General features: G+C 45.7%; 2 protein-coding genes across 2 annotated transcripts; one reads left to right on the top strand and one right to left on the bottom strand.

The window, feature by feature from the left end:
- The first annotated feature begins 7,070 nt into the window (after positions 1 to 7,070).
- On the top strand, positions 7,071 to 31,579 carry slc24a4b (solute carrier family 24 member 4b). Its single transcript, XM_037449100.2, has 17 exons — positions 7,071 to 7,878; positions 12,778 to 12,885; positions 18,813 to 18,889; positions 20,824 to 20,898; positions 20,997 to 21,081; positions 21,189 to 21,292; positions 21,552 to 21,626; positions 21,714 to 21,739; positions 22,190 to 22,243; positions 23,412 to 23,506; positions 25,918 to 26,087; positions 26,203 to 26,344; positions 26,666 to 26,832; positions 27,030 to 27,144; positions 27,683 to 27,795; positions 27,873 to 27,938; positions 28,468 to 31,579. Exons 1-17 carry the CDS (start codon positions 7,704 to 7,706, stop codon positions 28,615 to 28,617), a joined length of 1,797 nt encoding a protein of 598 aa, XP_037304997.2. The 5' UTR covers positions 7,071 to 7,703; the 3' UTR covers positions 28,618 to 31,579.
- A 5,044-nt stretch (positions 31,580 to 36,623) lies between these two features.
- On the bottom strand, positions 36,624 to 39,224 carry tmem121ab (transmembrane protein 121Ab). The gene has a single exon (XM_037449149.2). The coding sequence runs from the start codon at positions 38,913 to 38,915 to the stop codon at positions 37,974 to 37,976; it is 942 nt and encodes a 313-aa protein (XP_037305046.1). The 5' UTR covers positions 38,916 to 39,224; the 3' UTR covers positions 36,624 to 37,973.
- Positions 39,225 to 58,143: the final 18,919 nt, after the last annotated feature.

Here is a 58,143-nt window from a genome sequence, read left to right as displayed (position 1 = left end):
CTTAATTCCCCTCTAGGCTGTCGCATGCGTTTTTCATCCATCTCTCCCATAATTCCTGCCTCAGTGGCTAATCCTTACGTGCCAGCATCTTCACCGTGGTAATTGTCCTTCAGTGAAAAGGAAGCACTTCAGCCCACCCTCCCTCTCACGTAAGCAAGGCAGGAATCCTGAATTACACCATTACGGAGGTGATCCTCTTACGCAACCTGCTCTTCACACCCGTCCACAAAAGCGAGGATGCTCACGAGCCCAAAATCCACAAAGGCACTCGCTGCCAGATTATCCACAGGCCACAATACTGCAGCTGCCATGTTTCCTTTTTTCATGTGACAATGCGGGGTTTTTTGGGCGCGTTCACGTCCGCGCCGGCTCTCCCCTGACGGTGGGGGGGGGGGGGGGGGGGCATTTGGGTGACCTTAGCGATCACGAGTGTGTGTGTGAGACCGGATATTTAGGACAGATCACATGAGATTGTTGTTTGGCGCGTGCACAAACAGCACATTCTTCTCCAACCCCCCCCGCTGGTCAACAACAAACCTGAGCAGTTGGTCGTCCGTAACCCGAGGCCCGAGCAGGGCCTCAGGATCAGGAAGCGCGTTCCTCGGGCAACGGAGGGGGGGGGGGGGGGGGGGGCAGCGCCCGAGCTCTCAGCAGACCTGACATTCGGGCTGACACGTGGCTGCAGCCAGCCAGCGGAACGCAACCTGGCCCGGGCCTGCTCTTTACCGCTCAGCACATCGGGGGGGGGGAGATGCCGGGCCTCATCCGATGTGACACCAGCTGACGCCACCTTGAGAGCGACGTGGGGACAGACCCCGCCGATGATTAATGCAAGCACGGAGGGGGAAAGGGAAAAAAAGGGATAAAACCACACAAGGTGGAATCCGCTCTCCCCGTGTTTACCCCTGCAGACGTTCTCCCGCCGTGAACTCAGCGTGACTCGTCCGGGTCCGGTCTGCGGTGGATAGTGTCGACTTGAAAATGAGACGAGGCCCGACTCCAGCCGGGTGTCTGGGTGCCGTTCAGTTTAGGAGTTTATTTCACTCGTGGCGCAAAATAAGTGAGCTGCAGCAGACGAATAGCTTCGTTGTAAGTGCTTTCTGTCCCTCAGATTGTCTTTTCAGGGCAATTCTACGCGTTGGCGTCTAGAAGACTTGAGACACGACATGAGATCGCAGAGCAACAACTTCTATTCAATGAAAGATTAAATAATATCAACCTAAAGATCTTCCCATTAGCGTTCCTTGAATCCACCTTTTACAGGGAAATCGAGAACCCAAGGCAGCTGCTATGATTGACTCATGGCCGTATCAAACCTATATAAGACCCCAAGCAAAAAATGGCCCGAGGGCCACTACTGACCCCTCATATGTGTGTTCAGTTTGTGATTATTTGATGAAGGAAATAAGATAAGCTGATTAGTAAAGGCTTTGAAACTAGATTTCAAATTAGTATCCTCTGCAAGACAGTCCTCTAGATTACGTAACAATGCAGATGTCACCGCAACCCATAACCACCCCCCCCCCCTTCTCTCCCCCTGCCCCTGGATTTGCGTCAGGCTTTTTTTGTGCTGCCTACTGTATCATCGAAACAATTTTTATTCCAACTACCGCAAATGATGTGACCCTGGAGCCTCCCCTCCCCTCCTGCGATTCCCGTTTTCAAAGGAAATGGGGGAGAAAAGCGAAGAAAAAAAACTGGGTTTGGGATCGAGGGACGAGAGTCAAAGAGGAGGTGACTGGATCAGGCAAACTTACATTGGGGAGGAGTTTAAGGCCTTTGAAACTGATGTGACGTCTCGAGGTTATTTTACTTTAAAAACCTCCCTTCAGAGCCACAGCAGGAAAGGATCCAGCTGTTTACTCACAGCCTGAACTCGTCTTCATGCCTAAAAATCACAGGGTTCCACATTTTTTTTAAAAATTAAAAATGATTCTGGAGACTTCTCCCTCATTCTGCTCATGAATACTGCGACGATGGCGTTAAAAAAAACTCTGGCTCATCACCCTGCTATGCAGCGCCTATAACTTCTGAGTTCCGGTACGGAGGTGTGTGAGGGAATCACACAGCAGGGAAATCTACCGGCTCGCTGGCTTTATTGCGCACCCTTCCACCCCCGGCTTCCAGTGAATGAGGGAACTCACCCTCTCTCGCCCTCTGCATTCAGAGCACCGCTTGCCGCACTAATATAGACCTTTTTTTTTATTGTGCCCGCGTCCCACTCTGGACGCTATCTCTCCAGAACGAATGGGCATGCATGCTTCTGCTGGCATAACCTCTGTGGTCAGTCTGGATGGGCCTCTCCAATGCTTCTTGCAAGTGTGTGGGGGGGGGGGGGGGGGGTCTGTTTGCTTGCCTGGCCTTTCTTTTCTGCAGATCAAAGAACAGCAGAGTTATTCATGTGCAGCTCAATTACAGACGGCTCTGTCTCTGAGATGCAGCCAATCCCACGGTCAAATAGACGTCTCGGGTCCAGTGGATAAGGGGACGTTTGTAGGAGGGAAGTGGGAAAAAAAGGATCAGGTTTTGGACAAACTGTGCACAGAGTTTGTGACCAGATCAAAAAGAAAGAAAGAACGAGCTGAACGTAAAAGTAAGATAACAAGTGACATGTCGAGATATGTTGTGAGGAGCAGATATCCATTCTAGCATCTGTCATTAAAAGACAAAATTACACAAACACCCTGCAGTAAAAACACAAACCGAACCGCCTCAAATTGAGCGTGAAAGGGCGTTCTTGCCTTTGAATCAGTAGTTTGACGACAAGATGTCAAATCAAGGTCCACTCACTTATTTTTTCTTAAAGCTTTTGACAACATCCCTCACCCGCCCTTATTAGATAGCAGCCACGGAGGTGAACGACCAATAGCTGTCCTCATCTTATAAAAAAAAAAAGAAACTAAACAGGATAAGCTTAACAAAAGGGAGCATATCGCAGGGCTTCTGTACCAGATTGCATAACATACAACAAGTGTCACATTTCGTCTGCCTCGTGTAGCCACTGAAGCACCTCTCGGGCACTTATCATGCCCATCCTGATTTTTCCTTTTTTTTTTGAGAGATAAAGGAAATACAAAGGAATGAAACACCGAAATGACAATTTCTGCTGCCGCGCCGTCTGAATCCCACCCATCGGTACAGATGATGCCGATCTCGGGTCGGATGGGCTGCCTCCTGTTGGGGTGGGTTTTCATGTCCTGGAAAGATGAAGGGAGCAGTGCAGGAGATGGCTGCTGCCTGTAGAATACACAGATCCCACTCTCTGTTGCTCCTTTCTGCCCTGTTTGCTCTGCACACCTGAGCAGGCAGACAAATACACCTGCAGTGCTGCCACAGAACTCTCTCCATTAATATTTCATTTTTCCTGCTGCTGACTGAGGAGCTTATGCAAGGAGTGGAAAAAAAAAAAAAACATCAGCAGGTCTCCCGAGAGAGAGTGTGCACGTGTGCATGTACGCCAAGCTGGTACGGTACTAGAAGTACCAGCCTTTGGCTAAAGTGGGCTCGGCTAGCAGGTTGAGAAGAAAAACAAAAACGGAGGTTCACAGGGGTCTTTGATTCTCCATCTGTTAACTTGCTCCAGATAAAGGATGGCATATTAGTCGCAGTGCCAGCCGAGCAATAATTGGAGGTGTCGCACTTTTCTTTTTTGGCTCAGTGTCACCTCTATCCACCACAAACATTACTCAGCACAATAAGTCCCACTTATGCACGGGATATCCCAGGATTGTGTCACCACCAAAGGACGTGCTGTATTCCAATTGCCCTTTGTAGCATATAAATAGAAAGTGAAGCTACATTCTGGTATATAAAATATATAGTGAATATGTGAACATATACAGCAACACAAACAGGACTTCAGAAAACAACCTCAATACACAGCCCAATTAGTCCATCAAAAAATAAATAAACACGGCTAAAGACAAAGTCATAAAGACAGCAAATCTAAAATTTCAGTTAAACACTGTGCACTTTGCTATTGCTGACATTAGCAACTGAAGCAAAAGCATGCAGTGCACCGATATGAATAGTAGATCTTATTGCATGAAATATTTAATTCTCATTTGTACTCCGAAGGCTGTTAAACAACTAACAAATGTTACATAGTGTTTCACTGATGTGCTCAGACAAAATGGAAATCGGAATATCTACAATTTCATGACAAATGCGAGAAACTCTATCCACAGAAGGAAAATGAGATGAAATGATCAAAATATCTAGAACCACTAGCACCACGTGGTGCAATTGTTTCCAAATTTACAGAATTGAACTAATTCTGGCATCAGTTTGCAGATACAACCAAATGGGACATCAGATTATTTTTTGCCAGCCTTTTCAAATTGTGTACCTCACCATGCTTTAGTTGTGTTAAGCATAAATGCGTTATTATTGCAAAAAAACACAGACAATTATTCACTATTTGGTGACATGGACTCATTCTGTGCAGAACTACAGTGCCTTGCCACAGTGAGACGTGATGTCAGAACTTGAATAAAAAAGACCTTGCCATGAATTTTGCTTCAAGAAAGAAACCCCAATAACTAGGTTACATAATGTAAACTGCGCCATGGTCCTGCTGCAGCTAACAAATAAACCACATGAATCATCGCAGCAGAAATGGAGTTGGAAGCCGACGTGAGCGGCGCTGAGTCAATCGATGTGCAATACTCACACGGTTCAATGTTGACACCCTTGACACAACGTCATTGGTGATCTACAGTGCGAGGACATGACACACGCTTGACATTTATATCAAACAACACGTCGCGTCACACCGACTGCTCCTTTTTTTTTTTCCCCGCCACCTGCGCCACATTAAAGCACCCCTTGCACACCCCGCCCAGCTCTCACCCTCTCCAGCAGCTGAAAAAACGTTCAGTTCGCACACACACGTCGCCGTCTCCGCCTGCTGCAGATCAGCCGCCGTTGGTCGGGTCCCGCAGGAGGCGAAGGAGGCCATGTATGTATGTTTGACCAGTCCGGGGAGTGTAAAGCAGTTGCTAAATCTCTGTAAGCAGGCCCTGGCACTGCTTCCCAATTGCCTGCCTGCTGCGAGGGGCATGGGCCTGGAGGGGACTAATCCCTTGGCAAGGCCCTCGGTCACACATGTTGATGTGTATGTCTGTGTGTGTGTGTGTGTGTGTGTGTGTGTGTGTGCGTGTATCCATGCATGCAGAAGGCCCAAGCTGCAGGATGAAGATGAGCCCTGGGGCCGGACTCAGAAAGCCCTGTCTGATAACCTGCAACCCCTTCCATGCTTAGCTAGCAGCCTTCACACAGAGTCTTGGATGCTCCTCAGAGATGAGGGGTAATGTTTTTTTTTTTTTTTTTTTTTGGAGCGCTGCCTCGTACTGTACCGTCAGGGACAGCCCCGATCTTACGTAACCTCGGTCTGCGAGAGATTGCGTCGGAGTGTGAGCCCTTTGACCTTAACATTTTGCTCGTGTTTTTTTTTTTTTCTTCTCCATTTTTTTCCCGCCTAAGTGGGCGTGCAAGAGCTGACGCGCTGTTTCAGCCTCGTCAACCTGTTGTGTGTAGATGGACAGTTAAGGTGACCCACAGCAGGCTTGGAGCCAGCTTCTGCACTGCGTCTTCACGAGTATCCCTACACATGCCGGTGGTGTGTAGACATCACTGCGCTAAAGTATTAAAGGCGTAGTTAGACATTTTGGTATTGCGTATTTTGTTTTCTCTCTTCCTGAGAATTAGAACGAAAATGATTGATACTGCGCTCGATGTCTGTCAAAAGCACCACGAGCAAACACATTATAAACACCCAGATATAGTCCAGCACACGTCACGTATACGTTTTTATATTATTTGAGGATTATGTAAATATGATTTAGAGGTGTTGGTACGCAAATTTTGTTAGCTTCAAAACAGAGCTGAGCTAGCAGTTTCCCCCTATTCACAGTCTTTATGCTAAGCTAAACTTACTCCCGAACGTAGTTTATTATTTAAAGCTACAGACATGAGATTGGTATAAACCCTCTCATGCAAAGCAAATAAGTGTGTTTCCCAACATGTGGAACAATTCAGTAGGCTTTTCTTACCAACACTTCTGAAAAACGTTCTTTTCAAACAAATGAGAATCTTTGTTTGATGGGTTGCTCAGGAAGACAGGAAACAAGAACAAGAGATGAAACGGATAATATCTGGGGAAAAGCCAGTTTGTTTCTGGTACATTTTCCGTACGGTAGCATCAAATTGCGTACCTGCGGCTACTAATATCAAAGCATAGCGTTCTTTCACTTATACTGCTCTCTCCAGAGAACATGCACTTTGGAGTCCAGGGAACATAACTGTCCAATTATTTCCTGTAACACAAAGTCACAGCTCCGGGGCGATAGCTAACACCAGATAATAGGTGAGCAGAGACACCTGAGCTTCGCCAAAGTCCTGACTGGGCCTGCTGGGGGACACATTCGCAGGGCTGCCGACTATCAAACTCTAATTATGGGAGGAGTGAAGGCTAAATCTAGTCCTGCTGCAGCTGACCTGTGCACAAACCGCAACTGCAATTCACAGTATATCACTGATATAAACTGAGACTTTTCTCTTGTATTAATGCTCATTGCACACCTCCCTCCTCCCCCCACACACACACCTATTCATGTTTGCCATATGATCACTGATTGCAGGCCCTTTAGTACTAACTAAGTTACATTAATTCCCCATTACATTATTCATTTCTAGTAGACGCTCTGTTTTTGTGAAGCAATTTTCCAAAGGACAAAACTTGTCATACACACACATTTTTTCATTTGAAGGGGGGGGGGGGGGGGGGGGCTGGAGGAACAGACGCTGAGCATGATGATCTAGAACCTTAATGTCTCAGCATGATACCAACATGAGGATATCAGGCGGATATCAGGGGCCATTTGTTGAATGGCACACCTCACTGTCCGGGGGGGGGGGGGGGGGGGGGGGGGGGGGGGGGCACTGGTAGTTTTCACACGCAGTCCCCACCAAAGTTAAAGGGAACCCCGGTGAAGGGAGCAGCAGCAGCTGTGGGCAGACGGAGCTGATTGTCCTCTCTAATCAGCACTGAGGAGGAAATCGCGTGAGGGGGGGCGGAGGAGGAGGAGGAGGAGGGGGGGGAGGCGCCCCGAGCGAGGCGAGCTGCGCGGCTGCCGGCCGAATTCAACAATTAACCTTGATGAAGGCAGATTGCTTTCACTTAAGAGGCGCAGGTGCGCGAGGTTCGCGACACGGCGCATCTGAGCGAGTCCACGTTGACGCGCCGCACGCTGACGCATTTCATGCCCGACACGCAAACTACACGCAGAAAGGATATTGTTGCATCTGAAGGGCTATTTTTTTCCCCTTCTTGTTTTTTCCTTCTTCCTCGTCACGGGACAGGATCCACGTTTGGTAAAGGGAGCCCCGTCCTACGTTCATCCTCGCACAGTAGCAATCGCTGAACTGAATTTTTTTTTGTGAGGAATTTGACCGCCGTGTCATTGGACATCAGTCTCGGTCCCGGCAGCTTAGAGGCATCTTCTGAACGGAGGAGACTAGGATAAAAAAAGAGCAGGATAAAAACCTGTCTCCCCCTTTTTATTACTACTCTCCAGTAGGACAGCGTGGCATGAGGACCGCGACCCGGTTGGGTTTCGCGTGACGAGGTAAGCGGGGTACGGGCAGCTTTTCTTCGGCTTTCAAGGACGCAAAGAAGTGGCCGCCGGCAGGGCTCCGGAAGCATGGAGCGGGACGACACCGACACCGACACCGGGACCGGGAGCGCGTCCAGAAAGACCATCGTATCGAAGATCTTTAAAGTTCGCAAGAGGAGGGAGATGCTTTTCGTCCAGGTGTGCTTCGTCTGCAGTGTCCTCTTCGTGGCGTGGAGCATGTCGGCGCTGTTGACCAAAACAGGTGAGTGGGAAGGGAGCGCGTGTGTGTGTGTGTGTGGGTGTGTGTGTGTGTGTGTGTGGGAGGGCGATTACACCGCTGAGATGCACCGGGGCCACGGGGAGCTCTGGCCGGCGCGGATCTGCAGTGGAAACCATGCACCCACACACACACGCACGGACACTTCGGGTTAGTTGTCACTATTCCAGAACATCGAGCACGAGCATATTGGCCTTCGCGCTCATTTCAAGGGCAGGGAATCCAAGCATTGTGTTCGTCTGATGTGCACCCCCCCCCCTCCCCATCCCCTTCCCTCCTCCTTGCCCAAAAACATGCTTGTGCGGTAACCGATGAGTTTGTACCCAAGTGTGTGTGTGTGTGTCCTAATATGCAGTGAATAGCCCACGATGCGTTCGCGGTTTAATGGCCCAGTGCTCCGTAGAAACAAAGTCCGCTGCAGATGGTAGTCAGGTGTGCTTTTTTATTTATTTTGTCTGTTTTGGATCCGCGCGTCTCGTGGTCCGCGTATGCCGCAGTGTGCGCGCGGCGGTAGCGGCACGTTTTTAATTTTGAAAGGGAGGCTCATATTCGCGGCACACGATGCTCCACATGCACAGCGCGATCAGGGAAGCGATCTCAAAAATCGCACGTTTTTGTTTCGTCTGCGCCTTTTTTGGGGGGGGGGGGGGTTGGCGCGAGGACATTTCGTTCGTCGCACTCGGGATGGTGGTTAGTGCTGGCACCATTGCGTCTGGGCCGGGGCCTCGCTCACACTGGACCCCCCCCCCCCCTTCTCCCGCCTCAATCACGCTCGGGCATCATCACGCCGCACGGTTCCGCGTGGACATCGAGGGATCCAAATTTTACGCAGTGACACGCGGTTGCGTGCTCCCCAGCCCGATGCTCTGCGTGTGCGCCGCCGAACAGACTACCCGGATGGATGATCATGCGTGTGATTTATTTATTTATTTCATTTATATATAATTTTCCTCCATGCGGGAACTCTCGCGCACACATGCCACCGCGCTTACCTCTGGGCCCCTACAAAACCCACACACGGGGCGTCCCGCACAGCCTCCCCATGCCGTTATGTAATCAAACCGAGCAACCTTGACATGTTGCTGGTGAAGAGTGATGCCTGTCAGTTACAACCACTTTGCTCAGAGCTTAACTAGACATGCCCCCTCTCCCCCAGCACGATGCTGTGCAAATGATGGGAACGGTGAAGTCTGCTGCTTCTGTTTTTAAAATCGGCAGATATTGAGTGAGCATGGGAGTGAAAGGGGGGGAAGCTTAGGATTTAAAAAGAAAAAAGTGCTTCGGACCCTAAACCTCGACCCCCCCCCCCCCCCCCCCTGACCGTGTCATGGGATCAGTCCATCTGCAACCACTTAGGCCCCCGGAGCTGGAAGAAGCCGTAGATTCACCCAAACTAGTGCCCGACTGTAGATCTTACTGATGTAGCAGAGTTTTTATTAATTACATTAAAAACAACAAGAGGCTTAAAAGATTATTCTGAATGATATCATGCAGCCGAGTGCAAATCGCTCATCTCAAAGGAAGCCACTGGGAGCCAAAGTAAGCCCCCCTCTGTCACTAATGGCTTGCCTTTTTGATTTTATTTCATCTAATCACGTTCCCCTGACCCACACAACGATTGTCATGTGAGGGTATTTGACAGAAGGCTGCACTTTTCTGCTTTTCTTCTCCGTTTTGATAAGCAGCAGCAATGATGGTGGGATTTCGAGGTAACACGCTAACAAGTGTTCGACAAGAGATCCCTGCTACAAGACCCAAAGCTCGCCATAATGGGCTCTGTATGTGAAGGGCTGTGGCCTTCTCATCTTTCATCCAGCACAACATGTGCACGGTTTCATGTCGCAGTGAAACCTGTGCCATGTGTTTGATTGATGGTGCTGTATGGGTGGGTTCTTGATGTGCCGACTGGTCCGGATGGATAGATAGGATTTGATGCACTACCCCTGGTTTACATCTCCATGAAAGAGGGGTGTGGCGCTACATGATCCCGTGCATGCTGATGGGGCTGCGTGTTTATGAGGAGCGGGGCTCTGCTCTGTAACTTAGAATTTCACTCATGACTTATTCAGTTCAGTTTATGCTGTTGGAGGCTTTATTTTTTTTCCTACAAATCCTAAAGTTGCAGTAATGAAAAGTACTCCCATTTTAAGACAAGTTCTAAAGTTCATTCAGCCACTAAAGACTCACTAACTTCTTGATCCCAACAAATGAATTGATGCTGTTCACAATTCAATTCACGGACAGCCTGAAACTTGCCACTATTGAGACAATATTTTAAATTCTAACTGCAACGTTAATGCAGTTCATTGTCCGACATTTGGATTGAAATTTCACCAATGCTGCATACAGTAAACGTTCCAAATGAATAAAAAGTCCAGGTAAAACCGCCACAAGAAACTTGCATGTTTGGTTTCCATTTCATCTTGGTCCTTTCCATTTTGTATCAAAGTAGGGGGAACTTTTTTCTTTCGGTTTATTGTAAACCTGGTAGTAGCTGCTGTACAGTGTTCCACTTAAAGGACCACTCCATGTGTGTAGGACCTGCTTGAGATGCCCAGGTTACAAAGCATTGTCTGTACCTCCTGTAAACGTAGTGATGGCGAACTGGTGACCTCTAGTTTCATCAGTCAAGCAAAAGGTCGATTGTCGTCATTTTCTTTTAGTACTTTGCACACAGTCTGCATTTAAGATGGCCGCCTTGTGCAGAGTTTCCAGATATGTTTTTGTTCCGATTGTTCATCAACCGCTCCTGAACGTGAGCATTGTCGAGCAAACCGGACAACGCTATACTTGGTTCCCCCAATCTCCTCTTTTGCCCATCTGGCTGTACCAATACCAGACTATATTACCCCAGAGAGACTTGGGTCGGTTTTGCCAATTGTGGAATTCACATCTCGTGTCTCAGCCGACTGTCTGCAAACTTCTTTGCATCAAATTCCCCTGAAAATCCAACTATTTTGAGATTTCCTGCTGACAAACAAAGGTTCATCCGACGAGATCAAAACCTCCAAGCGCTTCATGATCATTGAACAAGAGTAAGACAATTAATTCCCGTGAGTCATGCCCACAAACAGCCACCCGGCCTGCCTAGAAGGGCTGACAGATTGTGTCTTATCATTTTCTTTTTTCGATTCCGATGCTAGACGGGAAGCACGCATTGCACTAACCCATCCATGTCATCGCAGAGACATCATGCGGTCGTCATCCACGAAAACGGCACCCAGTCGTGAACATAAGATTTTATAGTTGTGGTCAAGTGATTCCACATAACTGCTTGGATGAATTGCTTATAGATGGCCTGTCACGCCGACTTTCCCCCCAAAACATGTAAACCGACCACTATGTCCAAATGTGGGGGGGGGGGGGGGGGGAAAAGGCCCATGTGCCCGAGCCACATGACTCTTATTGTTGAGTATGACAAAGTGATCATCTCTTGGCACATGTTTGAGGCCCTTCCCCCCCCCCCCCTGGCCTCACATTGGACAATGTGATCTGGTTTGGGGGGGGTGGAGGACAGGTTGACTGCGTGGTTTGGTGTTTTTATTTTTATTTTTTTGGGATTGTGGGGCGGAGGGAAGCAGCTGCCGCTGCCTTGTGTGCCGTCTGTTTGTCCAGCGCCTGCCGATGGACAGGCTGTCCCGACTGTGCCAGATTAAAAGCCATTTTTCTGAAGCCCTTTGTGTCAGCGCGCTAAAAAGAAATGCCCCGCGGTACAAGTAGACTTCATGCAAACGTTAAGAGGATGGTTTGTTTTGTCTTATTTTTTTTTTTGTTCTGATGCACCAACAGCGGTGGTAATATTTGACAAAAGGTTAATTGATTTGCCTAAAATGACTGCGGTTGTATTAATAGTTTGCCTTTGTATGTATTAGACTGTGGTCAGGATAAGACTCACATTTTGATGTAGTTGTTTGGGGCACAATAACTAAAGCAATTTGATAGTATAACCATTTAATCTAAAAGCTAATTGGGTCAAACAATTTACAGTCTAAATGACCAAACATGAACTGATTTATTGAAGTTTTACTGTTTAACATTTTAGCGTTCTAATCAGTCAAAAGTCTTTTGCATTTTTAGTAACAACCATCGCTTTCACAACGTCTTTGCTGGAGGTTCTTGGCCTCTGAGGCGAGGCCTACTTGGAGAAACGTTCACATGGTCGGAGAGACCTTTACAAACTGATCATGAGAGTCCACTGCGTCAGTCTTTTTGCAACATTGCGTAACCCACAACAGCAAATCAGATGGAGGTAATCTGAACAACTTGAACATGAACACGCAGCACACCAACCACATCTGTCCTCGGGGTATTCCCCAGGGATCTGCTCATTATCCAGAATTTGGTAGTACAGTGAAATTGTACTTCAAGTCACCGTAAACATTGGGTTTGTGTGGCAACATTTCATAAAGACTTGGGTTTTAAACGCTGCTCGGGTCGTGGGGCGATTTATGCCATGATCTGGGCCCGCAGTTTTCATGTCGTCATTACGGGGGCTTAAGAGTATTTTAATGAGAAATGAACTATCCGCTCCTCCTCCCCACCCTTAAACATAATGGCACAGCAGCTGCATGTTATTAATGCCGCCGGATGAAAATGTCTATCTAAAATACAACTTAACGGATTAAAGAGAAGCCACCTTATTTGGATTAATGACAGTGGTTGGTCGATGTTTTGGATGATAAAACATACTTTTGTGTAAAAGCAGCCATGTTAGTTGTTGCCTTGTTTGCCTACAAAATGGAGCTTTTAAGGTTCTCCTTTTGTCAGGAAAAAGGCTGTTAAACCATCCCATGAGCTCTTCAGTGTTCATCTCAAATACCTGCAACCAATGTGCAAGCCACAATTTTAAACACGCACGAAATAAGTTCGTTTTGTCTTCTGTAGGCCACGGGATGATCGTGGAGGGCCATGCGGACGTGGAACACTGGGGAAGACGGCTGATGGCTTCGGTACCAGACAATGCTACGGAGGAGAAGAACTGCTCTGAGCCAGGTAGGCCATTAAAGCTTCACTAATCGGGTCCCTCCGCCCTGCAGCCTTCCTCGCACACCTCCTCCACGGAGCGCTTCAACGTCTCGCAGTGCATCCTCTTTGTGCCCCGTTACACGCTACCTGCTCAGCACTAAATGGCAGACAAAGGTGGTGACTGGTTGGTGAACCTACTGGCGCATTTATCGGGCCCCTCAGGATGTATTCTATACATTTTTTATAAGATTTGATCTTTTTGCATCGGCTCAGAATGCTGCAATGAGGGCGCACGGCATGACTAATGGTGTCCAGGTCAATGGGTGCGTTGTGCTTGACGAATATGGGTACGCATTGTTCCAGGACAATTAAATTGTAGGAGGAACTCTGTCGTAGCAGCAACCAGTAGTGTGGCATGTGTGAGTTGATGCACTGCTTTAATTGGGCCTCTATTTTTCTGACAGTTTAGAATACTTAATATGCACCAAAGGGTCATTTATTGATGATTTTACAGTTAAAGGAAGAGTTATGCTGACGGCTCTGCTGACATTTCCATCATGCAGCAAAGACCGTCGAGGCCGGGTCTTTCATCATATGAGACGTAGTCTGTCAATTAAATTGTGGTTTTACAACTGCTTCAATTGACCTTTCTGTGATTTAAGAGAACTCCTTGAAGGGGATTATTTTTTTTTTTTTCAAGGACTGACCATTATTTTGCAAAAAGTTCAACTCTGTTTGGGACTCTATGTTTGACTATTTGTGTTCTGCTAGCCTACAAAAGAGGACGCAAAGACGTGGTTCTTTTTTTTTTTTTTTTTGCTAGTGACTAAGGACTGATTGGGTCTGAACTTCATCCCTCACAGGCGAGTCAATGGTGAGCTGCTGTTTTTATGTAAGCAGACAAAACACATTTTTACACCTTCATTTCAGTTATCCTGTAACCTTATAGACTATTTAGATTTCCCAGTTTGGTCCTGTTAATGAACAGCAAATTACAATATTGCATGCTTAAATTCTTGTAATCCTTCAGGATTAGCTTTTTACTTTTATAAAGTCTTCTGCACAAGACTTAACTTCACATTCCACACATTTCCCACCGGCTCTAGTCGTCCTTCCTCTGATCCCACCCTCTGCGCCGTCACTGAGCCGATCATATGACTCGTTGTTCTCGGGTCATGGTTTTGTGAATAATCCTGTCATGGTATTCGGGCAACTCAGATGACCAATTTCAAATTTGGGGCAACAGTATCACGGATTGTAACTGAGCAAGGCCGGACGTTTATGCAGTTTTTTTTGTTTCAAAACAGCAGTTTTTCCCATCATTCATTTAGATATTAAAGACAAATTTGCCCAATTTTATTACAATTATTGGGACGATGCCAATTATACAAAGTATTTTTGTATTTACCAGAGTTTATTTTATTCCCAAACTTTCCATAGAGTTTCAGGGAACCCGATACAAACACTCCAAGTTTAAAGAAGAAATGATTGTTAATTGATAATTTAAGGAATCCCCAATGCGGTTGGATTGTTGCATTGGACAGGTTTATTAATTGCTAATGTGCCCCATCAGCTGGAGAAGATGGCATGAATATAAATAGATGGCCACGGTCTTTCTGGCATAACTAACGTGTTTACCGTCAACATGTATGAAACCATCTAAATTCTTAGTTTCCAAATCAAAAACAAATAGTGCGGTCTTCTGTCCAGAGTCGGACCTGATGATCCAGCAGTGGACGATGGCGCTTCTGTGCCAAGAATGAACCGTTCATGGACCTCGGCTCGATGAGTGTTATTGGAGGCTTTTCTATTTCATGCGGAGTGTTTAACATCTGAAACGGTTTAATTAAGCTCCCGTTTGTGGGCTTCATAGATCACACTCGGCCAGCTTTGGGCTCCTTGCCTTTTCCCCCAATCATTATTTCTGTGATCAGAGAGGGGGTCTCATGGTTCATTGGGTGCTAATGTTGTTTTGCTTGTGCTTCTGAGGCAGCTGTTCATCAGCTTTTAAAAAAGTCTACTGTTGGCTTTAGTTAACTTCTGGAAAACACAAGTTAATAGTTTTTTGTTGTGCTCTAGCTTGATGGCAGTACATACTTTCAACCTCAGGAGTCTTTTTAATACAACACGCAGATCTTGAGATGCATGTTTCCCCTGTAGGAGGCCTATGACGAATTGAAACGGTGCACTCACCTAAAACTCACCAGTCTCGAGTAACTCTTGTGATCAAAAGTAATGTTTTGAATCCAAGGCTGCACAGGTTTTGCGTTATGCTGTTTTTGACTTGAGGTTTACTCGGACACAGAATATTCGATTAGGGAGGGGGGGGGGAGCATTTTGCATTTTAGGTTGGAAAGTGGGGCGCGTGAGGAGGGACCGTGGCCCGAGACGCGGAGCTGAAAAAGCTTGCTGTGTTATGGTGTAAACTTCTGTTGCCTAGTAGGGCGACTTCTGCTGGCGGCCAAAAGAAAAGGTCTGTATACAACATTCCCCTTGTTTGCATAAAATCCAGAGTTTTTCATGGGGGGGGGGGGGGGGGGGGGTTAGGCAGGAACTAGTGTGGCGACACGAGGGGGTGACTCTGCCACCGGGAGGCAGCCAGCACACGTTGGAATGCGCCCTCCTCGACTCCAGGGAGACACCAGCAGGAGGCTTTTTAGAAGGGAATTACACAGGGGGGGGATTATGCTGCCGTGCATCATGGAAACTGACCTCGCTTCTCGCTCGCACGCCAACGTTGGAACAATGCAGGGAGGGGGCTCGTGGGCACCTGTGCACTTTCCACGCTGTCCATCTGACCAATCGGTTCTGCTTCAGACTTGCAGCCTCGCATGTCCATCCGGTTCTCATTCTGGCTGGTACTTAAAAACCGAGAAAAGGGACATTGGGTTCAAAGGCGCGTCGTTACTATTGTGACAGATCCGTAGCTCACGGAGCCCAGAGGGAGCCTTTTGTTTATTTACCGGAGGCCCATTAGCTGACGCCTTGGCGGCAGGTGATCTTCCTGGTGTCCACAGACCCATGTCCCCTGCACACAGCTGGATGCGTAGGCCGTCCCACGGTGGCGGCGGGCATTGAACCGGACGTCTTCTGGGCCGCCAGCTTTGGCCTCTCTGTGGAACACGGTCACACCGAGGAGTTCATGCTAAATGTGGAGGTGCCGTAGGCATGCGCGTGTGTTCATGCAGGGGGAGATGCACGTGAGAGCAGCCGTACATGTTCAAGTATTGACTTGACAAGAGGATAATTGTGCGTGTCGTAGGTTAACCCGAGCACCCTGTGCTCTTAAGAAGTTGTGACAGATTTTCCAGTTAAGCTACTCCTGACGCTGTCATGTTTACAAAGACGGGCCGAGGTCTGTTACGTTTGAGTCATGCTCTTCACTGATGTCATCTGGAGTAAGCCAATTATCTAATAACTAAGAATGAGCCCCGAGGATTCATTCTCCCGCTCTCTTGTCTACCGGGGTGTCAACTGTATTCCGTTAATGACTTGGCTGGTCTGCTGGTCGGCGACAGAAGTTGCCACGAGGCTTTCTGCCAAAACATCATGTTTGCATTATAATTTTATTTGGCTCTTAATTTTATTTTATTCTTGGTGCGTTTTGATCCAAGCTACAGCTGTGTTTGGTAGAGCTTCTGTTCCTTCTACCTCTGGGACAACAGACTATACCCGATACTGAGCTCTATTATGCAACTGCACCATAGTATCTGGAATATTACCAGATTATGGATTAATAATTGCGCAAATGTAAAGAATGGCTGTCACGCTCTGGCTTTAATACGCATGGTTGTCAGAGCAAAGATTTTTGAACGTGCAGAGGGTCTGACCTGTATCTTAGTTTTTCCGTTTCACATGACATTTTAAAATGTATTCAATTTTAAATAACAACCTTCTTCACAGTAAAGCAAAGAAACTACAAATCCAAAGATGTTTACTCTTGTCGGTCAAAAACGTCAGAACACACTTAAAGAAGTGGTTGCAGCACTGAGTGTCTTCAAACGCTGGTTGCCAGTAATTCCTTGCGTAAGCAGCCCAGTCAGTTGTCCAAACGGAGACTCCAGGGTTTATTTATAGATTTTGTAGCGCAGCCACCAAACCGGACCGTTTTTTTTTTTCACCCCCTACCTGCCGGTGCAGACGTCCCCTCGCTCTCGTTTCCTCAAACAGACGGCAGCACCGTGCAAATAAAGAGAACGGCAGCATAGATTACGGGTTTAGATCTACAGTGCCCTACCTTTTATTCAGAACACCTTCCCCTCCTCTGTGCCATCTTAAGCACATTTACCCCCCCCCCCCCCCCCCCCAAATTGTGAAGATTTACTCTTAATATAATTTTTCAGGGTTTTAAGAGTTTAATTGCAAATAACAAATATAAAAATGTTCAGTCCTTCAAAATTAGGAGGTCCTACTCCAAGAGGCATTAAGTCATAATTTGAAAATGTTTTCATTATATGATCAGATTTTTTCCAAGAGTGAAAATGAAGTCTAGTTTCACTGCGCTTACATTCATGGGCTTTATTTCCAATGCATGGCTTGAGTGATCTGTTGGTCTGCGAACGTCCTGTCCTTGTGTGGGGAGACTGCTGTGTCCGTGTGTCAGGACGGACCCCTACACCGACCAACCCTGTAGACGCTGTCTGCTTGAGTGTTTACAGGGACGGCACGGTGACCCCCGCCTGCCCCACCTCGGCTGTCCGGGCGCTGCACCTATTTTGTGATCACCTGTTTTGAACAGTCAGGTTTGTGCACAGAGGCCACGAGCTCAACTGTAACCAAAGAACCTGGATGGCAAGGCCATTGACTTGATTAATGGAAGACCTGCAGGTTTGGCATCTAAACATGGAGGCAGGTGGTGGAAGACTGCCGACAGCAGGAAAATCCAAACCTGACCCTTTTTTATTGCTTGAGGCCCGGCGACTTTCCGACACGTTTCATTCGACCACGTAGACCTGTCGGAAGTGAAATGAGCCGACGCCGCCGGCGGGTGTCACCGGTCGGATCCCGACGTCAGTCGGCTTTCCGGATTCTCGTTCTGTTAAAGGTCAAAGACATTACTTTGATCATCTTCTACGTCACGAGGGCAGTCTTGGTGCTGCAATGAGATACCGAAACCCCATCAAGGCTGCATCAGAAAAACTGCCATGACGCTAAATGTTCAGTCTGTCATGGAGATGGAAACGTGGGAAACCTCAGCGTGCTGCAAACAAGTGCAATGCATCAGCCGAGTGGCGCTTTGAGCAGTGTCTGATTTGCTTGTGCGGCGTTCCAAATGCTGCTCTGAATCAGTCGTGCGTGCGCACAACGTGTCGGGCAACGTTGAGGATGGGACAGATGCAGTGGGAAGTCTCAGGTGAGCACTGTTCCACTTCACGGATCCATATGTGACAGGGGCCAACGCTTGTCTTGTATTGCAACCAAGCATTAGGGCCACAACAAAGTATCTACTTTGATCCAATGTTGGGATGGAAAGGTCCACCATTATTGATCCAGACCAAAATATCTCAACAAGATGATAAACCCCAAATGTACGAGGGCACAACAAAATGATCAGCGTTAAAATATCATACAAACTAATTTTAATCGCTATATACAGTCTCACCTGCTTGCTTTATATCGATAGGACTTCTGGCTCTTAGTCAGGCACATCAGATTTTGAGAAAATGTGGCATTAGTTTTCTTTATGACTAGGTAGGTGGTTGCTGAGCTCTCAGGCTGTGTTTAAGTGTGAATGAATGGAGTCAGGATGCAACTGATTGGAAACATGACCAAACTAATTCAGCACAAGCAAGCTGAGCCACCCGGGGGCGAGCGGAGGCCCACTCCTCTGGGGGGGGGGGGGAAGACCCCCATGGTGAAGTCATGTGGTCCCCTCCGAGTGGGCCGGGGACGTGTACCTCGCTCTACTGTCATCGCTGTGGTGACGGTGTCTTTCTTTCTCTCTCCCTCCTCAGCAATACACGAGTTCCCAAATGACTTTTTCACCAACGACGAGCGTAAGAGCGGGGCCGTTCTGCTCCACATCGCGGCGGTAAGAGGACTTTTACATTTTCTTAACCCCCCCCAAAGCTCCTGCACCTGCATGTCCCCTTCCATCCTTCCCCAGGCAACACTTTCAGTAGAGCTCGGCTGGAGGTGGATTTGGAAGCTTTTTACTAACTCATTTCTTGTCGGCCTCTTAATGCTGGGAAGGTGAGGTTGTAGGCGCCGCATGTTAGCAGCTTTTGCTAAGCCGCCTTGTAAAGCTGCCACGTGAGCGCTTTTTAGTGCTTGGATGATTTCACAAATCGGCATTCACCTGTTTTGTGAAGGGAAAAAAAAACACTCTTGATGTCAAGTTGCACACATATTTGAGGGAAACACAAAGGAGAGAAGTGGATGGAACACATCAGAAGTGTAATAGCAAAGTATGATTTCTCATGAATAAAGCCAAAGCTCAACCACGTTGCACATGGTGTGTAATGCAGTATGTAAATAAGGCCAAGCACCACAACGTGAACCCGATTTAAATGAAACACTACAATAACCAAGTAGTGTTTTGAATTCTCATCGAAACTACACGACTGACTTAACAATTCTGTGTCATAAAGCCATGAGTTTAATCTCAAGAGTGCGTAGATGGATTCGTAAATACGCAGTTGCTCTGAGGTAGGAGGTAATTTTAGGAATGATTACATTCCTTAGACCAATGCCAGGGCCTTGATAAACGACAGACTAGTATTTACCATGCTGCTTCTCCTTTAGTTCATATAGTCATGCTGCTTCTGTATTGTGAAGAAATGCTCTTCATGCCGGATTTACTTGGCGCCAAAGTTTTTATTTAGTCAAGTGTCTCGGCTCTAGGATTTGATTAAATACTGAAGTCACTAGGCTCCTCCCATACGGCAAGCACAGAAAATTCTGACCAGAAACCAAAATTAATTGGACATGAATGGAAATGTGATATCTCAGCAGGCTTCAACGCTTGAGTGGAGATGAGCCTTTAAATGTTTTGGATTTTAAGGATGGAATCGCATAAAGTCTGTCTTTAAGTGATGGTTAGATTCCCTTTTTTATTCGTGTTGCTTTGCCTCTGCTGCAGCACAGGGAATTTAATACTAGAAACACTAGGGATGATTGGAAGATGCAGACTGGATTTATTCATCGCCAACGAGAAACCGATGAAATGATGAGCAGAGGTGTGAGAGCTGTGGCGCTTTTGCCTTCATGTCGTGGTTAAGCACCTCTCACCACACAGATTGCATTAGTGCAGTGATCCCCGCCTACGAGGATACGGGAGGAGAGTGGCAGCTCATCTCCTCTCTTGTCCTTAATGAAGGCATCATCGTGAGCGCGTATCGGGGTCTCGTTTGGTTTCACTCGTACGGGTTTGCGAAGGAATGGGGGCGCTTCTCGACATGTTCACGGCAGGGAGTGTAAGAGACGAATGCTGGACGGCTCGTACGTGTCTCAAACTGGAGGCTCGGCCCCCCCCCCCCCCCCCCCCCTTCGCACTGAAAAGTAACTTCTAATTGTCCTTGCGTCACTGCCGAGGGGAATGGAACACAATATGTGCGTGGGAGGGGGGGGGGTCTGATCGTGCTGCAGTCCTGCACTGCCCCCTGTGGATAGCATAGAGCAGAGCAGCCCTGCCGGGGCCCGTGGTGTCACAACTGATCTATAATTTATAGATCTCTCCTCCAGCTGAGATGTGCTGCCGCCTCTTGTATCTATCCGGACGGATCCTGTTGATGTTTTCAAATTGCCAGAGAACGGCTTGTTGCTGAATCGACTTTTGAATTGAATGCAAGGCAATATCATTATTGGAGCTGTGCTCCAACCGTCCTGAGGAAAAGTCTTGCTTTGTCAAGGCTCCATTTACATTGACAATTTCTGCAGATTTTAAGGATTTATCCATACAGGGACTCCCTCTGGCCCTTGACACGCACCTACTGCCCACGTAATGCATACGGTTTCTCTCTGCAGGCGCTCTACATGTTTCTTGCCCTCGCCATTACATGCGACGAATACTTTGTCACATCGCTGGAGAAGATCTGTGAGGTACTTGGGGAGTCGCACGCTTTGATTTGTCCGTGTCATCGTCGCATAATGAGTGTTTTCTGTGTGTAAACGGCACGTCGTATGCTTTACTTCTGCAGAAACTCGATCTGAGTGAAGATGTGGCAGGAGCCACCTTCATGGCAGCTGGCAGCTCTGCACCAGAGCTTTTTGCTTCAGTCATTGGTAGTGACACACACACACACACACACCCCTACAGTATGTGTACACGCACATCTCCAGATGGCTGGTGTCACCGCTGGTTGTGATTGGCTGCCTCTCCACGTCTGCAGGTGTCTTCATCACCCACGGTGATGTGGGGGTGGGGACCATCGTTGGCTCAGCGGTCTTCAACATACTTTGCATCATTGGCGTCTGCGGCATCTTTGCAGGACAGGTGTGTGTGTGTGTGTGTGTGTTGCTCTGGCTGAATCTTTGTGTTGACGTAGTCTTATTTTCCAAGGGGTAACAAAGATCGTTGTAGAAGAAATAGTTCTAGTATAAATGGAGAATTAAACTCTGGATGTATAAATGGATCATAAATCCAGGTTTCTGTCAAGTGCAAAATCTGCATTATGCTTTTATATATATATATATATATATACATGAACCCAAATACACACTGATCTGAAAGTTCTTTAACTTTTTTTAATCAGGTGGTGATTTTGACCTGGTGGGCTGTTTTCAGGGATTCCTTCTACTATATCCTCTCTGTTTTGGCTTTAATTGCAGTAAGTCGTACCATTTCCATGTGCCTTTTTCATTGTTGTAAAACGTTTTGGATTCTTTTAATATGAGATGTATTTTTCTTTTTACAGTTTATCTACGATGGAAAAATAGATTGGTAAGTAATTCCTCCAGTTTTGCTTTGTCTATTTTGTAAGAGATTCATTAATGCTAGAAAGCTTGATTCATAAGCAGGGAAACGGCTCACTTCACTCCAGTACTTTGCTGCTCCAGCTTTACCTGGTGTGGTTTGGCTGAGTTTGTCTGCATGCTAACAGCCCTTTATAGTCATTGTTGCAACTGACTTTACCAATTTACAGTTATACTGCAATTGTTACCAGACATTAGACCTCCACTAGTGTGTAGGATTTTGTGGGATCTCTTGGTAGAAATGGCAATGACTCGTAAACCTTTGAGCAGTTCAAGTATTTCTAATTTAATTTGCTGTTAAATGCCACAAAGTTGCAGTTTTAGATCTATAATATTCATCGTATCAAAGTTGTCCTGAATACAAGTGTGAGGACACTTGGATTCTATTACTCATCTTGTATTTTGTTATCCTCCCCAGGTGGGAGAGTTTGATTCTGGTGGTCATGTACGCTGGATACATCCTCGTCATGAAGTGAGTTCTGCACACATTTCAAGCTGTTCACGTTAAAGCCGACCGATAACGCGCTGCCACATGCACTCGTGCGTCTCCTCCACTCTGTGAGCAACGCGTTTGCACAAAACACCCGGCGCCCCCCCCCCCCGATAATCGCGGCACATTTGTGTCTTTTACAGTCCGCGTAATGCCATCACGCGTTGTCCTGTGTCTGTCCAGCTGGTGACCTGCGGTACACTCTGCGGCAGCCTGCTCCCCCCCCCCCCCCCCCCCCCCCCCCCGCCGCCAGGGTTTACTCTGGGTTTTATATAGCGCGAGCGCCGAGGTGACCTTCCAGGGCTCGGCTGGGATTTTTTAATTTAAAAAAAAAAAATTCTCAAATGCCAATTGTGAGAACGAATGATACAAAATGTCCAGGTGATCGGTTAATGCTTTAAAATGTTGAGATAATGAGCGTTTGTGTTTGGATATCGTTAGTCAAGAGTGATTTGGGGCTGAACTTGAGCCCCTGAGAAGGTCTTCAATCTTCTTGGTTTGTGGTCCTGTGTCTAGGCCCCGTTTTTAACATGGCTACCTAGCGCTTTGTCTTTGATCAAATGCAAATTCTAAACTAGACACATGATTTTACACTTGATGCTATGTCTTTTTCCAGTGGTGCGCTTCAATCTTCATTTCACACGAGGTTACACTTGGCATAAAAAAGAAATATGGAAATAAACAATTTGGTTTGCATATTGGCCCTTGAAGATGTAACCTCTGAAAGGGTTAGAGTTGTTCTTGTGATGTTGCACACATTTTGTTCAAAGGCAGCAGAAGTGAGTATTCATTCACCCTTTTATGTTGTGCCACTCAAATGATCTTATAAAGGCCCTTAATTATGAAAGCCTCGTTTTTTTCTGTTCTTAACCAGATATATAGTTCAGCCACCTCATACCGTTTATGCTGATTGCGTCTTTTAGAAAGTAGGCCACTTCAGCTGTAAATTACTTCTATAGAAGTGCACATAGGAGTTGTTTTTTTGGCTAATGATGCATAATGTATATTTCAAAGAATTCTGAGCCTTTCATCTGAAGCACATCAGCCCTATTCACAAATGTGAATATTGAACCTCGATCTTGTCTAATTCTTTGCCTTTTTGGACTCTAAGTATCTCTAATTCCGGGATTATGTTCTATCTGGTTGCTAGATTCAACACCAGCATGCAGAGATTTTTCATGGGGTCGAAGTCAAAAAAGAACGTGGCGAATGGTAACGCTGCGGCCAGCAGCGAGATGGAGGACGGTAATACTAGTTATGACTATGTTTGGGATGACGACCCGTCATTGCCTTTAATCTCGCCAGGTAAGGTTAATCAGACAGGCTGGGGACCAAAGCTTTTTGAGCTTTCATTAGCTTCTCTGAAGAACTGTGGTGGTTTCCTTCTGTTGGAGAGGATTGGCTTTAACCTTTGCCTCTTTCTGCTGAACTAACTTGAGATTTATTCTGCTGGAATTCGCACATTGGAATAGTTGAACATTTTGGCTGACCGTTGGACGTGAACATTGATTTTATTTTTTTAAATTTAGGTAATGCACTTCTTTTGCCACAGATCAGCTGCTGAGCTCAAGTTGTATTTTGAAATACAACATGTTTAATGTTTAGCGGTGCTTATAGGCAGATTTGTCACTAGCAGGTGTCCCTGTTCACACCCGTTTGTTCTTATGAAATAGTGTGCTTGGCAGACGGGGGCGTGAGTGGCATTGATCTTAACGCAGATGAACGAGTCTCCCAAATGTCAAACTATTCCTTTCAAAACCAGATTCTGCAGAATAGCTCCATGAAATCTTTTCAAAGGTCAAGACAACCTCAGTATGACCTCACAAACTGCACTACCTGGAGAGAGATGGGACGTTTGTCTACATGATTTTTCTGTCTGCCACGTCATCTTCTGTGAGAAGCAACTAACGGGGCACACAAGGAAACAGGAACCGCTTAATGGAGATGTTCTTGGTCTTCCTTCTGTAATTCAGTTTAATGTCAGCTTTGTTGTCTTGGCTTTTGAGAAGAAAAAAAAACATTTTGAAAAAGTTAAAACTGTCACGTTTGTGCAACATTTCCCTGTAAAAGCAGTTCTTCACTAATGGCTTTCCTGCATTTGACCTTTTTTTATAAGTAGTGTCTAAACTGACATTTAACCTGAGATTTAACCCTCTTTGGCTGCGTAGTCTTAACATGCCTGTCTGTTTAGCCTTACTAAACTTATTCTTGCTTACTGTCAACAGCGTTGTGCTGCTGTGTGCCGATTCTTTCTGCTTGCATACTGCTTTCCTCTGCCGGTCTCTGGGGCGTAGACCCACCCACTCCTCAAGTGGTAATGAATTTCACAAGAGCAAAATGTTAATGCTGGGTCTGTTTACACTGTTAATTTAAAAGCAAGGATGCACATAATTTAACTGAGTTAAACTAGTGTACTTTTAGAACTTTTTTATTTTATTCCCCATGCATCTTAGATCTAATTGTGAGCACGGGTTGAATGAGTTATAGAATCCCAATATAACATTTAAAGATATGCATTTTGTCACTGCTCAAATTGACTGACGTGTACTGGCTGGGTTTCAACTTGTTGGACACCTGTGCAACGATTTGAGATGGCTTTAAAGGAAACCAAAGCTGTCACAGCTTGTGTCTTGCGTTTAATTTTGAAATCAATCATAAATATTCACAACTTTTGGGCAACTTCAAAGCTGCACCAGGCAATTTGTGAGAACTGTTTGATGTTCGGTACCCAGAAGTCGTGTTAACTCAGCTGGTGTGTGATGTTTTATTCCAGGGGGTGGGGGAGGGAGCCCGATGGGTTTTAAGCTCTTATTTACTCCGTGAGAGGAGGGAAGAGTAAAGTCAAAGAAGGAAGAAATCATTTGGGACCGTTGAGCTGCTAATCCGTCAAGATGGGATGATTTTGAAGTAGCCCCATGAAAATGGATCGGTTACTAGTGTACTTGGTCGTATTCATATTACATGCTGCATCCTGTGCAATATATGCTGCGTTATGTAGCCTTTACATGGAAATCTTTTCCACGGCGGCCATGTAAAAACCATTCATGTTGAAGATCTACTGAATGATTAATGGTTTGGTTTTAGGCTTCATCTCACTTCCCTCATTAGTGTTGAGACAACTTGCAACGTAGAAGCGCAAACATTAATTTCCAGCTGACTCTGTAAAAAATGATGGGATTGCACAATTTATAAAGAGCTTTGGGAAACACCCCGACTTGCGAACAAGATTCACATTCTTCGATGGATGTTGCTGCTCTATAGCTTTTGATTTGTGTAGGTATAAAACTGCCCACATTGGGATTTAGGGGAATGGTGTGTGTTGACGTAGAAATCTTGCCTGGTGCAGCTTAAGCTGGAGCCCTGAAACGGTGACAAAGTGTCCATTTAATATTCCCCAGTAACGTGCACCGGAAGACTGGTGCGTCAGACTATAGATGTTTATAGTTCACCGTGTATCTCTTGATGACTCTTAAGTTGTAATTGGTCTTAAGGATGCTCTAACAAGGACTCATTTTTCATCACGGTACATGCACTTGCATCAAGAAAAAGAGTTCATGATAACGCAGTGCTCTTTATTGATGTGGTTGACACACAAAAGATTCATGGATTTAAGTTGTGTTTTTTTTTTTTTTGTATATTTACATCATGTTCCTCAGTCAAACCCACCAAAGCTTACAGCCGTGGCTCGGTGGTGATGGTGGACGAGATCATGAACGCCAGCCCGTCCAAGTACAGGTTCCCAGAGGCTGGCCTCCGCGTCATGGTCACCAGCCATTTTGGACCCAAGACCCGTTTGCGCATGGCCAGTCGCCTCATCATTACAGAGGTACAGCACCGCCAATTATGCCCCTGAAGAGGATTTGTTGAAGTCAAAATGGCAGCACGTCGGCCTGGTCATGTCCTTTTTGACTTAGTTCATTTTTTTTTTTTTTTTCTGAAAGCGCCAGAAGTTGGTCCAGGCAGCAAATGGAGTCGAGACCCAGGTGATTGACGGGAAGGTTGAAATCGAGAATGGGAACGTGCCAGAGGACAAACCCAGCGAAGAGCCGGAGAACGAAACCATTTCACCGTTTCATATTCCAAGTATGTCGTTTAACGCGATGAGTCTAGTTCAGCAGACTTTGGATTCTTTGCTGTGTAAAAGCGACATTTCGAAGGTCATTTTGACGGCTCTTTCACATCATGGATGTATGTAAAACTTGTTAATGTGTTGTATGAAATTAATTGGGCATATGGTTGGCAGTTTTTCTTTAACTTTAGAAAGATGGACAGAATATTTACATAATCAAAGAGTGAGAAGTTTAGTGTGAAATGCCTCCTTTATTTTTAGTACTTGTCATGTGGGCACTGAACTTTTCTTCCACATCACTAACAAGCATGTGCCCACATGTGCTCCTGCTGCAGGAGGTATTGGCAGCAAGTTGAAGTGGTTGATCTCGTGGCCTCTGCTCGTGCTGCTGTTCTTCACCATCCCCAACAGCGGCAAGCCTCGCTGGGAGAGATTCTTCATGTTGTCCTTCCTCCTGTCCACTATCTGGATTGCCATCTTCTCCTACTTCATGGTCTGGATGGTGAGTGTAAAAGCAAGATTTATCTTCTTTTTTTATGGTTAGATTGCAGGAAACGTATATTTGTGAATTGAAACGTCCTGGTTATTGAACTATTAAAAGATTTGCAGCTACGTTGGGAAGAGTAAAGGTTGACATTTTTCTCGTCACGTACAAACCTACAAATGTTATATAATATGAACTCTTTACATTTCTCTCAGGTGACTGTAATTGGCTACACTCTGGGGATTCCAGATGTCATCATGGGCATCACGTTCCTGGCAGCAGGCACCAGCGTCCCAGACTGCATAGCCAGCCTCATCGTGGCTCGGCAAGGTAGAGCGCCGCCCCCGAGGGCTTTAGTTTGCAATGTTTGCATTAGTGTATTTATTGTAAATGACGCGGCTGAGAGCTCGATGACGGCCTCCAGGAGCTGCTTTCTGGGATATTTCTTGTCTTAAGGTGATAGAACATGCGTAGATAACTTTATCTCAATATTAAGATCTCAGTATTGTAAGCAACCCTATTTCATATGGCATGATTTGTGCATGTCAGCCGTACTTGATCAAACCTACGGATTTTTGTTAATCTTTTTAAAATGTGTTATTTGCTACATGCAAATAAAAGCGTTGAACAAGTTGGAACTAAGCACAGGAGCAAGAGGAAATGCATCTGTGCAGCCCTGCGTCTGCAGAATAAGGTTAGGGCCCTTGAGTATATCAAAGTATAGAAAAGCAGAAACTTTTGCTAAAAATGAGACTTTTGGGTTGAGTTAACCAAAGCTCTCACATCCTTTCTTAAATTTAACGTTGCTTTCCCCACCCCCCCCCCCCCCCCCCTTTCCTCAAAATGGCTTTGTTTGGTTTTGTTGCAGGTTTGGGAGACATGGCCGTGTCCAACACCATTGGCAGTAATGTATTTGATATTCTCGTGGGACTGGGGCTCCCTTGGGCGATACAGACCATGTGCGTCAGCTATGGATCGGAGGTAAGCGAGCTCCACCCACCTGATGACTGAGAGGCTGCAGAGCTGCAGGGAAATAGTTGTGGTCTTGTGCGTTGCAGGTGATGATCAACAGTCGCGGCCTGGTTTACTCTGTGGTGCTCCTGCTGGGCTCCGTGGCCCTCACGGTGAGCAGGACTTTGTTTTACACTACAGTGGCCCCAGATTCTCCAGTAAAAATCCACACAAATTGATATAGTGAGGAGTCATGCATTTATTTGACTGATTGTTGACACTCTATAGCCTTTTAAAGAAAATATGAATGCTGAAGCCAAACAAAGCCCAACTTTGCAATACGACATCAGACATAAATTTCAAGTTATAAATACATAATACTTCTATTTGGGTTTTAATCTCAATATTTTAATTTCTGCAGAAGTTTCAGTTTGCCCTGGCTTTTTAAAAAATCTTAACATCCCAAACTAATGAGCCAGGCCAAGAATCTTGAAAACCAACAGAATAATGAACCCACTGCTTTGGCCGAAATGCCTCTTGTGGATTGCAGTCTTGCAATGTGATTTGCATAATATGTTCAGTTGGCTCATTGACTTCTGCTTTGGTCCTTTTCATCGCTTCTTAACTCAAACCACTGTGTTAAAGATTTAATTTGGAGCATGTGGGATCCCGCCCGGGCCTCTGATGCGTTTGTATGTGCAGGTGCTGGGGATCCACCTGAATAAATGGCGGCTGGACGTGAAGCTGGGCATCTACGTCCTGGTGTTGTACGCCATCTTCCTCTGCTTCTCCGTCATGATCGAGTACAACGTCTTCACCTTTGTCAACTTGCCCATGTGCATGGAGGACTAGTTTCCAGCAGCATGCCTCAGATACCAAAACGTCAACAACCCCATAGCATTTTTTTTTCTTCTAAAACTGGACCTATTTGCAGACTTTTTCTTTTTTTCTGCTCTCTTGCAATCTTTTGTCCTAAATCTGAATCTCATTTCCTCAAGAGGCAGATAGAGTGGACTTAATGTCTCTAATTTGTCCTCTTGTCACGCAGTGCCGGTCCTTAATTCTAATTATTTCAGGCCTTGCCTGTTATTGCAGTAAACTCTTTAGTTATTCTGTGCGCCTGTTAACTTTCTACCCATCTAGCATGCCTTTTTAGATGTTGGGGACCTCCAGAATCATAAGTGCCCCTTGACCTCCATTGTTGGTGTTTTCAAATTATAGAACCTCCCCCCTCCATTTCCAAAGCCTTTCCACAAACCAAACCAGAGTCTGACTGGGGGGGGGAAAAAGAGAAAATTCAAACCAAAACCCCCACGTAATGAACTCTCCACGAAGTCACGCTTGAAAGAATTGGTTACCCCAGCGCCCAAAGAAAGAAGTACACCCTTTTTCCCGCTGGACCCCAATGGAGGAAGGCTCCAGCCCACCCCCCCCAGTCTGGACCCCACGCCCCTAGCATGGCCTTTGGCATCAGGGAGCACACACTGTTAGCTGCTCACTTAACTCACCCTCACCTGCTTGATCAATTTCGCAGTGTTTTCTTAGAAAAAAAAAAGAGTAACCAAAAAAAAGGAAAAAAAGACATCCGGACACCTTGTGTCAAGACGTTTTGCGTCCCGATCAGATGACTGTGAGGGTGTTATGCATATGCAGCACTGCACAATGTAAACATGTAAACACCTTTTTTCTAACAAAGGTTTTGTCTAGTGTGAAATCCAGAGGAGAGCTCCTTGCGAATAGAGGACATTTTCTTTTTTGTTCACTGTAAGAAGGTGCACATGGAGATGCTTTAAGGCAATTGGACCACTCTGAGGGGCGTCGAACTGGTGGTGGGGGGTGGACTCCGATCCAGCATTATTTTTCTTTAACTGATGGTTCAGTCCACTTCCTCTGCACAACTTCAGAAAAAAAAAAAACACCTGGCTCCAGTCTGTTGGACACATTATTCATCATCGAGTGACTCGTTGTCGTCTTTAGACGGCAGCAGCACGCAGATGGCACCAGGCGGTTCTCAGCACTGTCTGCTATAACACCCCCCCCCCCCTTGGCCAGTAGGGGGCAACGCAGGCCCTCTACCCAGGGCGGGGGTGCCAACCCCAGCCGACGGTTATCAGGGAAACTCACAGATGGACAAATCCAGCAGATGGCGATGGTCTCTTGATTTTTGAGTTACATGTAGATATTGCACTTTAACAGCCGTCCTCTCATTCTGAATCAACTAGTGCTTCCTTCTGTGCGTGTGTATTTCCAGTGTATATGTGACCGTGTGAGTGAGAGAACAATTGTGTGTGTGTGTGTCCTTTTTTTTTTTTTTTTTTTTTGTGGAAGCGTGTGCTTCGTAGGGGCCCACGCAACATTTCCAACACCAGATTCTCGACTCTTGAACCGATTGGGACCTTGTTGACACCATGAGCACACGCGCCTCTGTGCAGCGCATGCAGGGACATTCAATGCAGCTGCTCCACAACACCGCAAAAAGGCTGAGGGCTTCTGGGCGTCTCCATTGGGAAAGAAAAAAATGAACGCCCACTTTACAAAAATCGGCAGCTACGAGCTACACTGCAATCCAGACATTCTGACATCATGCAAAAAAATTGAGTATGCCACAAGTGAGGTGCACTGTCTAAAAAAAAAAAAAAAAAAAGATCATGTGGAGTGTTTTAAGTGTTGAGATATTCCTCTGCCCGGCTGTGGCAGGCCGGCACATGTATATGCAATCTCAGTTTAAAGAATTCTATGTGACCGAAGGCCCCTGCAAGGCTGCCATATAAAGACGGGCATCCCGTGGAGATGTGACGTTGGTTTGTCTCGTGGTACTTGATGTGTGAGCTCACAGGTGTGTTTGTGACAGCCGGACAACTGAGACCAAATGGTAGATGGAGAACGCTGGTTTTGAGGGAAAAGTGCTAAATCCCCCCCGCCCCCGCGGCCCTACTTCTCCACTCTTGTCCCCACTTGCACAAGGGCATTAACTCCACGACCCCCAGCTGAAGGAGGGAGGAATGGATGGCTTGCTGCTGCCGCCCTGGGGCCGTTGACTCTTTTCAAAAGGATTTTGCTGAGGGAGGACTTGAAGGTCAGGTGACCACACAGGGCCTACAGAGTGGCCCACATACACACTGACCCTTGTACATTCCCCCTAAACCGTTTCAGTGGGTCTTCTGTGACAGACAGGACCTCACTTTTTTTTTTTCTTTCTGTACTGCAAGTGAGTTGATTCAGAATGTGCAGCATTGAGGTTTATTTATTTTTGTACATATATATTTTGTTGCTCTGTGTGGTCACGCCCCGGTTGCCATATTTGAGGGGTAAACAGCAGGAATAAACTGCGCTCCTTTTGTCCTCATCTTGACATTCGCCGGTTGTCTAACCTGAATCTTTGTTAACTAGTCACGTTTTGATGAGAGGAGTGAAGGAAGGAGGGAGGGTGGGGGAAATTGTTAAAACCGATGCCATACTTGTCATTACTGTGCATAAATCCAGATTGTATGAAAATCCTGTGTACAAAATAAGCGCACATACTTTAGAACACACACTTTAGAAATGGCAATTGAACACAAGAGAGGACCGGTATGTATTTCTTGATTGAATGCGACCTGATGCACTGTGAGCTCAATGTGATGTGGGAGTTGTTTGTCAAGAATAATACATGATTAAAAATATATTTAATGTAAAGTTAGTTACTATAAAGCATTACTGAGGACATCTGTGTAACTTATATGAATGTATTGTCTTGCTATACTGGACATATCCAACCAATACATTTTATTGTAAAGCAATAATGTGAAGAAAAAAATAAAATATCAAAAATGTCCATTTGTCTTAAGGTCTTGGATTGTTTGAGAAATGTACATTTTTCTTCATGATTTTAAAAGGGCACCTTGACATCTAGAAGTATTTCCGTTTGAGTCACATAAAATGTATTTCACAGCTGATATTAGTAGATACTCATTCAATTTTGATTTGTTTTGGGCAGGTTAACTGCCTAATGAGTAGTTCCTTCAATTTTGTTTGCATAAGTATTTTTACCTAAAATGTACTAAATTCATTGTCCTCCATGGCAGCAAGGCATCCTTAAGTTAAACCTCTTAATGGCCTGCCAAAGCTGGATTTGGTTTACACAATTACACATGACTTACAAATTAAACGTGATATGCAAGGCAAAACCTTAAAATTGTAGTGCTAAAATGACTTTTGGTAATGATCATCCACACAAATTTCAGATTATTAAACACTTATGACGCAAAAAGCCTTTTGACTTATTGTAATTCCTGACTAGGTCGTATCACTGGACTACTTCATATATGCTGACTCGAGATCAAATGACACGGTGTAGCTTTCAGTTTTGAAGAACTTCATCGTGAAATGATGAGTTCCATGTACTCCTTTCGGCTGCTGTTACACCAGCAGAGATCGTTGATTGGATGATTTTCAGAAACTTTATGCAAGGATGTGATCCTGTTTGGATTGCATCCTTTTTTTTTTAATGCTGCTTACTTTGCTTTTCTTCTGTAAAATCTTCAATGTTCCAGCATCTTCCAATTACTTGCATAAAGGAACTATAGGTCAAAGGCCTAAGTGAAGGATGAATAATGCATTGGTCCTTGCAGGAAACTTGTCTTGCGTGATGATCAAGTTGAAGTTAGTTTGCTTTATGGTGGCAGCAGGCTACATGTGAAGAGTCCATCGAGAGGCAAGTGATGGGAAGATGGATGTTTTAATTGCGTCTGGCCTTCAACAATGTCACCAGCAGGGGGCAATGCTGCAACGGAGACTATGTAGTGGCTCAGTATAAAATGAAAATGGAGGTCGTTTTCCCAAGTGAGTAAGTCTGGCACTGCGTGATGAAGTATCCGCGATATCAAAATGTGCTAAAGCCCAACCATGACTGGAATGAATGTCTTCTATATGACTCCTTGCACATAAAACACTCTGCGCATCATTGGTCAATGATGAATGTCCACATTCTTCATCAGCCAGCAGACATCTGGTGAGACCAGCGTGGCTTGAGTAAGCTACCGGTGCTCCTCCCTTAATGACCCCCCCCGGCTATCGTGCTGCCGCTAACAAGCTTCCCTGTGAGCCGTGATCTTGTGCAGTGATGGGCTCCTCCTCTGCACCCTAACAAGCCGGTTTGGGCAGCATACCGCAGGCCTCTCTCTGGTGAACGCCGGCTTAGTTCCCCTCAGCCGTTTGCTGTGCCACGCTTAAAAAATAAAATAATGTTGAGACAAGGCCCACTCATCCCGGGCTCCGCGTACACACACAGCACTGAAATCCTGCCCCCCCCCCCCCCCCCCCTCCTCTGCAGTTATACAGTTTGGGGACGTTTTCTTCCCTTGTTTGTGGCTTGCCAGTATTTTTCGGACTGTGCTGTTTGGGTAAATTGCTCTGCTGCAGTGATGGATGATGAACAAACTGGGTTGCTGCTGCAGTCCCTGGTGAAGGCCTCCTGTGCTGCAGGACACACCGCTGGTTTGTTTGGCTTTCTATGGTGAACTCGGAGTGCTTTATGTTGTTTTCAACGAGTTAGTTGAAAATATTTACAGTATCTATCTGTATTTATCAATGCAGATTTCAACCTATTGTCTCATACAAATTCAATGGTAGTAAATTGAACATCACTGCAATCACAGCCATGAAAACATAAATATCTTTCTAGAAACTATGCCATGGTTGCTGACTATAATCCACAGACCTCACTGTGAATATTTTTTTTTCAACTTTATAACTACATAGAATTAAGATAAACTGCTTTTGTAGTCTCTTTTCTTTAGCCAACTATAGTCAATTCAGATTATAATGAAGCTCCTTTTTAAAAATTTCACAGAGTTGAAGGTCATAAACTCTGCTTTTTTCACTACAGACAGCAGGACATTTTACCACCATGCCGCACTGCCTTCATGCCCCTTGTGCATTGTGGCTCAGTGATTAATCCATTCGGCACACACGGGACACTCTGTGACAATAACTCCATACTTTCTCATATAGGTGTGTATGAATATTAAGTAGTCCGCCCCGGTGAAGGCAACAGTGTGCAAGACTGGAGACTGATAGTTTTGATAAGACTCTCTGTGGAAAAAATCAAGTGATGGTGAGTCATGCAATGTTTCTTTTTAATCAAGGTTGTAGGATGTTGTGCCATAGATCACTGAGTGCATTTGACTTTTTTTCAGGATAATCCACTGACATCTGTCATTACAAGAGTGTTGGAGAGAGTCCAGGTTTGTTTGCATTTATTGAAGACTAAAATATAGACTCAAAATCTAATCAAATTCGAAATTAAAACAGTAAAATTGACTCAGATACGGTGCTTGTTATGCAGTCAAGAGTTGAGTTGAGTATCTTTTCTTCATTTCTAGTTAATTTGTTTTGGAATATGTCCGTATATATTCATCACTACTTGTCCCTTTTCTTCTTGTCTTTTTTGTTTCATCTGTTCCCACGCGTACACACACCCATCCAACCTCCCCCCCCCCCCCCCCCCATCCACACACACACACACACACACACACACACACACACACACACACACACACACACACACACACACTCACACAGGTGTTTTTAATTTACGTGCTGATTCACTCCTCAGGTTGAAACTGGTGAAGCAACAGCGCACGGTGAGTTACACATCACCCAACATTCATATTTCAATTCAGCTGCAAACTGAGAAAAAGGTGTAAAAAACAGTGTCGATGAAAGTACAAACCCCATCAGAAATCCTAGAAAAAAAGATGCGTCTTGTAGTTATGGGACTTGCCTAAGAATTATTCCTTTTTTTAAATGATAACTTTCTGCGAATCCACAGAAAAATGTCAACCACAGACTGCTAATTTTCGGCATATAACGTTGCCTTGGTGAATTACAGCTCATGCTGATCACTACTAACTCACTGACAGCATAGCATAACTATACTGTTTGATGTCAGACCCTTAGAACCGGGGTCGCCCCCCAAAAAAAACAGGCCTGGTGTAAGAATGCAGTAATTGTCCCGGAGAGGCGTGCAACTATTAGCGCGGTTAAAGGTTTATGTGGCCAATAAAACCATAATGGCGTGAGACAGTTACTTACTCGTGTTAAAGATAAGAGCGCAACCAAATGGACAAAAAGCCTACAAGTCAGCAAAGCGAGTCTTTAAATCTAGAAAATGGATTCCTCATCTGATTGTTTCTGATTCAATTTAGCTGAGACTAAGTGCTTCAGCAAGTCATAGATACACAGTAAATTAGAGGCAGAGAGAAGAACGTGCCTTTGCCGAGACATCACATATGGAGAGAGAGAGAGCGCAATTACGCTCCTGGTGATTTATGAATGAGTCTCCGGCTCTCAGAAGGTCCGTGGAAAGGTGATCCGTTGCGGAGGCCCGCCACAGGTAATTTATTCTGGTCCCCGAGTTTGCCATTTACTTTTTCCCCTTTGGACCGCTCGCGCTGACAGGATTTATTCTAACAATGGTGTCATTATGCTCGAAGCCCGGCAATGAGGTACGATCCACACCACCAGGATTTGGTCTCGGCCCACAGACCCAAAGGCTCTCAACGGGTTGCGCCTGGGGCTTTTATTCAAACCGGGGAGCAGTTTGAATAAAATACCGGATCTGGTTCTCCATTCCTGTCCTTTTATGAAAAACATTTAGTCGAGTCTAGTGTTGGGACAGCGCATGACAGATTCAATAATGCGAGTTCTACTCGAGGCTCCCAATCCTCTGACATTCTGTCACCTCGCAATGCTGCATTTAGCTGTCAGAGTTTTTTTTTCTCCCACTTTGACATACAGCGTGTCGTTTTTACATTCAATAAATCATTGTGTGTCGCACAAGGAATGTGATTGAGGAACAAAAATACTTGTTTATGTGGCATGACGTCAAAACTCGATGAGCCGCTGTCAGTGCTAACAAGTGCAGAGACCTGGATGTGACAAAGTGTGCAAGCCAAGGTGACGAGAAGGATTATTTATTGAGGCACCGTTGAGGATATCGCTACCTGTGGGTGGTGGATGATTGACGGTAAACGGCGTAATGTAATATTGGCATGTATTCATGTGGAAACAAAGCAACTGACTGCATGTGTATAATGTAAGATGCAACATTGATATCGGCGCTTTGAGACCAATCATCCACTTTTGTCAAATTTCAGGGAACTTGGGTTTGTAGTTTCTAGTATTTGCTGATTATTGATAATATGGAAATATTTTCACAGCAAAAGAAGAAAATAGTCTTCGGACGACGTAACGAGCCAAAAAGAAAAATCTCAACCACATTATTTGGAGTTGAAAAATGAAAATCACGAAATGATTGTCACGAATTGACAGTGACAACCCAAGAAACGGTTAATACTTCAGCAGGAATAATCTCTATATTATTACAATAGAAACTCCCATAGAATAGAATAGAAGACACAGTGTGTGAAGATACCAGTTTTCTTCTCTGTGTATTGGACATATTTTGCAATATAACTTGAGACTTGAATCAATTTTCCAACTAACCAGAATTTCTGACTTAATTAAAGCTGCTGGAATAGCTTTGTTCACTTTGCTGAGGATACTTTGGCAGCAGAGTGAGAAAACCTACTTGCGTCATTACTGTGTCTGTTGTGCCGTTTATCCCCTGCGAATGAGCTGGTAAATTAATAATAGCTTCATAGGTAAAAATGTGATGCAGTCATACAGGACGCACCCTTTGTGAATCATCACGATAGAAGTTTGTCCGGGTCTTTGCAGCAAAGCCGGTCAGATATTGGAAGAATGTTCTTCCGAAAAAGGGCGTCGTTGTCGCCCTGCAGCCGACAGTTAACACTAATGGACTGAGATCAGCAGTTGACCGTATGACGGTAAAGAGTTAGGGTGGCTGACTTCTCCATCTCCCACAATAACTCTAATAACTCTATGTGGAAACATAGAGGCAATGCACAGGCTGGTCAATTTGCGAAAACGTATATTGTGTCAGTGCGGAGAAAAGGAGCCTTCATGGAACACCAAAGCAAACGGGACATTAAAGATGGCTCGGGAAGAAAAAGGCAGAACTCATTAAAGAAAAGGGTTTATACATTTTCATCACATGTTTAGGGTCAACAAAGTAGAGACGCTCTGATCACAACACAGAGAGGGGAAGGGAACTCCTTCTCTACTCAAGGAGACATTACATAGTAAACGGTTGCTTGCTGTTGTATTGAGAGAGAACCGTGTGAACCTAAAGTAACAGAAAAAAACCCCAAGCTCTCATTATTATTCTTTTATACATACGTTTATTAAAACATCATTGGTCTCCAACAAGTAAAGAGTGTACATAATAATGATGATAATAATAGTAATAAACATAACGATAATAAAGTGAACATACATCAGAAAAGTATTTTCTTTTTGTGTGTATTTCTGCTTTTTCTTTTTGTCAATTCTTCAGCGAGGGGTTCTCTGACTTCGAGGCATCAGCTAGTTTTAGAGGAATGTACAATACAGAAAACAATAACATATCTTCCAATTAATTATATTTTTCTGACATCACTACATATTTTGTCACATTTCCCACATACCCCTCACATCTCTTCCAAAGCGATCTGGAACAACCCAAACCTCCCTTTGGTGAACACAAACGTGTGTGCTCGCACAATGAAACGCACACCCAGATGCCTGCAGTGGGAGGTATGGTGCTGAGCTCTGCTGCCAAACGCAAAAGCATTCGTCCGTCACCAGCCTTGCTGCACGGACCCATGCCGGACCCATGCCGGACCCGTGTCACTCTCTGCGTTTCCTCTCCATCAGCGCTCCGCGTTGAGTGGTGCCGTCCTTCAACGGAAATGCCACAGATGCACTGTTGGATAAAGTAACCTTTAAAAAAAAGCTAAAAACTAAAACCAATGCTCACCATGGAGGGGACTAACTGTCCGTTTTACACAACATAATGTCACCGGGCTTTGCACTGTGGAGATTGCCTCTAATAAAAGAGTGAACTTTTGAAACAATTAAAAACACAACGGCACGATAAAAACCTCTGACTTTGTTTTCAAAGTCTGCACGCTGCACTCAAGTCAAGTGTAGGTTTACAGTATGTTCTGACAGGCAGGTGATGCTGAAAATCTCTTTTGTGGTTTCACAGCAGTTCGTGTGGGCTTGACAAGTGCAGAATATCGTCCTGTCATGCAGCTGATTTCTCTCCATTCTACCTCCAGTTCCGCAGCTTTCATAAAAAGCGCCCAGTCCGCCGCTGGCGGTCATGTGTCGACGACGTCCTGCACCGGCGAAGGTTCGTGTGGCAAGCTGGTGTTGGCGTTGGGCAGCGGCTGCGCGTGGCTGTTCTGCTGCAGCTCCAGCGCCATGGCGTTCTGCGGGTGCGGGAACTCCTTCACCTGCCTGCGGTACTCCAGGAAGGTGGACGCCTTGGTGGCGATCGCGACCACGTTCTTCCCGACAAATATGGTGGAGACGCGGCTGTCCTGAAACAGCACCATGTTGACGCCTCGTATGAGGATGGTCACCACGTTTATGGTGACCAGGCTCAGAACCGGGTACAGCATCATCTTCTGCGGCGACATGTGCTCCCCCTGCATGCTGATTTCACTGAGCGACACGCAGGGCAGGATGAGCAGCAGAATGTAGCAGTAGAAGAACATCAGGCCCTCGGCCCAGATGGGCAGGCCCGTCCGCTGGGGCTCCCACAGGTTGGCTTGGATATCCAGCAGGTCCAGCAGGTCCAGAGCCACCCAGAAGAGACGACTCCTCATGTCTTCCTTCTTCCGGAAAGTCCTCACGTACTCCATACTGTCCAAAGCCACCAGCACCAAGTACAAGCCCGGCACGCACACAGAGAGCAACAACGTCAAAGCCTTCCTCGCCACCGTCTCTAAACTCTTCTTGTCTGCCTTGCAATTCTGGAAGACAAAGTAGAGCTTAATCTCCAGGACAAAGATGTACAGAAACCAAAGTATCATTGCGTACCCTCGGCGGGCGGTGCGCACCTCGGCGCCCACCCACACCGCCACGTATCGCAGCACGATGAGGAAGCACACGTCCCCCACCAGCACTATGATGCACACGCCGATCTTCCTGGGACCCTGGTTCTGCTCCACCAGGTAGGCGTCCATGAAGGCCATGCTGGTCATGATGACGATGGTGGTCAGGCACACGTGGCGTTTGTCTGGGGGTGGCAACACCATGGCGAGGGCACCTGCTGCCTGCTCTATGGTTCACTTCCCCCTCCCCCCCCCGCCCCCCCCCCGCTTTTGAAGGGCAAAGACAGTCCAGAAGCTAAGCACTCACCTGTGTCCACTCCAAACCTTGTGTATCTTGTGTATTCTAATACTAGAAGAGCACTAGTGATCGCTGCACTAATAGTCCGTAGAGGAGGACGCTTACTGCACAGTGCAAGCACAGCAGCGTGAGGAGACGCTGGCTGCTGATTGCTCTCAGACCAAGGCAAAAACGGGAAACTTCACCTCGTTACTCAACGCAGTTCCATTGATCCGCCTCTGCCCCCCCCCCTCCCCCCTCCCCCCCCCCCGAGCAGCAGCAGCAGCAGCAGCAACAGCAGCAGCTTGAACCACCGGCTCTACAGCCGACGCGCCATGACTGCTAGTCGTCCGCGCACAGCCAGGCTGGGAACACCCTTGGCGCTGCGGCGTGGAAATGTTTATGGAGGGGTTTGTTTCTGTGCGAGACGGCGCAGGAAGCGGCGGTTGTACGGGGGCGCGTGCTGCAGCCCAGCATGCGCCAGGGGTTCCTCTTGGAATGCTCCTGCAGACGGTGGCGCAGTGTGTGTGGCTCCCTGCGATCCTGCGGCGTGCGCGGGGGGGAACGGAGGCGAGCGAGGAGAGGAGTCTGCAGTGGCCAGAGGCCCCCAGCCGCCATAAATCACGCAGACAGTAGGTCAACGGCCCATGAGGCCTTGCGTCCGACGCCGGCTTCCCTGGGGGGAGGCTCTTACATCGGTTTGAGGATCCATCCCTCCCTCCTCCTGTTGCCACGTGCCAGCCTCTCCACAGCCTAGGAGAGGGAGAAAGGAAGAGGGGGAGGGCAGAGGAGGAGAAAGAAACCTGTCAGCACTACAGGGCCACATAACACAGATCTCCTTGCCGCCGGCCCACCACATATGTGGAGCCAAGCAGTGTGTGAGCTCGGCTTAAATGTAGCCTGGTTCACTATTGATAGGGCACATTGCACATGTTATATTTAGAGTCCTTCTTGATGTCATTACCTCTCTATTGTCTAAGTGTCACATCTGGATGCGTAGCTTTGATTGTTATTATAGTCAGCATATTTCTGGGACCATAATACGCAGTTGATTCATTTGGGAGTTAAATTAATCGAGGATTTATTACTTGTAGTCTCGTGTTGCAGCTAACGGCTCAGCACCGCTCGCTTATTACTTGGCGTTGGATGTTTTTCTCAGGCGAGGCTGAAATGGGAAACCCGATGACGGAGAGCTCATCTCCTGCCCGTTTGAGTCACTGTTTGATTGCAACGTGTACGCACTACTAGACCTTTTCCTGGAGTACTGTTAGGTCGTGTTTTTCATGCAGCCAGAAATTCATCACTCGGTAAACAAAACAACATTTTAGCCATCTAAAACACGACATTATTACACTCCTCAGACTCTTGTTTCCAATCAATTCGAGCTCCATTTACAGTTTATTTATAATTTTGTTGGATCGAGTTTCAAGGTTTTTCTGTTTTGACCCGTTTAACATTCCAGCCGATGTTTGGGTGGAAGCCTGTGGCGCGGGGCGGGGGGGGGGGGGGGGGGCCTCATCAACAATCCAGTCGTTTACTTTTAAGAAAAGAAACTGTGCAGATGTCGAGCGTTTAACTTGCCAGCGGGGGGTAAGGTGGGGGGGGGTGGACCATAATTTACTCGGCACGTCTGAGTTATTAGCAGAGATGGCAAACAAGGGCGGATGAAAAGAAATGTGTTAATTGAGCAGACCCGTCTCCCTTGGTTGGGTTTGTCGAGCTTCAGGAGAAACTGGAATGTGTCTGTTGCTCTGCTCCCCTCTGCCTGCTCCTGCTGTCACTGGGTTCTTCAAGCAGAAGGCAAATAAATCACGTTTGTGTTTCTTGCAGCCGAGGTACAAATCAAGATGAGAATCATCACGTCCAACTTGTTCGGCAAGAAATGCGACCATGAAACTGCTGTCTTCACCGCCATCGTCCTTTCTCCCTTCAGCCCGTCGGTAAGAGAAACCCATGTCCCTCGATACCAAACAAAGGCTATCTTTCATCTTTGAATGTCTGTCCTTTGTATTGTCTCATCATTTAGTTTTGTAAAGGCTATGCAGCAAAAAATAGGTATTGAAGTGGAATATTTGGTGGATTTCAACAGGTTGTAGATTGTAAATCTTTTTACAGAAAATGTTGACCTTCACGACGCTCTAAGATTATTGGACATTTTTGGATCCCACCAGGAAATATCCATCAGACATTTACTGTATATGTGAAGAAAAAAATAAGCTGTCCCACATTCCAATGTGACTTAGAATCGTAATATGAACAAACTTCTCATACGTTCCCCGCATTACGGTGTGTAGGAATGAGACTGAAGTATTAATATGTCTAATTATGTGCAGTTTAGAGCAGACTTGTTGGTTTGTTAGAACTCATTCCAGTATTTCTCAATGTGACCTAAGAAATATGTGTAAAAACCTAAAATACTGATCTGTGATGCGGTCTACAGTGACTTATTATTGCTTTTCCATAAAGATATGTGATCCACAAGAGACAGTAACAGGGAATCCCTCTTTGCTATCAACTGCAAAGTCCTTGGTTTGGAGACAGAGCTCAGTGCTCTTCTCATTCACAAATCAGAAAAAAGGAAAAAAGAAATTATTATGTTCTAAATACATATTTTTTTCATCAAAGGCTTCTATTTCACTTACATTTTGACCAACCCAGCTCTTGGTATGAGAGTTTTAAGTATGCGATAAATAAACATGAGTTTGTTTTCGGCTGGGCCATTTGAAATCACCAAAGCAAAATGGGCTTCTAAGGCTTTTGAATGAGATCCAGAGATTGCCCCCCCCCCCTCCTCCCCGAACCCCCCCTGTCCTCCCCCAAGAGGCGTGAACTGTAAGTACAGAAGATCTAGAAAGAAACAAACACCACAGAACCGTAATGGATGCATTTTGCTTCGTCATTGTGACAGAACTCATAACACGTTGGAGCCGACGACATCACAGATCAAAGGCTGTCTCCGGAAGCCCAGTTTAAGAAGAACATGACATTAGTGTCATTTGCAATCGGAGCATGAATTTAAATGTTTAAAACCCATTATGTAGAACAGTGCCTAAGTAAGAGATTAGATTCATTGGAGGGTGATTAATTGACTGATTAGCAGCATGCTGTGGATCATTAACATGCTATAAGGAAGGCTGATCCCACACATAAAGGATGTTACATCATCATTTAAATGAAACTAATTATAAAAAAAAGAAGACTTTGAGATTGTTTCCCTAATTAACGGATTACAGCCGGCGTGACAATATGAGAGCGCTAAATTGGATGGTTTGAACCTCCCAGGAATTATGACTACGGCTGCAAAACCTAGATCCTAAGATGTCATGAGCGTGATTTAAACGGGCCTTCTATGAACCACGAACCCGAGGAACCGGGGCACTTAAAGACAATTACTAATTACTTCTTTCATATTTAAAAGTGAAATCGGCTCTGTTTTGCATGCTTTGTTCAGCGTCTATAATGAATTGCCCATGTTTGAAGATTAGCGCTGCAGGAATGAGAAGAAAAAAAAAAGAAATTCCCATTGATTTTTGATTTGACAGCTGTGACGGCGATCATTTCCCATTAATTACGCTTTAAGTCTTCATGGAGGGCTGCGAACTTGTCTTGGCAGTCGGGAGTCTATTACTGCAGCTGTGGTCAAGGTCGTTATCTCTCTCTAAGCAGCCCGGGTTGACTCGTCATGCAATTCTATCAACTGTGACCCTCCCTCACTGGCTCGGGTCACAACGCGGAGCAAAAGGCCGGGCCGGCGAGTGGCGTTCTGCTCCTTTGTACAGAAGAAAAAAAGGTCTGTTAGGTTCACTGAACAAGAAGAACAGTGATCTGGCACCGAATCCTTCCACACTCCACACTACTGGGCACGTGTTTTTAAAATAGTGCCTTTTCCAGGTTTCCTTTCGAAGCCCCCGACTTATCTTAATTACCTGTGTTGTCGCCATTTGATGTTTGTCTTCTTTGACTCCGACTCAGAGCTTAAGGATGGCAAAGCCTTTACAAGCTTCAAGAAGCTTTCCTCTTAATTCTGAGCCGCGCTGACACCTCGTACCCGTCACGCCGGGCTGCGAGCGAGGCGCTTGTTTACAGCCCCGCAATCATTGCAACCCGTGGCTGGCGTGCTCTCCTACCTGTAAGCTTCAAAAGGGGATTTGTACGCTTTTGGGGAGCCTCGCTGCCATCCATTTAAATGTATCCCATTAAACTCCCCCCGCCCCCCCACCCCCCAACTGTGCTTTCACTCCACGCTTCTACTCACACTTCTGAAGCCCTAAGCACCCGTGAGGATAATCAAAATGTTTGAGTCAACGTCGTCCCTTTCGCGCCGGCTTTCTTTGGCGTGTTTTTTAAAGGGTTCAGGACAGGAGGGCTGTCCGAAAGGTCACGTCTTTCCCGTCCCGGTAGCGTCCTCTATCTCGCTGTACGTCCTGTGCGCGTTACAACGTTTCACAGTGTCCCGTCCCCGAATGAACGTTTACTGCGCTTGGTGATGTCATCTCCCTTAACGCGTTAACGCCACTAAACTCCGCTGCCCTCCGTGGAGCTCGGCCTCGCCTGTGATGTATTCTCCACAGAGCATACCTTCTGAATCCAATGGATCAGTGCTCCGTGAGCACATTCTAAACACGCGTGTCCGTCTTTTTGGCAGCTTTAGTCCTTTCCACCTATTTTGTGCACCTCGATTAGTCAAGCCAAAGTACACAGGGTGTGTGTTACTTGCTGCTCTTGTTTGCTTGTTATCGTCGCATAGCACGCTTGTAATTGCTTATGAGGGCTGCACTGGGTCAGAATACTGACGAGGATCCCAATCGAAGCAGAGGGGTTGTGTTTTGTAGCAGCGCTAAGCTCATTTTTATCACCCATTATGGTTGATTAAGGCTGATCCTCACTCTACTTTGCCTTGTCACACTGTGTGTGTGTGTGTGTGTGTGTGTGTGTGTGTGTGTGTGTGTGTGTGTGTGTGTGTGATAAGCACCGGGGCAGCCGTGGGTGTTGAACAAACGCTGTCAAATATCAAGCATGCTGCACACGACGAAGGACGCACCGCTGCTGTGTGGGGTGGGGCTCCCATAACAGCCATTGTATGTGGGAAAGCGGCTCTGAGATGCGTCCCTCCCTCCAACTTTGCCCCCGAGCATTAGAGACGGGCGCCTTTTCTTCTTCTCTCCCCTGCCGTCTCTCAAACGGCAATCAAGGTGCATTGTTCATTCACAAAAGCCGAGGGGAGAGGATCAAAGGCGCAAAGCCGCAGTGAGTCATCCTCAGTGTGAGGAGAGCGGCCCGCTGACATCCCGCCCGCCAGTGAGTCTCTGACACAAGGGGGCAAAGAGCAACTTACTCTCACTCTGACACGCTTACTGGCCGAAACGGGATGCCGCTCAGGAAACCACGGCGGTGAAGCTTTTCCGTCACCATCCAATCTGGAATCTCTGTTTAGTCGATTAAACCTTGAGCCTTAACTGCAGGAATAGTTTAAGGTGAAGTCGCTTTTGTTCCCAGACAACTGCACTGTGTAATACTGCAAATTTAAGTGCTTTTATCAAACGGGCCGTAGGCTAGAGTCCCCATTGTGCTAACGCCATTCAGCAATAGTGTGTGTTAACAGGCATTTTATTAATTAAAATTGAAATGGTTCACATTGTTATTTTAAAATTCATATTCTTTTCCATTTTTCGCCCAACAAGCAGTCTGGAATAGCCTGATATCAAAAGTATCTAAAAAAAAACTCTCTGGATAGCACTGTGTCCGTGGATATGAATATTCATTCAAAAACATAAGTTCAAAATTGACGGCTTGAAAAAAAAAAAGGAATAAAACTAGAAATGTGTTTTTTTTTCTTTTTCAATTTTCCTAAAGTTAATGTGAACAGTCAAATATAATATATATAATCTTTTCAATTTACAGTTATCTCGACTGGTTATTTGCATGAAATGAAAAACAATCCTAATTTTCACAAAATACGTTATTTCCCGGCATTAGTAGTTTTGATTATATATTTTTTGCTATTTGGCTTGACACAAAAAGACATTATAGAGTGTATATGAAGAATGTGCCGAATTTCGTTATAAAAAGTCAAAAAGATTTAGAAAACCTCAGAGCAGACGTATCAGCAGTTTGCTGATGTTTAAGTTTCCCTGTGGATTCAAATTAGAGATCTTTTACATTAAATTTTGTCCCTTCATTTGAGCCATTGATCATTTTAGATATTGATCATTGCGTTGAAGGTAAAGAGCGAGATATTCTGCCAATACTACTTGTCGTTGAAGTTGTATGACACGTAAATGGCTGTAAAGATCCATTTTGTCATTGTGTAAGAGGACAGAATTATAGCAAGTATAACAGTTAGAAATGGGGAAACACTGCAATTACTGCTGTCCTTTTAAACCCTCATCTTACAACAGGAAATCCCACTCAGTTTAAGAATCATAGCAGGTTACAGTGATCTCCGATGATTCAGTTGACCTATAAAATACACTTTAATACCCAAAAGTGCTTTAGCCTCTAATGCTCCTGTCAGCTCTGATCAACGGAACCTGACCTCATCCCCGAGAAAATAACCCTTCAGTTTCTCTCACTTCTGTGCTCCAGATTGCAGTCAGTGAAGCCGCCGCATCTATAAATTCCAGCTGCTTTGTTCCTGGCTTCGGATTTTGGGACTTGAAACTTGAGTAATACAAATTAGGAATCTGCTGAATAATTAAGTCCAGCTTCTTTTGATATCTCCAAGCTGCACCATGGTAACACACTACAATTTACTATGCACAGCGTTTCACTCACAGTTTAACAAACACTGCCTCTCATATTCTTTTCTCTAATGATAATTTGGGTATTTTTGATCGACATGGTTAATTAATAGTTGATTATTTGACTACTGATTTAAGTGAAGTTAAGTTTGTATTGGATGTATTTAAATATGCATTTAAATTGCCTTAGTTAATGGGATTTGATTGTTTCATTAACACTGTTGTTTGAAGTTAAATGAGTGACAACATTTCCCAAGGTGCATAGCGAGAGGCACTTCCGCTTGCTATCTCCCCCACGCCAGCCCCCTCCCCCCTGGCTGAGTCCCCCCTCCTCCTCTCCTAAGCCTGCTCTTTTGCCATCCCTTGCAATTCCTCCTCCTGTGTTCACTCTTGCTATTTGTAATCTGGCCCCCCCGAGGGAGGAGGCATCCATACCTCATTCCAGTCACGCTTCCTTTCTGTTTGCTTTCCATCCCACTTGAGGGTAAAATGACTTCCCAAAGACATCAAAACCTCACCGCTACTTCCTGTATTATCAGTTCTTTATTGGGTTAATGCGGCAAATGGTGGCAGAAAATAAGGAGTTGCACAAAAAAATCCTCTAGTTCTATAAGTCGGTTTCTAGCCTGCAAGCAATAAAGCACACTTTGTCTTCCAAAAAAACACCCACTCACTGCTGCTGCTGCTCCCACCAGTCGGCAGAAAGCATACGTGAAGGTAATGGTAACCGGAAGGTAAAGGTGCGAGACCCGTCCCCTTTGTGACCCTCCTCAGATGGGAAGAGTAACCAGAGAATAACCGGAAGGACATGAAATGGATGGAAAGGAAAGGAAAGGGTTTGCTGTTCAACGTGACTGAACGAAAGGCAGCAGAGATGCAATCCACGGGCAGTTGAAGTGTCACAATTGAGCTGGGAGTTAAAATGGGTAGCTTTGCAGAGGAAATGGATTCAAGTATTGCCATTCACAGGATCAGGGATGGAAGTGAAAACCAGGACAAAAATAAGAGAGAGAGAGAGAGAGTGGGATCCTCCTCCTGGATGGGTCCCAAACCGAGGCCTAACTGATAAACTCTCGTTCCCGCCCACTGTAACGGGGATTTACTCAGATCCTGTTCACGCGCTTTCTTTAACATCCGTAGTGGAAGACATGGTGTTTGACAAAAAGGGAAAACGTTGACTGTGTCTCAAAGGCACGGGAGGCGACAACTGCTTTGTGTGATAATGAAATGGAAAACGATTTTCTTCTCAGGATTACACAATTGTTTACCAAAAGACTTGCCGGGAAGCGTCAAACATCTTTGCAACTGCTTCCACTGAGATGTGTTTGAATTTAGATGTGCGGCGCGTCTCTGAAATTCATGCAATTTTATATTTACTGAGTGGAATCCAAATCCATATAATCGCACAACTGGGTTTCATTTTTCATGTTAACTGGACATGGCTCATCTTCTGCATGCGACCAGTCGGGTACCTCGGGTACACTCATTTTGAGTGTTGTCTTCTAAGGTTTAAAGAGCGATTATGGGCTGTGTCATCGTGAACACACTCTGCTCTTGGCGGATACTTGTGGATCTGCTCGGCAGTGCGACGGTTTTGACGTGTAATTCATGTTGACGGGGGGGGGTTGAAGGCATAATTTGTGTCGATGGTACAAGTCTGAGAAAGTAGCTGGCTGCTCTCAAACAAGCCTTTTTGTAGCCGTGTCGGGAGACTCACTTGACAAAAGTAATGCAACATGATTCTAATAACTTATAATGCACAGGGGCTTAATTGCTTTAAGTCCTTAACACATTCACCGAAGCTGAACAAAAGCTTGAATGATTCTTGAATTTGGTCCTATCACAGGTCGGCGAGCAGCTAAGAAGGTGCAAAATGTAAATAATACAATGTTGGAGTCACTAGAAGGGCGGCGTCCCTCCATCTCACACAGCACGAGACGACGTGGACCTGGAAGCAGGGAGCGGAGTTCCAATCTATCTCGCAGCACTTTGCTGTACGCCCCCCCCCCCCCCCCCCCTTTGTAATATATCTCTGAATGCACCATAAAATACATTCTGAATCCACTGAGTGGTAAGTGGGAGAACCCCCCCCCCCTCCCCGTCATGAATTTCCTGGTAGGAAGGCAAAGATAAAACATCTGCCCTAAAGCGTCAAAGGAAAACCGTGTTACTGTAATATAATGAGTCATTTAAGATTTAAAAGGAATTCTGATGAATCCCGACATCGGTGTTGGATGTTGTGAAGCTCAGCACCGATCCACAGGGCTTGGAAAGGCTTAAAAGCTTCTTGCTATTATACACCCACACCAGGTGCCCCCACCTTATATTGCCTGGTCGACCTCTTCTCAACACAGTGTGTAATTTGTGTGTGATTGACGTCTCCAGTTTCCTTGTAGCTGTGATGGAGGGACATCGCATAGAGGTTATTATAATCAGAGTTGTGTTATAGATCACCTCCTATGAACGACAGAGCACTATATTGCTTTCACACGGCCGCGTCTGACTGCCTGTATTTGAGGTGGGAACATTTACGCCAAGTCTTCCCAAAATGCTTCACAGATTACACCGATGCGTCCGCCTGCTACTGAAATGCTTCCATGAATGGATGATGGTTACTACGCATCGTACGTCTGAGTTCACGTCATGAAGTGATGTCCGCCTCACTATGACGCCAGCCGGAGACGAGAGGAAGAGTTTATACAGCAATATGCCGCATTATTCTGAGACTAAATTCACTCCATTCATGTGTTAATTTATGTCATTAAAAAAGGATGCATATCATATTCTTCTCATTTTATAGCAAGAAAGAAATGTGTGCAGGGACTTTATCTGTGGTTTCTTAACAATAAAGTTGTTAAATAGATTTTTCACTAACCGTCACGGTCAGTGAACCTCGGTGACATACTTTCTTTTGAAAGCTCCCTCCCACGGACAACGTCTGTCCATTCTTGGTTAAAGGGTCTGGTCTCACTGACTACATATAACGACACAAAGGTTGAATCCCTAGTAAACAATTTGATTTGGCTGGAAAAATGAAAGCTCACATAATGATTTTAAAGGCCATTTCTAAATGATTTGAAATCAAATTGGCCTTCTCTTTAAAATAGTTTAGAGCTTGTTGGAGTGTGTTAAGTGTGTCATAAGTTGTCATATGTGGGCGAATGTGGAACACAAAAGAATGAGCTGAAAGAAAAGAGCGGAAGAAAAACATGACTTAGAAATGGCCACATTCCAGGTATTCCAGCCCAAATGGACGTTGCATCCAGTATGCTAACAAAGGATAACCATGATGAGTCACAGTAGTAATTCGACATTCTGATTTTAAAAATAAATGAGCAAAGAATGCTCAAACTATCTGTGAGGATTTAATAAATAGGTATTCATGCTTTCAATGGATTCTTTGCTTAATTCCTGCACTACGTTGTCTGTTGTCCATTATTGTCTGCCGCCAGGCACCAACCGCCTAGTCACGTTCCATGGATGTCTGACATATTATGGCAACAAATGATTCCTTATTCCTGAAAAGTATTGAAAGATTTGAACAATGCTAAAAAAAAAACATCCCATGTTACGTTCCTACTTTCCCGCGCAGGTACCTTGGGCTCGCCTTCACCTTCAACACATTACATGGAGAAGCCATTAAAACGGCTCTTTGCTTTTTGAATGCGTTTTATCACCAGATTAGAAGACAACAATCAATTGGGAGTTACCAATTCCATAAGTTATTTGCGGGTAAACCAGCTCATCGTTCAGGCTATGGGCTCCTATTCCAGCGATGCTATTCGTGCAGCTCAGGAAGCTTTTCTACTGTAGTGCTTTTTGAGGATCATGACGTCCTTTGACCGAGTTGGAGCCCTATTTAACTGCCTCCTACATGACGAGCAATTTAGTTTTGGCTAATTATAGGGTACGTCGATCATAAATGATTCCCTGTTCTTTAGCTCCCCCCCCCCCCCCCCCTCAATCTCTTCCGTCGTACTCGGGCCGAAAGACACTAACCACAAACAGAATTACCCATCTGCTGATTTTCACACTGAGGCGGAATGTGGCAGACAATGGGATGACAAACACGGACTCGGGGTGGGGGGGATGAAAAGCTGAGAATGAGCAGGAAAGGGAGGACAAGGCAAAGAAACGAGAGCAAGTGAAAATCCAGCAGTTCATCTCTCCCCCCTCTGTTAAAAGCCATTGATAAATACTCTACAGATTTCATCAGACTCCAGCGGCTCGACGCTTCGATTTATCACAACAGCAAAAAGATGGAAACACAAGATGCAAAAGTAGGAGTCAGAAAAAGGTCGCACAGAAGTAGGCCACTAACACGCGAGTTTTCCAATTATGATCTAAGAGACATTCACATAGATGCTGAGTTCAGTCAGAATGCCACATGAAGGCTTTTCAGCAGACTGCTGCACATGCCGTCATTAACTGTTGCCTGAATAGACGTTACGTTTCCAACATGTAAATACTCATTTTATTATCTTGAAGGTACAGAATAATGGAAGCTCACACATTTGTTCCGCTTTATTGTACTTTGGTGATTATTTCTCTAAAAGAAATGACAAAGAAATTGCCGTTGGAAAAAGTGATTCTAATCAATCTGACTGATCAAAACTTAGTGTTGTGCAGGATGCTTCAATATCGACCTCTTTGTTTTGCAGAGGGATTGGAGGCTTTTAACTTGTGGACAAACATCACCAGTATTATGTATTTAACATTTTCTTAGCATTACATTGCGTACGGTTTAGGCTCCTTCCAAACGATTTGCTTTCATTTTAAAATAGCGACACGTAGCCAGTTGGTTGGTTTGGATGTCGTTTGGTGTAGTTACTTGTTTCCCTTATGTTGTTAGACTCAGGTGACTTGAGTATCACGACACATTTTTCAGTGTAAGCAGTAGAAGGACGATTTAGTCTAAAATGCTTAATAAAGGTGTTGCCTTACTTACTATGTGGGGTCCTTGTATCACGTGAGTGACCAACACAAAGAATACACTCTGTCCATGTCCCTTTTTCCCCCATCTCTATGTCTGGTCATAAATGCTGTGTATCCACAAGGGAGGAATGCTCCAATTCTCTAATTTCTCCCCCCCCCCCTCTCTCCCTCCCCCCCAGCCGCCTTCCATCTTTGCTCCTGTCTCGCTCTGAGCTTCCATGTCTTTGTTGTCCTAATTTGTCCCCTCTGTCACAGAGTCAGTTTGACCTGTGCTAAGGGGATACGACACTGCCCTCCTCACCTTTCCGCTCAAAGCGCATCAACATCCCCCTGCTACCTCTCATGGGGGGGGGGGGGGGTTCACCTCGCTCAAGGTCATTTATTAACGCCTCAGCGTGCGTACAAAGCGGGAGAGCAAGAATGCGAATGCTTGGATTTTAACCTCCACAGCATCATTTTAATTGACTTCCAAACAGTAATGTCCGGGGATGGTATGTGTGTGTAACGGAATCCGTTTCCTTTTCGGGCCGACGTTGCTGTTATGTCTTTAGTTGGGGACCATGTGTAAAGGTCCCCCCTGTGTCTTACGACTGGACTTTTAGGCTAAAAAACCTGGACCAAAATGGACTCGTTCCAAGCACTTTCTCAACCCTCTAGCCTCCGGCGGGGACTCTAGATTTAAGATGGAACACGATGTGCGGCACTGGCCTATTCATCATGTTGGATGTCCCTTTGCCTTCCGATCCCTCTGTGTGGATTATGCAGACGACGGCTCGCTCATATTTAGTATTAGGCTGTAGACGTATCTGCTCATAAACAGGCTCAATCTGACAACACACTCCAGCGGCAAAGAGCTCCCGTGATCTATGTCCCCGTGTGTCATAACGTACTATTATTCCATTTTCAACATGCTAGTTTGTGCTGTGTCTGTGTCTGCCACACAGATTGGAGTCATAAAACTTTAGGTGCTGAGGTGATGTGACATTTCGCCCGGGCTGTAAAATCTCAGCAGCACTGATTGTACTCTAGAGCCTGAAGTAAGAGTGCTGATTCAGGCTTGTGCTAACGATAGGTCCAAGGTCTCACAGTAGGACAGGGCGTGTCTGTCGTCGTCTTCACGTGCGTTCGTCCCATTAACTTAAACACACCCCCCTGGTGCTGTCTGCATGTGTACGCACCCATGAATCGACATATATGTGCAGAATAGACCACAGTTCTTTGCATGACTGTCTCTCTCTCTCTCTCTCTCTCTCTCTCTCTCTCTCTCTCTCTCTCTCTCTCTCTCTCTCCTACATGCATTCCCCAAAACGGAGCATTCATCATGCACAGCGTTGTGTGCGTTTGTTCCAGTATCTGCCCAATCCATCGGGTGGGGTGGCAGCGGGTTGTACGAGGGAAGGAAAAGGCACAATGAATGACATTGACAGGCAACGTGCTGTCGAATACGTCTCCCCGTTCCAGGGACACCGAGCTGATCGCTGATAGCAGATGTGTGTCTAATTGCGGAGGGGTTTGGCGCCCTGCATACGTCTCTGTCTCCTCGCTCTCTCTCTCTCTCTCTCTCTCTGCCTGCCGGGAAGCTAAGCCCCCTCCAGAGCCCCCGCCCCCCCCCCCCCCCCCCCCAATCACTGCTTCTAATTAGAGGCCTTATCTCTCTGTCAATCGCTGTGCCTTTCGCTCTCCTCGGCGACACCCGCTGTGTGGACGACGGGGATGAAAAGCACTGGACCCGGGACGGATTGGTGGTCACAGAGGACCGGTGGACAAGTGAGACGGACAAGAGGGGAGCGGGAGGTGGCGCAGGGAGATTTGGGACAGGGGAAGATCACAGGGGCTCGTGCGCTGATGTTTGAATGCACTGTGTTGGTACAGGCTGTGTGAAAGTTCACCATCCGGGAACATGATCCGTCCTTAAAGATTCACTCAGCTCGTCCACCTGGAGCAGTTGGAGGTTAAGGTATTTTCTCAATGGGTGTTGTTGTCTTCGCCGAGCATAAAGACTGGAGGCAAGGGAACCATCTAACCCGGCACTTTACATCACATGTCATTTTAGCTGACGCTTTTATCCAAAGCGACTTACAATAAGACTTACTTCATAAATGTAATTACTTACAATAAAGCCGCTATTTATCAATAGTTTTTGATGCCATGTACAGTGTCTGCCCCCAGTAAAGGTGTGGGACTATAGAATTGCATTCACACTGCCCCTTTCTAGGCTTCCAGCCACTAAAAGCACTTCATTTTGATTATTTACACACATATTCATACACCCATGGCAGAGGCTGCCTTACAAGGCGCCAACGGCGTGAATCTAAATATGCATTCACACACACCGCCCTGACAGGAAGCTATTTGAGGTTATATCTTTCCTGAGGACACTTCAACATGCAGACTGCAGGGCCAGGGAATCTCTATCCACTGAGCCACAGACGATAAATTACTTAATTATTTTAAAATAGGCACAGTATTATAGTGATTTCGCCATTCGTACCAGTGATGTTTCCCTCTGGGTTTTTGGAGACTACACTACCTTAGATGGAGTAAGGATGGAATATGCTCCCTTGGAATTATATTTTTAAAAGCTAAAGTTAAAAGCCTCAATCTGATAAGCAATGATAAGCTCTCACTGTAATAAAGTATATTTAGGATACACAAGCGCCGTACAGAATTAAAGTAAATGTACTTGAGTACTTCCATGATGTGCTCATTTATTTACTGCCAAACACATCAGATCCTTCTAAGCAAAACATTCAAGTTGAACATTGTTATTGATTATATTGATCATACCAAAAATCGGAGTGAAAAAAGCAAAATGATGGCTGTTTCATCACGTCAACTGGCTCAGTAGTGTGTGTACCTTCAATGTGCCTGTATGCACAGACTTGGTGTTATATGAATGAGATTCTCATTTTAATCAACTGAAAAAACCCTGTGTGTTAACAATTACCATCACCTTTTCAAGCTGTCACATTGAAATTTATGCACACATAAAAACACAAATGAATCAATAATTACCATCCAGTGATCAACGGAGTTAAATATATCATTCAAGTTCTGCATAATGAGTAATTCATACTACTTTGAAGTTAATCCATTTTTAATTTGACTTTGATAACCTTTTGAAATAAAGAAGTAACACCATATGTATTTTTTCTATTTTTACACAGTACTCCAGTAAATATTTCATTCATAAAAACCAGAGATTGCTCCTTGGTTTTTATCCATCTGCGCTCAAATGTCAACTTCCATTCCTTAAAAATGTACTGTGCACAGGCTGAATTTCTTCAGTCAGTTCAACTGATTAAATTCTCAGCTTTTGAAAAACCTCATTACTGTTCACCTCAATTATGATTTGGAATCAAAAATGTACCACCTGTATACTAATGACTGACAAAAAATGACATAACTGTTAATAGGAGAGACACATTGCAGCAACGAAGGTGAGTTTAAGATTAAGTAGAAGAGATTGAAACAAAAGGACAGATGTGTGGCACTGAAGCTTAAGTGTGTGATAAGAAAGAAGATTAGTGCAGAGGTTGAAAGGCCCAGAACATGTCCAGATAACGAGAGGGAAAGGGAGAGCAGAGGGAAGGAGGAATCCTCTCCCTATCACCATCTCAATGTCTCTCCAAGAAGGTTCTGTCTGGGCACCCTTTCAAAATCAATTTAAGGAATTACCATTCAGCCAGTGTTCCGTCATTAGGATTTCATAATTTCATCTTCCTCCTCCAGTGCCTTTTATCCCAGAGCCCCTCAGTTCATCTCTGCAGCACAACCCCGGTGAATAATTAACAGCGGGCCGTGAGCAGAAAGACGATGAGCGACACAAGCGTTCTATCATTCACACACAGCTGCACACCTTCTCCCTCTTCCTCTTCTTCTTCTTCTTCTTCTGCTTGTAAATCTCTCCACGGTTTTCCTTAAACCCGACATACCATGTCTCTCGCTCGCACGCCAACACGCCGACGCGTGGAGGCAAAAAAATAAAACACCGGCGTGCTCACACACCGGGTCACGAATGTGTCTCACGTGTGCACACGCTCTCTTACTGCCGGCCTCCTGTGCCCTGACTCAATCCCCTCCAGGGATTTTAGTTGCCGAGGCAGAGGTGGTGCGGGGAGGGCATCGGGGGGGGGGAGTTCTAAGAGTCAAACTTGAATATTCCTATATTACACTTTTCGTGGCTACGAGTTGAGGTAGACGTGCTGGGAGGCGGGGGAGAGGGGGGGAATGGGGGGGGGGGGGTGGTGTCGGAGGCCTCATCTGACCTTTCTTCTTGTCGGCAGTGTACAGCTCAATAAGCCAGAGAGAGAGAGAGAGGGCGGGGAACCTTGTGGAAGTGGGTACTGGTTATTGGTACACACGGGGGGGGGGGGGGGGCTTAGCCTTAAGACCAGATGAATGTGAACATATTTCATGACAATCGATAGGAAAACTAATTCTGAACCAGCTGTTCCCAGAACTCGGAGTCCATCCATTTGTCATATTGGATGTGGAGCGTCGTGGAATTGACCACAAGTAGCCGTTCTTAGCGGCTCGTTGGCTCCAGGAATGTCAATGCCGCTTGTTTGGAGAGGACTTCAAAGAAGGCCCAGTTAATCCCGGCTGATCCTAGTCACATCATGTCTGTGGAGTTCAAGCGGCTTCCATCTGGCTGCTAATACAATCGGCCCGAGATGCAGGAGCGATTAAGAACTATTGGCCTCTGCTGCCACTTGTATTTATTGTCTGTTCGTGTGGTTACTGCTGAAGAAATGTTTGATGGATTTGGATAACCAACACCTTTTTTATTTTAATTTTTTTGCAGACATTCATATTAGATCATAAATCCCACTGATCTTGGCGATCCACTGTATTTTCATTTCATTTTACCACATGGCAACATTTACATTCATCCCAATATCTTACAAGCTGAGAGACGGGTTGGATAAGTCGTGTTTCAGCCATTCCTTGTCACCAGAGGATGGATCCTCCTCTCAGTGGCGATCACCATACTTTTCTTCTTGTGCAGTTACAAGGTCAACATTTGCGGTCGAGAGGAAGACGAAGACGTTTTTTTTTAATGGATTAGCATGCAATTCACGTTTTCTATTAACTTCGGGGAGTCCTCATATTTTCATGGAGGGTCATTAAAAGGGCAGCATTTGGATGTATCCCAGCTGTTGGTTAATAATGTACCTGCTTGGCCTTACAATGAGCATCCCCGGCTCACGGAGCTGTTAGCGTGTCTCTAGACTCTGGTTTAAATGCAAATGGTTGTGACGGTTAAAGGTAACCGGAAACTATTTTTATCAAAGATGTTTAAGAAGACGTAGTTCTGGCCGGGCCCAAAACCTGCCAACTGAGAGTCAGAACGCTGTGCCCGGACAAAGGATGCAGTCTGGGAACAAATCAGTCAGGCGCTGCTGGCAGATGTGCATTCAAATCACAACTCTCAGTTCTTACAGCAGATTGGAGGAAACCAAGAATATCAAAAAGTTTGAAATAGTCCAGCTGGCAACATTTATGCGAGTCATAACGGGCAACACTTCTGAAGAAAGAACTAATTTGCAGACAGAGAAGATATGTTTTCCTAAAATATAGATTTGTCTGGATATTTCGCAGCCCTCTCGCTTTTTTTGGCATGAAAACCAGATACGCCTTCGTTATGCAGCATGTGAAGATAAGTGAGTGGGTTTAGGGTTGGCGATTCCAATTGGACTTGATGCCCTGCTCTCAAATCATCCACAGCTAACTTAATCAACACTAGTTACAGTCAAGTCAGGCCTGTAGGAAAAACTGCTGAACACATTTGATCTGACTGCTGCAAACAAAGCGGGATTTACAGATTGGAAGTGACACTATATCTTTCTTAATAATGCACATTCCCCAAAGTGTTGACTAATTGGAACCATTAAAATCCTGACACTGGTGGGCAATTTGTTTCCTTGTGTTTTACAGCGATCATTTGTCCCATCGGAAATGCTCTGATGAAACATGAGGTGATTACGCCAGCGAATGCAGCGCAGATGGAGTCGGAGCGGGATGAGCGAGGCGCAGGTCAGCCCCCCCCCCCCCCCCCCCCGAACCCCCTAATGTCGTCATCTGCTGACATTTCTCTCACTTCTGAAACACGCGGGCCCGGGCGGTTGGTTGCGAACCAGACCTTTCCTAAATTGTAGATTTGTCCGCTGACCTTTTCCGGTGAAATCCTCGAGGAGAAGACGGTGAAATATCTTAATTAGAAAGAGATGGAGTTTGTGAGAAACACACATTGATCAGGCTTAAACCGCTGTGGGGACGCGTCTGTTAGGCGGGAGAGGAACATAACACACGGCGGTTTGTCTGGCATGAACCATGAGTTATGTCGGCCTGCTCTAGAATGACATATTGGGTGTTTATCTGTGCAAATACGATTCTAATAGAGACGCAGAAGACTCCCAAGGCCAGGGGCTGAGAATACTCTCTCTCTCTCTCTCTCTCTCTCTCTCTCTCTCTCTCTCTCGATACAATAACAGAATTTCAATTGATTGCATTCATTATATTCAGTTTAAAGTTCAAGCACCAACTTTTGCAGATAACATACAATACGGTGCCTGACCTTTTTTCTGTGCCTGACGGTTTTCGAAATGGCGGCTGGGCCTTGATTCACGTTGGTTCACCTCTGACGGTTTGGTCCGAGCACGACCCGTTGGTTTTGACTGAGTCACTAAGTTGAAGTTAAATCGCCAAGCTGCATCCGTCTCGCAACGCTCGGCCATATCTTTTTCTTTCCAGCACCGTATGTAGCGATGATCATGTTGATTCGCTAAACTCGACCACTAAATCACTAAAACGCTACTTAATTCATACATTGTGTTGTTTATTTGAAGGCGTTGAAGGCGTGTTTTATCAGTGTCCCGTACAGTGTATTAGCTTCCTGCTCCGTCCTCCCCGTTTCAGTACACAGACTCGCAGGTTCACACCCCCCCCCACCCCCCCGCCCCCCCGCTGCTGCCAGCGGGGCAGAAATGTCGGCAGTAGCTCGTCACGGCTATCGACAGGGACCTTGTATAACTCAGCGAGTCCGGTGAAGCAAGACGGTCAAGTCAACCTCGGATTCACCTCCTTTACGTCTGTTGAGCGGCTCTGATGCCAACGGTGCCAGAGGGCCGCGCTCGTTCGACCCAATACCACGCGCCGTCTGCCCCGCGCTCTGATGCAACCCGACCCCTCGCCCAGGATCCCTTCTACGCTTTGGATTTCTGTCGACTTGCATCACTTGGAGTGACTCCCGCGTTGGGAATGTGAGCGTTTTATTTTCCTTACGCTTCAATCACTGGTGAAAGATTAAGAGTTATATGTGAGACATAATTTGCCCCGACAGCATTCAGAGGGAAGACCAACTGGAGGACCCAGATGCTGCTGTTTTCATCAGAAAAACTCCAGGGAGCTTTTGAAGTTTAAAAAAAAAACAGAAAGAAAGAAAATCATTGATTACTAGAAAGTTAAGGCTGTTGCG

This window comes from Pungitius pungitius, chromosome 20 (genome assembly GCF_949316345.1).
Source record: "Pungitius pungitius chromosome 20, fPunPun2.1, whole genome shotgun sequence".
In the NCBI taxonomy this organism is placed as follows: domain Eukaryota; kingdom Metazoa; phylum Chordata; class Actinopteri; order Perciformes; family Gasterosteidae; genus Pungitius; species Pungitius pungitius.
This window is presented reverse-complemented; position numbering and strand designations above follow the sequence as displayed.

Coding starts and splice junctions, on each gene's coding strand:
- slc24a4b (XM_037449100.2), top strand. CDS start 7,704: ATGGAGCGGGACGACACCGACACCGACACCGGGACCGGGAGCGCGTCC. Junction 21,293..21,551: donor GCGGCATCTTTGCAGGACAG/GTGTGTGTGTGT, acceptor TTTTTTAATCAG/GTGGTGATTTTGACCTGGTG. Junction 21,627..21,713: donor CTGTTTTGGCTTTAATTGCA/GTAAGTCGTACC, acceptor TTCTTTTTACAG/TTTATCTACGATGGAAAAAT.
- tmem121ab (XM_037449149.2), bottom strand. CDS start 38,915: ATGGTGTTGCCACCCCCAGACAAACGCCACGTGTGCCTGACCACCATC.